Below are 72,089 nucleotides of genomic sequence, written 5' to 3'. Positions count from 1 at the left end.
TCATCAATCTTTTTACTCTGCCAATCAACTGTATGCTCACGTATTCTTTCGCTAATTTCAGGTTTCAGGCCATATACAAATCTGTATACAAAATGACTCAAATCCTTGTCACCCAGGTGTTCATCTCCACTGAACTGTTTAAAAGCCAGTATCAGCCTTTCATAAAAAGCATGAACTGATTCTTTCGCCTCCTGATGTGTTCGATCTATCTTAACCCAGTCTGTCTCTTTTGGGGGTACTTTATTTTTCAGGAACACAATAACCTGATCATATTCTTCATTACCTCTGGATCTGGTGCTCCTGTTTTCGGATCTCTTGGATACTCCTTAGCAGGCCAATCTACAATTATTTTACACTCTGCCCACAAGTCTGCTGGAACAATTATATCAAACAGACTATTCAGGTCAATCCACAGCACTTTTGACAATTTCACAAACCTGTCTACCTGCCTATACCACTTGACGGGCTTTTCTCTCAATCGAGGGAAATCATTCGTAAATGACAAAATATCCTGTCTAGTCCATGGGACATGTACATATCCTCCTGCAGGAATCTCTCTCATAGGATAAGCATCCACTGTTTTTTCTTTTTCTCTCATAGGAAAAGCTGAATAAGTCCTGTCCACTGAATCTTCCCTTTTCTTATACCATCTATCCTTCCATTTTTCCACATCACCCCATTTTCGCAATAAGGCAATCATTTCCTTAATCTGCCCTGTTCTGCCAGCACCATTTAGATTCTCAATATCCTTGTCAGAGAAATCCACCCTGTAAGGCTTCTGCAAAGCTTTCACCTTATCCATGTCAACTCCTTGTTCACTCGCTATTGCCCTTAACCTGTCATGTGTACTTTTAGCCCTCCAGGTGATACTCTTGCACATGAATAACAACTCTCCATCATGATGATTTTTCAGTATATCTGTAGGAATTGTTCCTACAATAAGCTCCTCCAATTCTATGCGCAACCTGGCTACATCAATTGCCTGTGAATCTTTATCTTTCTTTTGAAGAACTTTCAACCAATCATTCAAATCTTCAGCTGTTATTTCAGTAGACTTTTTCACTGAACCCACTTGTTCTGTCATCCTCTGTGGTTCCAAAATCGTTCCTCCCAAACAACCAGTATTCAATCCTGAATTAGGCTGCACATCTAATCCTCCACTGTCTCAAATTATTTTCTCCCATTCTCATTCCTGATTCCTCCAAAGTGCAAGTACCAACCAAACCATTTCCAACATAAGGAACTGTCAAACTATTTTCACCCATTCTTTGCTTATCAAAAATAGGCACAACCGGACCTATGGTTACAGGCACTGTAACAGCTTCCAGATTTTTCGTCAGCTCTCTAATTTTCTCAGTCAACTCAGATGTTGTTCTGGCTAATTCTCTTGTTTTCTCGTCACCGATTCGATTCTCCCTCTCTCGCTCTCTCTCTCTCTCCCTTTCCGTGAAAGAGCTACCACTTTTCAGATCAGGTGTCACAACCTCAGTTTTAACAATCCGCAAAGTATCTCTTACAGGAGTAGCAACTGGCGTGCTCTCTTCTGGTTCTGGTCTATATGGAGGTGGTCTCTTGTAAATCATGTCATCCAAGACCTCATCCTCGTAATCATTAGCCCCATACCTTCTCACTTCTGCATCAGGCACCTTTTCTGTACCCTTCCTCCCTTCCGTTTCCTCAACTGTCCTCATCAGATATAATCCCTCTGACATACTAGCATCTCGCCATCTCCTCATTCGATCATGATGAGTTTCACGATCATATTTCCTCCCGAACATGTACCTATAGTTGCCTCCACTCCTCTGCTTTTCTCGCTCATGCACCTCATCTTCCCATTCCACCAACGCCTCGAACTGTGTCGGCCTTGGTCTAGGCTCTAGACACATCATTTTTTCCCGTAAATTTCTCAACACGGCCAGATTAAATGAACCATGTTCCGGGAACGCTAAAACACCATCGTCCTTTGTGTACTTAGCCCAGTTGTCTAACCAAATACAGGTATGATACCCATATTTCGCAACCATGAAGGATGCAGGAGTTCTCATTGGAGGTAGCAATTCACCTTCTCTAGTTATTATGTTTTTATCCTTGTCGAACCACCTTTTAATTTTACCGAACAAGGATTTCTTTTTCTTTTCCTCCGGTTGGTAATACATTTTAACGTTTACCAATATTCTCTAGTCACTTCCGCAACTGTACGATCTTTTGTCCAATAACAGCGCGACTCACACTAACGCACCAATCCTGGAGCGTCTACGTCACCCTGTACTCCTTCCAATCCCTGCGCGGCTCACACCAACACACCAATCCCAGCACGAGCACTGTTCTGATCTACTACCCAATCAGAGCGCGGTCTGTATGACGTCAGTAGTCGCTGCAGTCGCTTCTACTCTGTCTCCTGTCACTCGTCTACCCCTCCTTTACAAAAGCCTTCTCAGTAGACTTCGTTCAGATTCCACAAAATCTATTAGTTACAACATATAAACATCTCCATTGTCTGCTTCGCTAACCACAGAATAGTAAAGGAAATCCTTTTCACAAGAATCCCGCTTCTCTCTAGAACAACACTTACCTCTGCTCTACCACGGAATAATTACTTTCGTTAACACAGTAGCACATCCCTCTACTCTGTCCTTCTAACATGCATCCATTAACTGTTTCCTCTAGGACTGCTCCAAAGAGTCTTACAATCAACTAAATGCTCATACATTCACGCACTTTCACACCAGAAAAATATAGCACAACCACACAGAATCCTGCCTTTCCCGAGAACAGCGAACAGTCTGTCCCACTACAGAATTTTAACACACGTTAACCAAGCAGCGCTTACATCTGCCCAGTCCTTCAGACAAGCTCAGTGAATACCTATTACTTCTCCCGCGATAAGCTTTAACGGCAAACCTTACGGATCCCTGGGACTTAAGACCAGAGTTTCACAGATAACCTTTGCTACCATACGCACTCCTTTTATACTGAAAATATGTCTCTAATAGTAACACACGACGATGTCACTGATTCCGAACCCAGACAATGTGACGCGCAACTTCAATTGTCACACGCTTTTCCTGCATACATACAGGTAATTCCAACAATCCCGTCTTTACCGAGAGCAGCACTCACTTCCCTCTGCCCTACTACGGAACCGTCACCAGCTCCCAAATTCCAGAAGCCGTACATACTACATAAAACTCAACATGACGACTTCAACATATAGTATTAGTACCGATACCAACATCAATCAATAAATCAATAAATCAAAAGCCTATGTACAAGCAATCTATCAGATCAAGACAATAATCTAAAACCATCATACTGCTACCAGGAAACTGCTGCAGATCGGCGCATATAAATTCTCCCTACTTCCACGGACAGAGTAAACCTACAGTCACACGCACATACACTCATCATACGCTAGGGCCCATCACACTAAAATTCACACTATTACTCTATCCACACTAAATATAGGAGAGAAACCTAAACCAATCTGCATCTAAAACGAGGTCAATGCGACCATAAAGTTGTTGTCCTGAGTCATGATTTTTAAACATAGGAAACAACATTAGAAACTCAATAAATGACAAAGAAATAACCACACGACACTGGAATTCAAACAAATGGTTGTTTATCTAAATTAGTTCAAATGAAAGTCAATCAATAGCAAGATCATTATTCTCATAGTTACCTATTCTAGCTAAATGGGTCAGGACAGGTCTCTCAGTAAAGTCTCTCGAGCTGCCGTCCTCAGCATAGGTTCAAAAAGAAGTGGCCTCAAAAATTCCGAATGCAATGACCCAGACCCTCTCTAGTCTAATATATTTATAACAAAACTATCGGAATAAAAGTTACAAACAAATTCTGAATCTCCGTTGAGCCGCTGAGCAGAGCGAGCAGGAAAGGATGTCACTTGGTAACATTAGAAAACCTCCGCTCAGGAAAAATCACAAAAATAAAAACACGGAAGAAGGAAACTCGAGTTTGCAAGTGATACATTCATGAATGCTCTTCCTTGGTACCATAGCAGAGCCACCGCAGGTTTATCTTTGTCCATTGTGGCTTTATTCTTCTCCAAGGACAATTGGAAGCATGCCCAGAGCTGCTGTCCTCACGGAAACTTTTAATTCAGGCAGAGGGTGTGGTCAGGTGACTTTCAACCATGTTCAGCAAGGCCTCTCGTCAAAATTCAATCACTCGAGCGCAGGCTGTAAATAGCAGCCATCTTTGTTTAGGCCAAAACGGACCATCTTAATTAAAAGAAACACAAAACAGCGTTACCAAATCATAATGATTATACAGTGTTATTCCCCACTAATACCCTTATGTGTATGTAATTACCTAGCCGTCTGCAACACAAAGAAGCATTAGCACACGTTAATTTAAGTTAATTTAAAAGCACAAACTCGAAACAAATAGCACTTTTGCGACACTCATTTAATTAAATTGCACATTATTATTAAGCAACATATATGCATTCCCACGTGTAATTTCTCTCATTAGTAATATTGGTTAATCTAGACTTTTGACAAAACTAATAATTAGTAATTATAAATTAGTAATTTTAATCATAACATATAAACAAAACTGGAGCTTAAAACTCAATAAATTTGCAACAGAAAACTCTGCTCCAGCAGCTCCAGGACTGTTATAGTCTCAATGTTAGTAAAAATGGGGTCAAGAGTATTTCCTGACTTGTGCGTGGGGCGCCGAACCTTAAGGTTAAGGTTATAGCTCTCTAGGTCATTTTCTAAGTCTTTAGCTACCCTATCTCCTAGCTTGTTAAAATGGAGGTTGAAATCTCCTAATAGCAGGAAGTTCGTGACCGTACATACCCCTCCTATCACCGCCTCCAGCAAGCTTTCGTGAAATGTGCCAAGGGGGCCTGGTGGTCGATAGATCAACATCCCTGCTATCGAGCTCTCACATGAGGGATGGAGGGTGAAATGTGTACTTTCACATCCCTGAATCCTAGTATCCTGTAGTCGGCAACTTATATTCTCCCTATGGATAATTGCAATCCCTCCTCCTACCCTCCCTGGATGGTCTTTATGCTGTGCTATATATCCTGGGGGTAGTGCCTCGACCAGATCTGGGCCAGAATGTGCCCCCAGCCAAGTCTCCACAAGAAACAGGGCGTCAAGATCTCCGAGGGTGATTAAGAGTGAGATTTCCTCCTTATGTCCAGGCAGGGATCGACAGTTGAGTAAGGCCATCTTCAGGGTTGTAGTCTGTTTAGCTTCGTCAAAAGCCTGTTCCGTTACTTGAAAAGGGCAATGATTGCATGCTTGATGGCCTTTCGTCAGGTGTAGCGTATATAAGCACCGGGAAATGATTGTTCCCTTGCAAGCTAGAAGGTCATCACGAGTATAGACTCTTACCTGAGCAGAGTGTCTGAGCCCGGGGCCCGATCGTGCGCGAACGGGCGCAAATGGGCTTTCCTCTGGCGCTCCTCCGGCGCTCATCAGGCTCTCCCGCTGCGCGTCCTCATGACCCGTTTATGTAGGCTCTCCTCCCAAGCGCGTGAGCGCTAGAGCGCTACTGAAGAAGATGGCGCCAGAAAACGGCGCTTCCTCAACTAATATGGCGTCCTAGTTGATCCGGGGCCCGCTCTAGAAGCGGTGAGTTGTTCGCCAATGCGATTTTTTAAAGTGCAAGTGGGGGGCGGCGTGCGCGATCACAGCGCAATTAAAATCAAGGTAAAATAAACTATATGAAACCCAAATACCAACATTAGGAATTATTATTTTAAAATATGTACTTCGCTAGCGCAACGCGCTACTATCCTGCGGCAGTACTATGCAGCGCGGCAACACCCTAGGGGGCACCTTGTTCCAGGCTGAACCCACCTGAGTCTGCGGCTTATGTAGGCTCGCCTCCCAAGCGCGTGAGCGCTAGAGCGCTACTGAAGAAGATGGCGCCGGAAAACGGCGCTTCCTCAACTAATATGGCATCCTAGTTGATCCGGGGCCCGCTCTAGAAGCGGTGAGTTGTTCGCCAATGCGATTTTTTAAAGTGCAAGTGGGGGGCGGCGTGCGCGATCACAGCGCAATTAAAATCAAGGTAAAATAAACTATATGAAACCCAAATACCAACATTAGGGACTTCATCCTTCTACCAAGCATCAATTAACTGTTTTCTCCAGAATTAAGACACATAGTTGGAAACGCAATGCTCCTGAGAAATAAATCCAGAGTTTCGCAATTAATCCGATTGCATTTTCATTTACGCACTTTTACACCAGAAAAAGTAGTACATTCACACAGAATCCTGTCTTTCCCGAGAACAGCGAACCGTCTGTCCTACTACAGAATTATAACATACGTTAACAAAGCAGCGCTTACCTCTACTTTGTCCTTCTAACAAGCTCAGAGAACACCTGCTACCTTTTCAGTGATAAGCGTTATCGGTATGCCAATTGGTTTCCTGGTACCTAAGACCAAAATTTCACAGGTAACCCTTTGCTATCATTCACACTTCTCTCACACAAAGAATACCACTAATGGCAACACACGACGATGCTGCCAAATCGAACCCAGACAATGCGCCGTGCAACTTCAATTGTCACACATTTCTCCCGTGTACCTACGAGGAACCACAATCCCGTCTTTCCTGAGAGCAGCACTTACCTCTGCTCTACTATGGAACTGTTATCGATTCCCGACTTCCTACATGCCAGAAGCCTTCAGACAACATAAAACTCAATACGACTTCAAAATATAGTTTTAGTACATATATCAATACCAATCAATAATCGATAAGCTATATACATGCAAAATCATTAAAACCAAAACAATAAAAACCATCTCTAGCTACCAGAAATACTGGTGCAGTTCGGGTTACTCAATTACCCCTTGCTTCCACGGACAGAATGATTTCTCAGTAACACGCACATACACACATCATACGCTGATGGGACCCATAACACCAACATTCATTCTCTCAATCTATCCTTGCCTACAAAGGGATATCAGATCCAAACCACAACTGGTCTCTTTGATAGAGGAAACCACTTCTCCTGAATCACCCTAACAATTCCTCCATCAAGAGGTTGATCAAATCATTTAGTTGTTTTTTAGTTCAATGATACCTTTACTCGGAAATTAATCAATAAACATTTCAATGGAAATAATCACCCGACACAGTAATTCAAATAATGATTTTCTTTATCTAATTTATATGCAGGTTAAATCCTAATAATGCAATATCATCTTTTGTCATATTTTCATATTCTGGCTAATTGTCGTTTTCTAAGTCAGAACTGGTCCTCAGTAAATTCATCAAAGTTATAAAGTCTCCGTCCTCTCCGTCAGCATAAAGATCTCTGATCATCGATTCTCCGTCAATAGCTTCTGGATGAAGGGGTGTCTAGCGATAAACTATTCCCTCTCTAGTCTACTAATATTTATACTAAAATTTACGTATTAAAGTTACATTTTCTCATTTCCCAGGCCAACGATTGGCTGAATTCAAATACATCTCAATACATTAGGAAACATTTTCAAATTTTCCCATGTGGAAGAAGTCTCAAAGCAAATGTATGGGAAAGACTAATCCGTAGTCCTAAATGTATCAGTTAGTTGGAAACAGGTTGGGTTCGACAGTTCATATTTCCAATAGCAACATTTTCTTCACGTTCAGGGGCATTGGCACCTCGCCCAGGGTAGTCTTCATGGACATGGTCTGACAGGTCACACAAGGGACACGAACGAAGTCAGTGCAGGCGCCTTTCTCCATTGTTCAAATGGTGAAGTAATGTACTTTTAGTTAGGTTTCAGTCGGCGGCCATCTTTTGGTAGGCCAGAATAGTCAACTTTAACCAAAGAAACACAAAATCGTAATTAATACATAGAAATGATTAAAACAGTGTTAAACCCTTGCTAATACCCTTATGTGTATGCATTTATCTAGCCATATGCAACATCCAAAGCCGTTAATGCAGGTTTATTTAAGCGCAAATCACAATAACATTACTCAAGCAACATTTATCGATTTAATATGCATACAAACTTAGTTCACTTATTAATTTTGCCATGCGACGCATTCCCATGTGTGTTCTTTCTGTTAATAAGGTTGGTTTAGTACCTTCACATCAAGCTATTAATTATTATAATTAATTATTAATCATTTTAATATAAACATATATAAATGGATTGGGTATATAAAAAGAAAATATTTTACCCACTCCATCAGTAGCACACTGAACAGAAAGAGCATGGTCCTTTTATACCCACACAGGGGCTGAAAAAAGGCGGTACAAGTACACATGAGAAGAGTTATGCACATAGATGGTCATACAGAAACTGCACAGTCGACAAGTAGGAGGAGTTAACAGTTTGCCAATGCTAGTAAACACATCCTGACAGTTACATACTACTAACAGCTGTAAACTCAACTGGGCATGTGCGAAGGTAGAAGATACTAAATATAGTTTGTTTCTAGGCAGATTACAAGAGCAGTTACCACAAAAGGAGGACAAAACACATGGTGAGCACATGGCAAACAAAATGGCTGCCAGAAATACAAAATGGATTCCAGAAAATGGACAAGATAGCCTCTAAATACCAGATGGATTCCGCTAATGCTAATCCAATCGCAGCCAATTTACAACAGCTATGCCCTGGGAACCTTAGTTCCATATACTAGGGACAGATAAGTGTACACCAGTGTCCAATCTTGGATGTACCTAAGTACTTATCAAAGCAAATTAGGGGGGAAAGAACAGAGACTGGGGTCCTGATTAGCGGGATCCCAGTCAGACTAGTCAGAAAACAGCATAACATCAAGCAAAAAGTGCTGCTTTGTCTTTTGGAATACTCCTTCCGCTTCATGTTATTTTTATTTTGGCATCCTCATAATGCTTCATGTTATGAATTCTCCCCCCACACTCTGAGCATGTAGCAAAATTAACAAAGCCTGCGTAAAAGGTGTGACATGAAAAATCTTTTTTCAGAATTCTCCAAGAATAAATTCCACCCCTCCAGGGATATTCATTGGTCTTTTTATTAAATTTAACTACAGATTAAATGCCTCTTCCACCCATCTCCTCAACCCCTTCCCACAACATTGCATGCTGGCCCCCACCACCCCTCCCAGGCTCTCTGTGTACCTCATGTCCCTACATGCATGTGGTGTTCAAGTGTTCATACTTGCACAGAGACGCCTCATGGCAGATGATTCCAGCATGCCCGACCGCAGATCAAGGAGTATGGGAACCATTGTTGATGTAATTCTATAACAGCTTCTTCAAAACACTTTAAAAAAAAATATTTTGTTGTTTGAAGCAGTGCCACACGCCATTTTCAAACAAGCACAGCATGCCACGCTTTTAGCTTCACAATCAACTGGTGGTTAACAGCCATCAAGTGTCCACTTGCATTGCCCGGTGTGGCACTATCACGTCTGCAAATTCAGCCCTCCTCTGCTAGCATCTCAAGCCGCCACTGTCTGGTGAAATACACAGCACCATTTCCTGCATACAACTTCACAGTACAGAAATCACCTTCCTTCTCCTTCAGCAGCTCAATTTCATGATTAACTGTAAGAAATTATTGTTTTTAGGTCGAGCCTAGATCAGCGTGCATGAGCTGCACTGCGAGGCTTCTTGTTATCTACTTATCTACCTTGTGTGGGTCTGACTCGTCCCATGAATTTGGATTGGCTTTTGCATACAATCAAAGCCTGCAAATGGCTAAAGGTGGGCGCATGTCCCACCTCTTCTAAAAGGTTCCCTCCCATGGCGTATTGCCTGCGGGAGCGAGCAGTAGGGTGACCAACCGTCCGTAACTATCACGGACTGCCCGTTATCTGGGCCCCTTGTCCGTTGCCTGTGAGCATTTCTTTCACGAACGCTTGTTGTCCATACTTTTGGGGACGGCAGCAAGCTGTGCTGTTCCCCTGTGACCATCGGAGCCAGCTCACATTTCTCTGAGGCTGCAGCAGCCCCTCCCCTGACCACGCTCCGTCTTTGTACAGGCCCATTGTCAGTCTGACGTGGCTGATTATCACCTAAAGAATGACAATGGGCCAAAGGTGTAGCGAGACACAGGGGGTCAGATACGTGCTTCATGGCCCCTCCTAACTCGCAGATCAGCACAGGACAGAATAACAAACAAAGAAATAAAGCAAGAATAATCACTGTGGTGCAGCTGTGTGTGTAGGGGATGGAGGGGGTGTAGAGGGGCAGAGGGTGCCGAAGTAGCTAGAAGCGGTGACAGAAAGAGAAATTATGATATTGGTAAATCAAAAAGAAGCACAAGGCAAATGGAGAGAGAAAGCAAAGGAAGAATAGAATGCAAATAATGAAAGAGAGCTGGAAAGATAGAGAAAGATTTAGATTTAACAATGGAAGGAAGGACAAGAGGATGATCAAATGGAAAAAAAGAAACACAAAATTAATGTTAATGTGGAATATGGAAATGTGAAAAGAAAATGAAATCGAAATAAAGCTTGGAAATGGAATGGAAAAGAAAATGAAATATGAATTTAAAGAATAGAGAGAGAATGAGAGACGGAATGAAAGGATGCACAGACAGAAAGATGGAAAGAAAAATAAATGGAGAATGTAAAGAAGAAAGTAGAGAACAAAGGTGGATAGAAAGAAGACATAAGGAAAGAAAGAAAATGAAAAGACGAAAAGAATAAAAGACAACCGTCAATATAGGTAAAGGCAGTTTTTGGCCAAGTTTCTTTCCTGCTGTAAAAAGCATAATTTTGCATTATTTTTTGCAAGTTTTCATCAGGGGAACAATTTTCATCCACTTCAAAAGGAAAGACCGGGATAACTCACTTTGCTACTTTATTTTGTGCCATATATGTTGGGGGTATTTTATTTTTCTGGCTACTCCCTTGCAATGGGCCCTTGTGTAGTTACAGCATGTGGCATGCCGTCTTCTGCATAGGCCTTTGAGCACAGTATACTGCTTTTGTGGAGGAGATGTGCTGGAGGACTAAGGGGCATATTATCAAGCACGGCATTAACATTATCGCCGCTTTAGCGGCAGAAAACTGCCGCTAAAGCGGCGATAATGGGCTTGATAATATGCCGCAGAAAATTCCAATAGAAGCCCATGTTGACAACAGAACATGGGCTTCTATGGAAATTCTCAAGGGCATATTATCAAGCCCATTATCGCCGCTTTAGCGGCAGTTTTCTGCCGCTAAAGCGGCGATAATTTTAACGCCGTTCCTTGATAATATGCCCCTAGGTTACATTTTGAAAGACTTCTGAGTGTTTTGCGTGCCTGCAATTGTCGGGCCCTAACAAAATTGTCTATTTAACTCTGCTGACTAATGTATCTCTTGGAGAGATCTGAGTTTTCACTAATCCCAGTTTTGACTTATCATAAAAATTCATAGAGGCATGCGCCTCTTGTTAAACACACAACGTGTAACATGCAGAGCAAAGTATTCATTTGTATAATAATAGTAAAGACAACCCCAACCACTATGTTAGGGAAGAGGTGTGGTGCAGTGGCCAGGGCAGCTCACTACGGAACACGGGGTCTCATGGTTCGATCCCCGGTGCCGGTGGCAGGTTAGCCCTGCACCTTGTGACTCTTCCCGATGGGCCCCAGCGCTCAACACCTCTCCGGAGGTAGCTGTGTGCGCTTTACAATGCTGGTATTTCATTTGTTATGCGTTATAGCCTCAGTGTGTATTTTTGGGTCACTTGAATTATGCGATTGTGCGGCTTCAACAGTTTTCGCATGATTATGGATTTGCCGCATGTGCCACATAATCCATCATTAGCTGAATATATCTGAAGATTCTAATTTCAAAACAGTGTTTACCTCAAATGGTTAAAAAATAACTATAAAGGCAGTGACGTGTTGCAAAGGCCCTTTGTAAAGGTTGACTGGTCACCTTCCTTTGCATATTACTATATTTGGGTGTTATACAGGTACTAATTAGGTGCTACCTATGACCAGAAAGTGTTAAAATGTGCATAAATTCCCTTTTCTTGCCAAATATTTTAATCATCCCTGCAACATAATTTGGCCCTCCCTGCTGCATAATTCCAGTGGCCCTGCAAATAGTACCTACCAAGTATGTAAGCCGTGTGACTCCTAGACCTTGTAGCCCTCCTTGTCTTAAGTAGCATATCCTATATATTGATTTACATACTGATGAGTCAAGTTCAAGCTCAAAAAGGCTTTATTCGATTGATTAAGAACAATCATAAAAGCAAGCAATTAAGAGTATATGCACAAATCATATATTAAAAACAAATATTACATAAAAATCCAATTAAACAAATCAGTATTTACACTGACAAAAACCCTTATTACATTAAAAAGAATCAATTAAATAGGCACAATTTTCCTAAAGCTCAAAACTTTTTTCAGGAAAACTGTTATCCTTAAGACACTATTCTCGTTATCCAAGGATTGTAATGCCAAAAAGGCAGGATGGCATTGACGGAGCCCATGCTGTTTTAAGATGGGTATCAAAAGCAGACTTCTTACAGAGGAATAGAATTTACAGAAAAGGGTAACATGAATCGTGGATTGGGGGGAGGTATTATCACAAGGGCAAAGCTGGAGGTCTCGTGACCAGTCATTCATAATAGGAAAAGAGACTAGTTTATGGAAGACCCCCAGCCTAAATCGAGTTAATAGGAACCTATCGTAAGCACCGGAAACAAAAATGAAATAGGGTTGAATGTTAAAAGTAGTTAAAACCAGTTGATTGTGCAGGACTGTGGGCTTTAAAATCTCAGATGACATTCTGAGATTATCCAATAGAAAGAGACCCTCTTATCTCAATTCCTTCCTAGTTACTGTCATGATGGTGGTAGGATTGGTAAAATACTCTAAGTGGCCAAGATCTTTAAAAAAGTTGTAAACATATCTTAGCCATGGAATCCTCATGACACTCTCCAATTTTAAGAAATCTAAAAGGATATCTGTATTCAGTTTGGCCTCCTCTTTCATCCACAGCCTGTTCCATAATAGCACAGGCTCCAGTCTAATTAAATCGGAGATGTAGGGAAGACCAAGCTCTGCATGGCCGATGCACGCTGAGGTACCTCTCGGGACAGTTAGGATGTATTTTAGGAAGGAGTTTTCTACTGACTGAATAGGGGAGAGGTCAACAAACCCCCAAACCCCACTCCCATAAGCTGCAGTAGAAACACCCTTTGCCTTATATATTTTAATAAGTTCCTCTGGTGGTCTTTTCCCCAGTTTCCTGGCAAAGGTGATAAGGGCAGATGTAGTACATATAAATGCCAATTTTTTGGCTGCTACAGCTTTTGTCTAGGTATTGTTATGGGCAAAGAGGATGCCCAGATAAGAGAATTTATTTGTAGCCCCAATCTTTTGTCCTGCAACAAACATGTTTCTATTTGTTTTAAAACCTCTGCCACAGCGCATAATAAAAGTTTTGGAAGAATTTACCCTTAGTTCTAAGTCTTTCATAAAGAGGGAAAAACTATCCAAAAAGCACTGAAGGTCCACTTGTGTGCGAGACATCAGCACGGCGTCATCTGCATACAAGAGGGCTGGAATGGGGCGGCCGGCTACTTGGGGAAAGTCTTGGTTATCTTTACGCAGACCTTCCTCAAGTCCATTTATATACAAGGTAAAAAGGAACGGAGCCAGAACACAACCCTGCCTGACCCCGCTCCTAATTGGGAAAGCAGCCGAACACTCGCCCTTCAGACCGTAACGCACACGTGCCTTAGCATCGCTATAAAAGCACTTATGAAAATAAATTATACCTACATCCACCCCCAGGGCTTCCAGTAATTTCCATAATTTAGAGTGGACCACACAATCAAAAGCGGATGTGAGATCCACAAATGCTAAAAATTGGTTCCCTTTCTTGGCCCTCGTGTATTTGCCCACCAGAAGGGAAAGGTTCAAGCCTTGCTCTACCGTCCCCACACCGAAAACCATATTGCAGGTCCGATAGAATAGAGTTCTCATATGCCCAATCCTGAAGACTTTCCAGAATAACTCTGCCCACTACCTTCGTTGTGGCATCCAACAAGGAGATTGGTCTGTAACACCCCGGGTCTTGCCTATCCCCCTTTTTGAAGATGGGCACAATTGTAGATTCCACCCAAGTAGGTAAGAAATCAGTACTACAGCTACCATTGAGCACCTGCACCAGTAAGGGCCCCCACAGAGGAATGATTGACTTTAGCATATCTATGGGGACCCCGTCAGGCCCAGGAGCCTTACCACCCTGACCAGCGTGTAGAGCCCTCTCTACTTCCTTTAAGGTAAACATTAGTTCCTTATAATGTGGGGAATAATTTGAACCATGGACCACTGGGCGCAATTTTCCCTCATAACAGGGGGTTCATCACAACAATATACATGAGCAAAGTGCTTGATCCACTGTTCCTCAGTTATGGCTATCTCTATTGTTGGGCCGGACTCCTTAGATAAAAAAGGTGCCCTAATTACCTTCCAGAAAGCCGCACTATCCTTAGCTACTGAGGCTGAATGCAATGCCTACCATGCCTCCTTCCTCATTGTAATTTTTCTGTCCCTAATCGCCTGTTTATATACCCCTCTTGCTTTCCTAATATCAGAGGTATTTCTCTAGGTTTTATGCAGTTCTTTTTTTAACTGGGAGTAGGCTTGGGTACACCTCGAGTCAAACCATCCATTCTGGGGTATGTTTTTTTTCCTAATGAGAGACTCTCTAATTACATTGGTTATTACTGAGAAGGATGTGAATATGGTTGCAGGTGCGACTTTCTCTCCCAGGCATGTCTCTATGTCTGATTTACATTTACCAACAACTAGTTTAATCAATGCTTCTTGATCTACCATAGCCCATCTGAGGGAGTATCCGTTGGTGCTCTCGATGGCTATATTCTCTAACAATCTATCATTAATATTGGTTCCAAAAATTTTACGAGAGTGTAATGTTATAGACAGACAGAGAGGGTAATGGTCACTGAGTGAGTTCTCAGAGACATAAAAGGAGTGGAGGCTTTGTGCGTGGTAACTGGATACCAAAACATAATCAATGGTGGAACAGCATCCCCTACCATTATATGTCCAGGGCAGGGGTGCTGGTGATGAACACAATTCCTTTACAAAGCCTAGGTCAAAGCTAAATATACATTCGTTTAGCTGTTCCCCCAGGACAGTATGACTAAAGTGAGATGAACATACACCTTCTTCAGATAGTGCTCCACAGAATTTGTCCCTAGCATTCTCACACAACATACAGTTAAAGTCCCCCTCCAAGATTAACGTATAATCTTTCCTTTTACTTTTACCCAATAATTTTAACGATTGGGACGTATATTTTTAATGACAGAACCCACTAAACCTGGGGGGATATTATTATAGAAATTAACCAAAGCTATGGAAGATGTTGTATCTAGGTCCAACACCACTAATTGGTGATAATCATCATTAGCGAGCTTCGTTATTTTCTTTAGGTTCAAGCTATTAGATATATATATATATATATATATACGCACAGACTACCCTTTGCTCTACCACTCCTACCGTCAACAGCTGGGACATGATAAGTTCTGAACCCATTTAGGTGAATTGCTTCCTTTGCCCATGTCTCCTGAATGCAGAGAACCTCATATTGTTCAATAAAATCCCACCATAATTGGATATTTAATTTTGAACGCAATCCAGCAATATTCCACAAAACAATGTGACATAGAGGGGGTTTACCAACAATAGTGTGATTATGGCAAGGAGATGCTTCCCTTGGTAAATCATCATTTAAACATACAGATAAAGGCAAACCATTAGGCATACCCTGGGAGCCAAGCAGAGACTTATTTCTTAAATCCCTAAGCCCTTGAACCCCGTCACTCATAGGTTCTGTTGTGACCTCCTCTAAATAGCCAGATGGGGAAAGAGCATTGGAAGTACTCTGAGTATCAACCTGAGTCTACTTGCTTATGTCCCTGAACCCACAAGGCACAACTCTGTTGCTTCCCACATGATGATTAGCAGCAGCATCGTCTTTATCCATTAAAGTCGGACTAGAGTTGACCCCGATATTGTGTAGGCCAGTTACACAGTTGTAATGTGCAGTTGTCCCTAGGAGAAGTCAGTCAATGTCTTCCAAAGAACACAAGGCATCAAAACGATTGTCTGTTGGGATAGGGTATCTAAACTGCCTAATTCCCAAAGAGTTATTTCCTGCAGACTGGGGGCCTTGCATCTTTGAGGGGTCTGATGGACGGTAAAAATATCCCAATGGTAATATGTTTACATCGTTGGGATTAACAGGCCCATTATAGCTCCTCTCTAAGATTGTACGCACCAAGAGTGGCGACACAAAAGTGATCACAACACAAACTCCATGTAATGATTTGGCAGAAGTGCCAACCCACCCAATCCTTCGTACCATTTTAAACCTGTCCTTAAGGTAAGAAAATGGAGTGACTTATTCCTTAACGATGACCAGGGTTCGAAAGCATTATGAGGTAAGGGAGGAACATTAGCCAAAACAACCGTGTACGGAGTGGCTTCCGGGGGTAAGTTTAAGTTTTGCAATAAGTTATGAAAATTATCTTGATGACCTTGCTGATTTATACCATTTGCTACCACATGATTACTTTCTCCTTTCATCCCATTAGTCTGTACTCTGCTTTCAATATGGGCAGAAATGTCAGGGATTAATGTAATGTCATCATCCTTATGTTGCATTTGACCGGCAGTGATGGGATTAAGAGATGGACCAGCTCCAGAGCCTTCAACCCTCCTGGGCAAGGTGCAAAGACTTGGGTTTGTGGCAGCTGTCTGTACAACTGGGCATTTACTACAAACCAGCTCCTCCACTTTAGGTAACCTAACTTCTACGTTGGTTATTTTTAGAAGGATGGGTTCCAGAAGGGTAGACATCATAGTCTCAAGTCGGCCCCAGAAGTTCCCGTCTTGCGCAGTATCAGCAAGCTTGTCTTTCTCATTCTGTTTAACAGGGGTTACTGAAGCCACAATTTTTTCAGACACTCTAGCTGCATTATTCCCTTTCTTCCCCATAGTTCTCAGCGCAGGCTTGCTCTGCTTTTGGATATTTCAGTTATACAACGTGTTCTTTCCTATGTTTTCGTTTGGCCTTTTGTCCTCTATTAGTAACTACGGACCTATCAGGACTGAATTCAGACGATAATGAAGAGGTGTTGTTTATAGCTTGATCTATCACAACGTGTGCTGGAGTGCTAGTCAATGAAAGAGATAACTCATTGTTAACCACCACACTAGATTCCACAAGTGCGGGGAACAAAGAAAGTCTGCTCTGAGGAGGTAGAGGCTCTAGAGACAGTCTTCGTTCTGTGAGTTGTATTTCGTGTATAAGGACAGATTCTGCTCTCTGCAAAAAAGCATCTAAGGTCCCTACAGCAGTCCGACCTTTACTGTTTTTGGGCTTACTCATGATTGGCCGAATGCGGTTTCAGGATATGTATTTAAAACAACAGCATCCAAACAAACAAACAGAATGACTTTACAAACCCTGGACCACAATCTTATGGGAGTTGCCCAGCCCTGCCTCTAACTGTCTCTGACGGGCTCAGACGGCCCCTCCCTTGGTCCAGGCTTCGTCCGGGCGCTGTCCAGCACGCGTCCCGCGCCGCGGGGGTAGAGGCAGTGCTTTATGCGCAGTCACCACGCCTCCCACTCACTCGTGGCAGCTGTACACCCACTGATGCACCCTGGGGGCTGAAGTCCTCGCCCGGGGTGTGGATGCACCTGGAAATCGGCGTCCGAACTTCGCTGCGTGAAGAGAGTACGGAGGGTGCTCCCAGAAGGTATGTCCCAAGAAAAAAGGTCTCCACGCCGCGGGGGGAGAGGCAGTGCTTTATGCATGGTCACCACGCCTCCCCCTCACTCGCGGCAGCTGTGCACCCGCTGATGCACCCTGGGGGCTGAAGTCCTCGCCCGGGGTGTGAATGCGCCTGGGCATTGACGCGCGACCTTTGCTGCGTGAAGAGAGTACGGAGGGTGCTCCCAGCAGGTATGTCCCAAGGAAAAAGAACAGCAGTGAGAAAGAAGTACTAGGAAAGCAAGAGTGAAGGAACATGACCTGTGTACCAGATCATATTTACAATATGTAGGGGAATGTCCAGCTCAATAAGAAGACTCTTCTGGTAAAAACAAAGGATAGCTCTATCTATATGCAGAGCTTATAAATGTGGCAAAAATCAACCCTTCAAAGGCATACGTCTGCCTGTGAGTTGTTTAAACAAAGGCTGTTGAAAACACAGTCAGCGCTGACTCCCAAATGAGTATCCTGGTGGCTCTCAATAAAGTTCAGTAATTCAAAAAAGGAACAGCCAACCAAAAAAAAGAACACAGTCTTTTATCCAGGTTTTCGGTGGTTTTCCTATTGTGCCCCAAATGTGCACTCGAAACACCCACGACAAGCGCAGCGCCGACAGGATCGCAAATGACCCCGCTGGTAGAAACTTCAAGATGAGTGCAGACCCAGAAGACAGGCCTCGTGTCCAGGGCTGTTTTTAAAGGAGAATTCCAGCCGCGTGGTGGTCGCGGCAAACCACGGAGTGCCCAGCGAGTCGTCACACAGCTCTCCACACTTCAAAGCCGGTCCGCAGCAGGACGTGGCTCAGATGGCAGCCAGAAGGGCTGAACCTCTCACTGCCAACTTCAGAAGTGTTACAGTTAGCGCTCTAGCCTCCGGCTAGAGCGCGAGGGGGTGATACGCGAGTTGCGCTCACGTCGGCGGACGTGAGCGCGTCGATATATAATAAAGAGGCTGGCGAACAGCTCGGCAGTTCGCGCCCGACGACATTACCGGTGTGTGTGTGTATTCATTGCGCGCCGCGCGCGCTAGGCCCCAGTCAGGTGTGCGTGTGAGCTGCAGTCCCCCACCCATGACCAAGGAGGGTGAGAACGTAACACTGGCGACGAGGGGGGCCCCTGCATCAACTTCAGGGATCTGAGCAGACCTGGTAACCCACGCCACCGGCCTCTGAGCAGCAGACACACCCCTAAAGCCTGGGAAGGCATCGCCTGGTGGTGCAGCACACTGAACCTGCCTGTAAAGAGCCACCAACAAATCAAGGGAGTGGCAGACTATTGTAGTCACAGCAAGCACGTGGGTGGTTTTCTACGCCATAATGAGCGACACTGAACAGGCCGACCCTGCAAGGCGCTGCCCCATCACCCCGCGTCAGGGGTTTTGCCTCCATTCAGCGAAGCCGCTGACCCCACGACAGCTGCCCCGCGATGGCAGACCTGGCTGGGCAGGCTGGAGAACTATTTCATTGGGTCACGGGAGACAGATGGAGTGGTAAAACGATCCCTCCTCCTACACTACGCGGGGGAAGAGGTGTACCTCCTGTTTAAACACCTGCCTAACACGGGGAACCCAGATGACTACCCGGCAGCAGTGGCGGCTCTGAATGCGCACTTCGACCCCCAAGTCAACCCAGACTATGAACACTTTAAACTGCGCCAAGCGAAGCAGCGCGAAGGGGAATCTGTGGATGCCTTCCACACGAGGCTAAGAGCCCTCGCAGACACGCACCTCGTAGGGGACAGGGCCAAAGAAGAGATCCGGGCGCAACTGATACTAGGAATCAGGAGTAAGACGCTTCGAAGGCTGATACTTCGCCAACCCAACATCACGATGAACGAGATCCTGGTCCTGGCCAGAACACATGATTTGTCAGCAGCGCGAGCGGAAGAGATGGACCAAGCCTTAGTCAAAGGTACAGACAAAGGTGTAGAAGTGAAGATAGAAAAGACTGACGCGGTGCGAGCGAAAGAAAGGCCACAGAAGCCACGTGACTGTCGGCCCCCAGCTCAAGCCCGGCAGTGTGGATACTGCGGGTATGACGACCACCCACTCAAAGCATGCCCGGCGAGAGGGAAAACATGCACCAACTGCGGCATCGACAACCATTTTGCGTCGGTCTGCCGGAAGAAGACGCAGAGAAGCGGAAACAAGCGGGACAGGCCGCTGAGGAAACTGGTGAGACAGCTATCGCACACGCCGCTGTCGTCACAGCCGAATCACAGGAAGGGACAGACCAGGGGCTATCAAGACTCAAGCACAGAGTCCGACGATGAAGACGAAACGTACCTCGTGTCATTCACCAAGGCCCCAAAGAGTACCAGACGACCGCAGCCACGGTGTGACATACTCATAGCCGGGTCGAAAGTGAATGCCGTGATCGACACAGGCGCGTCCGTAACAGTGATGGGTGTACAGCAGTATAACTGCCTCAGACCAAGGCCTGAGCTCCGACAATCCTTGGCCAAGATATACGCCTACGGAAGTGACACGCCGCTTCCGCTAAAAGGCAAGATGACGGTGGCGGTGCAGTCGGAACAAGCATAAATTGTTATTGACATTCACGTAATCGACCAAGAAGTGGACACATTGCTCAGTGGGCACGCCGCAGAGGATCGAGGGCTCATCACGTTCCTCCGGATGGTCCAGGACAGACAAGTCGAAGACCTATTGGAAACATTCCAAAGCCTCTTCTCAGGACTAGGGAAGATCAAACGGCCACCGATACGCCTCCACATCGACCCCGCGGTACAACCGACAGCCCTCAGTCACAGGCGGATCCCATTCCACTTACGCCCGCTAGTAGAGGAGGAGCTCCAATGGCTGGAGGAACAAGGAGTCATTGAGAAGGTCACAGGACCCACACCGTGGGAATCACCAAAGGTAATAGCTGAGAAACCACGACGATATGCGCCTCCCGAACAAAGCCATCAAACGGGAGAGGCATATTACACCAACCATGGATGACATCGTGGCGGATCTAAACGGTGCCAGATGGTTCTCAAAACTAGATCTGAACGCGGGCTACCACCAGCTCACCCTAGCGAAGGAGAGCCGGTATATTACTACATTCAGCACGCACCTAGGACTGAGACGGTACAAACGCCTAAACTTTGGGATTTCGTCGGCCGCCGAAATCTTCCAAAATACCATCAAAGACATTTTGATCGGCCTACCTGGCGTCCTAAACGTGAGCGATGATATCCTCATCTACTCCAAGACAGTGGAGGAGCACTACAGACATGTCCGAGCCACCCTAGCACGTCTACAGGAGCACGGTGTCACCCTACACCGGGAAAAGTGCCAACTGTTTCAACAAACGATCGAATTCTTCGGCTACGTGTTTACTAAAGAAGGCATCCAAGTGGATCCCCGGAAGTCACACGCCATCAAAGTGGCTGCAGCCCCTGCGTCAGTGGCAAAAGTCCGCAGCTTCCTGGGGATGGCCACTTATTGTGGGAGGTTCATCCCGAATCTGGCCACCCTGGCCGAACCTCTCAGGCACCTCACCAAGACAGACGTGATATGGCAGTGGACAAACACCGAAGAGACAGCGTTTGAGGCGATCAAGGGGGCACTACTGGACCAAACCACATTGGTCTACTTTGACCCGAGCAAAAAGACCGAAATCCTAGTGGATGCGAGTCCTGTGGGGCTAGGGGCAGTCCTGACGCAAGAGCAAGAACCGGGTCAGTGGGCAGCTCTAGCATATGCTTGCAAGGCCCTCACGGACACTGAGAAACGATATTCCCAAATCGAGCGTGAAGCTCTGGCGATCCGATGGAGCTGCCGTCATTTCCATTTGTATGTATGCGGACACCCGTTCACAGTGGTGACAGACCATCAGCCGCTGGTGCCACTATTCCGAGGGACAGTGCTGCACCCACCTCCACGCATATAGCGATGGACCATTGGCCTTCAACAGTATCACCTAAGCGTAGTATATCGGCCAGGTGCTAAGAACCCAGCGGACTTCCTGTCCCGACACCCAGAGAACTGTAGCAAGCCCACGCCAATGGACAGTGAAGAGGAGGCGGAAGGTCACCTCGACATGGCGGCTGCGCTGACGTGTCCCCGTGCCTTAACTCTAGAGGAGATCCTAGAGGCGGCCGACCAAGACCCAGTAATGGTCAAAGTCAAAAGCACCATCCTCGAAGGCTCCTGGCAGCACTTCCTACAGACAGCAAATTCATTGTCCAACGAAAACAGAAACGACCTCCAACACATGTGGAGAGTACGCCACGAGCTGAGCGTGACCAGAGGCGGACTCATCCTAAGAGGCTCCAGAATTGTCGTCCCAGCTGCCCTCAGGACAAGAGCTACGCAGCTAGCACACAAAGGACACCAGGGGACGGAGAGAATGAAGGCCCGAATGAGAGAGAAAGTCTGGTTCCCGAGCATGGACGAGTATGTAGACGACACCGTTCGCAGCTGCCAATCATGCCAGTTAACCAGCGGAGCCCAACCACCAGCTCCCATCATAACCGAAGAGCATGGACGAAGCCCGTGGGAGAAAATCAGTGTGGACTTCGGGAGCCTGCCCGACGGGCGAGTCACGTTAGTAATCATCGACAGCTACTCGAAGTACCCGATAGCGGAGGCGTTGCCGTCCACCACTTTCGTGCACGTGGGCCGAGCCCTGGAAAAGGTGCTTGGGATGTTCGGATGCCCCGAGGAGCTGCGGAGTGACAATGGGCCCCCATTTCAAGGACACGAGTTTGAAGAGCTCTTAAAGTCACATGGCATCCGCCATCGGCGCATCACCCCGCAGTGGCCCCAGGCCAATGGGGAGGTAGAGCCGTTCATGTGCACCATCAACAAAATACTGCGCATCGCCGTGTCCGAACAGGTAGACCCGGAACAAGAACTGCAGCGATTCCTGGGGGAATACCGCAGCACTCCCCATTATTCCACCCGCCAGGCGCCCTGGGACCTAATGTTCAACGGAGGCGCCAAGAACGCAATGACAGAGTCAGCAAAGCGCGAAGAGCCGTGCCTAGAGAGATCTACGTAGGAGATACGGTGGTTCTAAGAGAGCGACGGCCCGGAGGAAAGTTCAAGACACAGTATGAAAGAGGCTACTGGAGAGTAGTCGACCGGCATGGGACCACGGTGACGGCGCGCCGGGGAAGAGATCTGGGCACCCGGAACATATCATGGTTCAAGGTGGTGAGGAGGCCCGATGACGACCGGGAGGCTACGGGAGTCGACGAAGACCATGACTCCGGAGCCCTCCCGGCGAGTGTACCCAGCTCCATCCCACGGGGCAGCCCAGGGACTGATCCGGACAACACCGAGCACTCAGGCGGCGAACCAGTACAAGAGGCGGCACCAGCAACCCAAGCCCCGGCCCCTCGGGGGGCCTCGAGGTATGAGCTGAGAGAGAACCCCAGGCCCAGCAGCCGATTGAGAGACTTTGCGTGTCAAGTAAGTGATGCCGCGAATTAGCAGCTGAACTGCCGTCAAGGACTAAGTTGGAAAGGGATGTTACAGTTAGCGCTCTAGCCTCTGGCTAGAGCGCGAGGGGGTGATACGCGAGGTGCGCTCACGTCGGCGGACGTGAGCGCGTCGATATATAATAAAGGGGCGGGCGAACAGCTCGGCAGTTCGCGCCCGACGACATTACCGGTGTGTGTGTGTATTCATTGTGCGCTGCGCGTGCTAGGCCCCAGTCAGGTGTGCGTGTGAGCTGCAGTCCCCCACCCACGACCAATGAGGGTGAGAACGTAACAAGAAGCAGGCTCCCCGGCGAGCACGGACGGTCAGAAGCGCATGGGCGGGTCTGGAGCTCCGGCGAGAGTCAAATGGGAACAGAGGCTGCACCATGCAGAGCAGCAATCAGGTAAGTAAGTAAAAAGGTTTTGAAGAGTCATTGTCTCTGAACAATAAGTGTGTGAGCTAAAGCGCGCAACACCCTACATTGGGCTGAGCAGCACTGTAAAATAAATGACATACACATGAGCGAGAGTCTATATAGAGATGAGGGGCACCATGGGAGGTTGATAGTGAGGGAATCTGTGCAGAGGGAGGTCTTTGGAAAAGAGGTGTAAAGAAGGCTGAAGGCCTCTGAATCCCCTGCAGTGTAGGTGGGACAACACTTCAAAGGAACCCCAAACTGTAAACAAAATATCATATGAAATACCACAAAAAGACCTGCACAATTGCTCAAAGCTGTGCACGTACCAAAACGGTGAGGTGCTCGATTCTCTCAACTCAATATAAACTTATTTTGACGTGTACTTATTTTGGTTGTCTATTTACTTACTTATACACTATTGTATGACCTCCTCTGATGTGCCTGAAAACGTACCTTTTGTCTCAAATTTCTGTCCTGAATTTTGACCTGTCCTGAATTTTTGTCCTGAATTTTGACCCTTTGTCCTGAATTTTTACACTCACTGTCCTGAATTTGCACCTATGCCAGTTGGTCACCCTAGCGAGCAGCGGCGCAGAGTGCGGCTGCTGCAGTGCCTCCTTGTCTCCACTAAACCCCTCATCCCGCCCCCACCATGCTCAACTTACTCGCTACACTCCTCACCAATATAAAGAAAATCACCAAAAAGCAATTGCTGCAAACCCCCACTGCTTGTTGTCGCTTTCTCGTAGCACCTTGTTTCGCCAGGGTTTGAGTGCTACACAACTGTCCGGGCATACACTACACCCTACGCCCTAAACCCTTCTTTGGCGAAGTAACTGTCTGACTGAAAAGTGATTGCTTCGGAATGTGGCCCCGCCCTGCCTCAGAAATGTGCCCAATTCGAGTCAAAAAAGAGTGTTCAGCGCTTCAAAAGGTAAACAGCGTTTACTTAGCGGGCGTTACTTTGCATGCCGTTACTATGCGGACGTTAGTACGCACACGTTGTTACTTAGAAAACCTTTACTACGCAAGTCGGAACAGCGACTTGCGTTAGGGGGGGGAAGGTGTTGGATTTAAAATCCAACACCTTCCCTAGTGTCCGCATAGACTGGAGTTGGAATAGTAAATTATACTATTCCAACATCCAGCACCCCCTACTGTAATTTGTTGTTCCGAATTGCGTAGGAAAGGAATGCGAACTAAAAACGCGGTCGTACTAACGACCGCGTAGTAATGGCATGCGTACTAAACGCATGCGAAGTAACGTCATATATTCCTTCAAAACGACAGCTGGCAGAAAGCCTCCATCACAGCACAGTCAAATTAGGTCCTGCTGCCAAATCCCGGTTACTGCAGAGGTGGCTTGTCTCCTTCCTCGAAAGATAGTGTTCTGGAAGTCAGGTCAGTAACACTTTGCTCTCAGCCTAGATGTGGCCTAAGTGAGAGCCTCCCGCGCTCCGCTTTAAAATGCAGCCAAGCTTACAGCTCATGTGGTCGGCGGCAATCGAGTGAGTCTGGAGTCACTCTGCTGATTATAATACATTATTAACATCTTTCAGACCACTTTATCTATTTTCCGCAATTTTGGCTACAGTCTGATAAATGAGTTGTTAGACAGTTATTTCTTATACTTTGAAGCAGTTAACTTAGACTTTTTCTTTGTTTAAATGAATGCAATTTCTGTTATTTATATGTTTTGCTTGTCTTCATTACTTGATTTTGCTCGCGAACAAGTGTCCTCCTAGTCGTTGAAATGTCACTCATAAATACATTGAAATTATGAAAGTGTCACACATAGCAATTTGAAACCCTGGCAGCTATACTTCCCCTCCAGGGACTACTCCTTCCCTCCGGTTTCTGTACTTACTTTTTTGTATGTATTTCATTTTGTGACGCGCTACGTTCCACAGTGCTGTTTCAAGAGGACATAAAGTGCCCCAGGCTAGTTTTATATTGTCATTGGCAGGTGGAAGACTTGGGCCATGTGGTGGTTCCAGCAGGGCCCGTGCTTCTGGCCCTGGGCGTTGGTAGTCTGGTTCTCGGCTTCCTTCATCTTCTCCTTCATCACCGCCATCCTCCTCCACTACCACGTCGACACCCTGGTCCCATAAATCTGGTAGTTGAACGCCGCTACCACAACCAGTCTACTCCATCCTATGGCTTCGTCTCACTTCCAAGAAGAATATCTGCATGATGTCAGGCAAAAATAAGTAGCAGCTCTCATGGGGGATTGCCGTTTCAAGCACTCTAATAACAAGTGGTATTATCAGTCCTCAGTGATACCACCTATGGATATCTCTGAAGATTGCCCACTAAGACTAGAATATGTTACCCCGTGACTGATCTTAGCAGTAGGTTTTTAAATCTTTGCCATATCTCGCCAGATGTATTTTTATGTTAATAATCATGCATTTGCGAGTACCTCCTTCATGAAATTACCAAACCACTGCTCTTGCAGAAACCTTTTGCATGCATATATGTCCAGCTTATTTTAGAGAGAATGTCACTGAAGGTAAGGGGGTCTCATGACCATGACCATGTTGTAAAAATTCAGTTATTTGGGTGCAGTGCTTACTTTGAGGGGGAAAAGATGCAGGGGTAAAACATTTATTTAGCAATCTTCAACTTCCACCGCCGGCGCTGCCCCCTACCACCACTGCCCACTTCCACCAATCGCACCACCCACACTACCCACTCCCTGCAGAGACTTAAAGCTGGGTTGCCACGAGCACCACCTATTTTCAGCAGAGGTTTTGGGGGGATTCTCCCATGATTAAAAAATAAATAAAACCGGTACACTGTCTCATCCAATAACCACATACACATGACATTTCAACCGCCTCTCCCGCCGCCCCACTTGGCAAAATTAAGCGATCCCATGGACAAAATAAATCAGCTTTCTCTAGATGTACATTTCACCGCCTTGGTAATGTATTTACACTCCAGCCCTCCCTTAAGACAGGCTACTTATTGCAAGCACACACACCACGTCATGCAAAAGTGGCTGACATATGGTGAGACTCAAATCAAGAAAAAATGGAGGGCAGGGATTCTTTAATGTTGAACGCAACTAGTGCATCTCCTACAGAAAAAAACATGAAATCTGCAAATCACAGGTTTTCATCGGGGCAGAGGTAACCCAACCCTTCATCCTTCTGAGATTGATAAATTAACCCACATTAAAAAGGGTACTATGAACAGCTGCCGTTCAGTTATTAGCATCATCAAAAACTGTAGACCATTAGATCAAAACAGCCTGACTGTCCCATGGCAAGCACTATTTTCTTTAATGAGTTTCTCCTACTGCAGGCACGGCATGCTTTCCTGCATCATTAAGCGTGCCATGTGCGCTTTCGCTTTCCAAGCGGCCCGGGACTATTGCGGTGCTTCGTTGAAATGAACTAGGTCTTGCATTTACAAGCGTTTGAGCTATTGGCATTGTAAATTATTATTTTTATTTATGTGATAAATAAAAGGCATTTTCATTTACAATGCCAATAGCTTAAACTCTCACAAATGCGAGACCTATTGCATTGCAAATGCTTGTTTAAGTATTGGAACTGTTTCAGTATAATAAAAAAAAAGCCTTGGTTCTGTTCCTAGTAAATCCTGCCCACTTCAACGTCTGAGAAAGAGATGCCCTGCCTTACCAAAGGCAAGAAGGTTGTTCCCTTTACGAATGCACATTGTCAGTATGCCCCTTGAGGCTGTGCTGCCCACCACTGTGACTATCACAACACCCTCTTCAGTGTTCCTTTGCTGAAATGCCATTGAAGAGCATTGCAATAACATTGTTCTCATCATTTCCCATATTGTACGGTCGCCAGCTTTACTCTGCCCGTTTCAGGTCAGAAACTTAGAACATTTAGTGCCACAAACGCTGCGCTTTCTTCAATCCATTTTATTGTCGGTGCATTTTAGGCTTGGTGTGCATTTAAAAAGCTATTTCATTTACAAAGAATATGTCTCTGGCTGAACATTCGTATTTACTTTTTTCATAACTGTGGCTTATTGACTGTGGACAACTGTGGCATATTGAATTTTCTTCTAGTGCTTATCGCCTGACCTGCTCCAGAGTGCTAGACATGTGATCCAAGGGAGCTAGGGCTCACCAGTGTATGCATATTAATAAACTTATATGCATATATGACAATTTCCCAGTCATAATTATGCAAATAATCTATGGCGTGTTCCAAGTTATGGCACTGTCTAAAGGCAACTTTAGGAAAATTGTAGCAGCGACCCTCCAATATGGCAGAGGACCGTCGCCCCACCTGCATAAAATGGTAATAAATACCTGTAGGACTTGTCCCTTTTTGCAGGGTCATCCCATAACTTTTTACCTTCCTCCGGTATTTTTCTGACCGGTTGTTGGTGGTTTTAGGACTCTGGGCACTTTATCACTGCTGTTGAGGGCTACAGTGCATGTGCTCTCTATGGTAAACTTGGTAAGATTGGTCTAGACTAGTTTTGCATATAGCATTTACCTGTTAGCCCTTGTACAGTGGTATCTCATATACCCAGGGCCAGTCAATTAAATGTTACTGGTGGGCTTGCAGCGCTGTTTGTGCCACCCACCAAAGTAGCCTTTCAAACCTATCTCAGGCCTCTTCCACTGCAGGGCCTGCACGTGCAGTTTACTGCCACAGTGACTTGGCACACCAAGTGGTTGCCACGTCCGTGACTCCCCTTTTACTACCTATCAGTCACCCCTAAGGTAGGCCCTAGATAGCCCTATGGACAGGATGCGGTGTAGGTGAAAGGTAGGACATGTGCCTTAACTGTGTGGCATGTCCTGGTAGTGACAAACAGCCTATTTGGTTTCTCCATGCTGTGAGGTTGCCTCTTATAGGGATGCGTTGGGAAATCCCTGATATGTGTTTCAGTGGTAATTCCTGACATAAGAGGGGTAGCATGATCAAGTTTGATATGTTTGGAATAGTGGTGATAAATGCTTCGTATTGGTTTAAGCAGATTTATTATTACTATTTTGGAAATGCCACTTTTAGAAGTAGGCATTTCTGTGTGCTATGTGCCGTTGGTCCTCTGCTAGGATATGTATTGATGGTCTGTCTTTGGAGTGACAGGGGGCTGGGATATGCAGTGGCTCCAGAGAGTCTGGATGAGTCAGGGCTGGGCTGAATAGATCTGGCTGCATAAAGAGTGGTGGGAGGAGATTTGCCTTTCACCTGAATAGACCTGGTCTGCCCTGAGCAATGCTGTCTCCACCCCCTGCCAGGACACTTCACCAGTGAGGACAAGACTGGTTTGGACTGGGCTCAAAATAAAGGAATTGTGCTGTTTTCCCCTTACCTACAGGAGGGCAAAGAAGAGTTGCCGGGCACGACCGCCCGGATTCCCGATTGCTAAGCAACCACTGGAAGGAGCCGCATCGGAGGATCCCTGTTTGTCAGACTCCGGCCCTTCCTAAGGGGAATAGCCCGACAGCGAGAGGTGAAGAGCTCCTCATTGTTGTAGCTGTGCCACATGGTCGCGGGCAGCTTCACCCTTACTGGATGTTGGCGAGGCATTTGTTTTTGGCATTCTGGGGCGAGCCCAGTAGGGCCCCCGGGTATGGAAGTCACCACCGATAAGTAGTCAGACCGGATCTTGGCATTGAGGGTGAGACCTCGAAGGAGGACCCCGGGTCTCCCAGGAGAAAGGATCTCCACAGGATCACCGCATTTCCTGGTATAGGCGGGCACGTGGCCCGGAAGCCTACATGAAGGACACCAGGTACCCTAAAGGAGAGCGCAGGTGTTGCTCCGTTTGGGGGTGTTTATGTAGCAGTGTGTGCATATTACGAGTGGTTAGGGTGGTGCACTGTGGCTATGATCTCTTCCCCTAATGCTTTTGCCTAAATGTGTGCACTGCTATAAGTGGGCTGTGATGCACGACTGATGTGTTGGATATCATTCGGGTGCACAAATGTATATGGGAGGACTTATGTGCCTAATGCCTAATGCCAGATTCTTACATATACGTGGTATTACATTGCCCAGGTTAACACCCTATGGGGCATATGCATCAACCAAACGAATACCGATTCCTTAATAGCGAAAAATAAGGAATCGCCATTAAGGAATCGGTATATGGCATGCATCAACAGATTCGGTAAAATTTAGTGATTCCTTAAAAATCGCAAAATTTACCGATTTCTCTATAGCGGGGCATGCAAACTCCCATTAGCAAATTGCGAGTTCGGTAATACCGAATTAGCTAATAGCGAGTTCGGTAATACCGAGTTAGCTATTACCGAATCGGTAATAGCGAAATCGCAATTTGCCGCGTCGCTCCGGGAACGTGCAGATGACATCACCAACCAGGAAATACTGCAGCCCCACCCACATAGCCTCGACAGAGGAGCAGACAGGAGCTGGGAAGGAAGACTGCCTGTGCAGAGTGAGGCCACACCGACTCTGCAAATCCAAAGACACACACATCATGGCGCAGGAAGTGCCATCCAGCGCTGAGTCAGCACGCAAGAGAAAGCCGAAATTTTCTGGCAGGGAGCTCGAGTACCTTATCGAGGGAGTCTCCAGCAAACACGACCGCCTCTTTGGCAAGCTGTCCCTCAAGGTGCCTGAGCAGGAGAAGCGGTGCATATGGCTGCGCATCCGTGAGAGGGTGAATGCAGTTGGCGTCACGACCCGCAGCATCGACGACCTCAAAAAAAGGTGGTACGACCTGCGGAAGCGTGCCAAAGAGAGGATTGCGGAGAGGCTCCGGGAGGCGAGGAGGACCATCTACAGCACCAGCCAACACAGCCCTGGAGGACCTTGTGGAAGGGACGATAGAGCGGGAAGCCGTCGTGGGGGTGACCCAGATGGACGCGTCCGGCGCAGCCACAAGTGCCCAAGGTAAGATGCATGCCTGTGCCCACACCCAGCATAGCGTAAATCCATTTCCATGCCCCCAGCCCGATCTCAGTGTGTCTGCAGCTCTGGCACAGACAGCTTTACACATGACACTAGTGCATCTTGGGAGTTGTAGTCTAGTCAGCCCAGTGTGCATGTACAGGCGTAAATCCAATGACCATACACCACATCAGTTGAACATGGATGGAGACTGTTCATTTAGTGGACCACAGAGGGACATTCATGTGTACAACACTATGTAGTTGTAATTATCCCACTAACCATGCACTGTTTCACACACAGATGCATCACCTGGGGATTCGGACGACAGCAGCCAGCTGATCATCTCGGAAACACCCGTCGAGTCAGACCAGGAGACAGCGCAGGACGCGCATGCATCGCCAACACCTGCCACCCCAACAGCACCACCTCCACCAGCGCCACAAGCTACGGCACCTCCACCAGTGCCACAAGCCACGGCACCAGCACCAGCACCACAAGCAACGGCACCAGCCAAACAGGCTGCAGCTACTACAGCCACAATAGCGCAGAGGCGCAGGTCCCAAGTTGCGCCCTTGCAGGAGATGGACACACCCACCTCGCAATTGGCACCCAGGCAGCGCACATACACACCACCTGATGCACCACCTGGAGGTGCAAGACACGCACGGCGGCACAGGGCTCGTCGCAGTTCCGTCTCCTCAGCCGAACAGGATGTCCCAACAACCTCTGCAATCGAGTGGAGGATGCTGCGTACACAGCGCATGCAGGGGCGACATGTGGCTAACATTAGCTGCAATATCGTGCGCCTTGCTATGGAGATGCGCGCCATGACTGCAGCAGTCACGGACATGAGCACGGCGGTCAGGGACTTGACCACTGCGGTTGCAGAGGGCAATGCTCAGCTCAGGGAGGAGGTACATGAGCTCACCCGTGCCACGAGGGAGGGCCATGAGTGCCATAAGAGGAGTCACCGGCAGCAAATGTTGCGCTCCGCCGCCGCTACCAAGGCCATCACACGGCACAGCAACAGCACCGCAGTGTTGGCACGCCGCTCAGTCTCCCTGCAGGTGGACCTTGGGCACTTCTGCAGGGATGTCGCGAAGTCACTAGGACACATCACCAATGCTGTGGAACACCTTCAGAGCAGCACATGCAGTGCTGCTGCATTGGGAGGGGATGACACAAGTGAGGCTGCCTTAAGTGTCAGCAGCGTGTCACTGGCAGAGGCCAGCACCAGGCGCCGCAGTTCGCGTGCCTCCGCGGGGCCAGGCCGTGGTGAGGCATTGGATACACCTGAGCGGAGGCTTGGGGTACGTGGGAAGCGCCACTAGACAGTTGGACATGCATGCAGGACCATGGTGGGGCAACCATGGCCATCCAATCACTGTGTATGCACAGACGTGACTTTAAGGCACCTTTTATTTACAATAATGCAATTGGAGCATGATTTACAATGCTAGTTTTGTTGCACAATCCTCAGTGCTACTGTGCATTAAACAGTTGCACCCCAAACTAACTTGTAATGTCTCATTTTCCCATGTTTCAAAAATGATTTTGCATTATGTATGTCCGCCTCCTATGGCTGCTGTGTTTGGGATGTGTGCCTGTCGTTGTTGGGCGGGTGGTTGGTCAGCCCGGTGGTCGTCATCCCTGTCCACCTCTATGGGTATCCCCCTTCTGGTGGCAATGTTGTGCAGCATTGCACATACAGCAATTATCCGACAGCATGTTTCAGGTTGGTATAGCATGGCGCCGCCAGTCTTGTGGAGGATTCGGAAGCGGCTCTTGAGAATCCCAAAAGTCCTCTCTATCACATTCCTCGTGCTGATGTGTGCAGCGTTGTAGCGATGTTCCTGCGGGGTTGCTGGATTTAAGTATGGGGTGAGTATGTGTTCACGCAGGGCATAGGCACTGTCACCTAGAAGATAGAAGCATAGACTTAGCATTGGTGATGTACATACATGTGTGGTGCTGGTGTGGGGAAGCGTATTTCTACGTACCTAGCAGGAGTCCCTCTCCAAATTCTCCGTTGATTAGTCGCCTGTGCATTCCACTGTTGCGGAAGATGTAGGAGTCGTGTGTGCTCCCTGGGAATTGTGCCACTAGGTCCGTTATGATGTTATTGGCATCGCACACAACCTGCACGTTGATCGAGTGGTATGACTTGCGGTTCCGGAATATGTATTCATTTGCTGCGGGAGGACATATGGGGATATGCGTGCAGTGGATGCATCCAATCACATGTGGGAATTGTGCCACCTGGTAGAAAGCCAGTTTGGTGGGGTCCAACTGCTGTGGGGTTGTGGGGAAGCTGATGTGTGTGTGGAGCATTGTCAGCATGGCATCTAGGAATTTCTTGAAGAAGCGTGACAGTGCGCTTTGCGAAACACCTCCGGCCACCGCAATTACCCCCTGGAAACTCCCTGAGGCCAGTAGGTGCAGGCTGCATAGGACCTGAACGTGCGCAGGGATTGCATTTGTCCGGTGTGTCTGGTGCTGCAGTAATGGTTCCAGGTCTGCAATCAGGCGCATGATCATAGCACGATTGAGGCGATACTTCTGGTACACCTCGTCCTCATTCTGCCCGAGCAAGGTTATGCGCAGTCTGAAAACTCGCTCCTGGACCCTTCTCCTGCGCTGTCCTGCTGCATTGATCCGCATCCTCCTTGCAAGCACGTAGAGGGCAGCCATTTTGTGGGAGCCAACAGGGTCTCCTGGGCCACATTTAAGGGTTTAGTTATTGCCTCAATCATTTGCACATGTAGAATTTTTTTTTGCATTATTTTTTTTTTTTTTTTTTACCTTTACCTCCCGGTTTTGATTCCCCTTATTTAGCTCTTGCAAAATAGCGATTTTTGGGATTTTCGTTATTAGCGAGTTTTGTTGCATTGGGGTGCGATTCGTTATTTGCTATTGGCACTTTCCGGGAGCTAATAGTGATTTCGGTAACTGCTAATTCGGTATATAGCGATTCGATAACTTAGCATTTTGGGTATTAGCGATTCGGTATGTTAGCGGATATTTATTTAGCGATTCGTTATTTGCTCAAGTTTTGGGTTGATGCATTGGGATTGGGTATTTGGGACTCGCTACCGGGAGCTAATGACGATTCGGTATTTTACCGACTGGATTTTGGCTTGATGCATGAGGCTGTATGTACCGAAATGGTGATCTGCATATGCCTACTTTGGGCATAAGGTGGTTATGATGTGTGTCCTGCTGCAAGTGTTTACTATGGCACACTGCTATTTGTGGTTATGCATGATGCGTTATACTAAGTACAGTTCCTCCTGTAGCTACTGGGTGGGGGCAACTGTGATGTTTATGACTGTGGCCAGATTGGCCAGTGATTTATGTAAATCCCTGTGACATCATGACAAGTTGGTTTCGGGTTGTACAAGGGAGGAAGTCCCTTCCTTTCCACCTGATGCCAGGAGGGAGACTGCATTCAGACCCTGCGGCGGGCATTTATGGTAAGTGTTTTGGGAATCGCGCCTCACCATATTGTAATGTTGCCGGCTGCCCCTGGAAAACTTCAAAGACGAATAAAATAAATTCTGGTGTAGAAATCCCACCAGAGATGCCGAAGAAGGGCTATTAATCAGCTGAAACAGGGTGTGTAGTTGCAGAGAAGATTATAACATCTATTTGTGAACTTGTTGCAGTAAACAGTCTAAAAGCTGTTGCAAATCATTTGATAGATTTTACAAAGAAGATGTGAATAAAAGGTTTTATTTTTTACTGTTAAAGGGCTATCCGGCTGTGTTGTGGGATTTGTCTCAAAAGGTTTACTCGTTGTCGCCACTGGTTGTGGATATTTTCAATGCTGTTTTGTTCTGGCTGCTCCTAGAAGCGGTCTTTGTTTAGTTTGGGATGGTCATTTTAGACCTGTCTATTAATGTGAGCCAAATGACAGGCGAGGGCTTCTCAAACCACGAGAAAGTTGGTCCTGCTTCCTTTTTGCAGGGAGCACCACTCGTTGTTGTTAGAACCCAGTTGCATGGTTCTAAAGTTGGCAATTTGGGCGATGAGCCACATCTTCCCCTTGTTTTATTTCTCTGTTCCCTTAATGTGCACATTATCAATAGCTTACACACAAAGCTAAATAAATAACAATGGTACATTTTTACAACGCAAGCAAACGAAAATCTTACTTATAATAAAAACAAATGAAAATGTATGCTCAAGTGCAATCTTTCTCTTAGAATTGCACTAAGGGTGCAGTACCTTATGTGGCTAATAGAGGTCCCTTTACAGCTCCACAGGGACACCTAGCAACAGCCTGTGGCACTGCACCATTTCCTTGCATCCTGGAATGTCTTTTATTAGGTCTCGCCTGAGCCAGCGCTTTAGCGCTGCTCTTGCGAGAGCTATAGAAAACGGGGATCTGGAAGTGCAAACGAGTGCTTTTCAGGCCTCCAACTACAGTGCATGTGCGCCGGGCGCGCGCACCATTTGGCAGCCTGAAAAGCACTGCGTGATCACTTTCACGGCCGCTTTGATGTCCTCAGTGAGCCGCGCGGCCACTGAGGACATCAAAGCGCCCGCGAAAGTGCACACCATTTGCCACCCCATTCCTGCTTGTTATTTGTGTCGGCCGCCACTGGTATGAACACATTTCATTGCTCTTGGTCCTAAAGTGACGATTTCTCTAAATAGCTGCTAGCCGCGCAACTGACCGAGTTTAACTTGTAAAAATCATGAGTACAGGGGCTCAGAGATTTTCTTAGGGTCCCATTCTAGCACTGCTAAGCGCCAGGTTTGGTGAATTTCAAGGCTGCATAGGCTTAGTTCTAATTTATGTCTTTCTCTTCCACTACCTTAAACTGCCTCTATTTCACTAGTGCAGATTGCTTGTCCCTGATTTGTGCCTTTGTCACTACTTTCCCTTCTCCTCTGCTCCTTATCTGCATTTTTGTCTATTGCTGGATGTCTGATGGTGAAAAATAGGCCCTGTTCCCAAAAAACAGTAAAGGCAGACGCTGCCATCTAAACACCGGCCGTTAAACTAAATATAATTATTTTTCTCGTCCAATTTTTGTACAACATTTTCTCAGAAATTGGGATTAAGTTTAGGTGCGGGGAGCTCCTTGGTGTAGACAGCCAGATACGTCTTCACATTATAGATACGCTACCCTTCAGAAGGCGCTTATCCGGCAAATGAAATGACCCTCTTTTCTATGACCGAGGCGATTCATGTGGCAAAATTGTCGTCTACTCTACGACGGAGGCAAAAATATATATTGTTTCTGCTGTGAGATGAGCTGTCCTCTTGCTATGGGACAGTTTTACCCTAGAAGAAAAAAAAATCTGCTTCGGATAAAGAAAATCTTTCACCGAGCAGATGGCATTTGATAAGTCAAGGTTTTGCCATTTGTTTTAGTGCTTAAAATAAACATTATTTATAAGCCCACTTAGATTGTGATGTTACTTAATGAGGAATATGCATCATTGATTTGACTAGCTTGAGAGGTCATTTAGAACTTGCCCGTTAACAAGCTTTAATCTGATGAGCGCACAATGACTTTGTTTAAAGTTATCTTTTCGCTGCTGATCAATGGCAATAATTGTTTTGCTCCAATCGCCGCTGAAATTCGCTAATTACTTTGAAGGGCAGCCTCACTTTATTAGATGGTTAAACGTGCACCTTGGAGGGAAAACATTCGAACTGTTATTTTTTAAAATAAAAATGCACAGCTCAGCAGCAATGTGTAGGCCGGACAGCTTGCTCTGTTTTAAAAATCTACAAATGAAATTGCATTTTTTTCTTTTATGCATCAATTGATGATGCACGCCACTAAATAAGCTGCAGTCATCTGCAGCAACATGAAGGGCTGCTATTGTACTGTACTTTTCTGCCTATTGTCTTCGAATAGTACTTGATACTACAAAAAGAGAATATTTTAGAAGTAAAGCCTGCTTCGAACACAGGATGATAGCAGCATGTATGGGTTAGGTACCTATACCCTAAGAATTAAATTTGGCACATACAGTCATGCGTCCAACTAAATGTAAGAAGTGCAACAGCTCAGCCTCCTCCATAGCAATCATGTCCATGATGCATAAGGCAGCATCTCATTCACACGTGTTTCACCCTAATTCACCTTGCAATCAAATACCTTTCTCAGGACTTTGTCCCCATTAATGCAGACATTAATCACAACGATTCTTCCCGGCCCCCATATGGACATGCTGTTCTAGAACACATAGCAATACAAAAAGATGATGGACGGAATGTTAGATATTCACCCCCAGTCACAGATCTGGGTTGAATCCATCGTTTTCTTGCTCACCATGCCAACTCCAGTATGGGCCCGCCCATATACAAATCAGTCTTGACCCTGCTCCCCATGGGAGCAGTCCAGTCTGAGCTGCCAGGCCAGGTCCTCCCTGGCCCAGATAACAAGCCTCCTAGGACCAGTTTCGGGGTATCACACCTCCACAGCCAGGTTAGCTTGAATCCAATGGCATAGTGTACATGGGATCCATGTGTGGGCATACCATTCCCACTTAGGGTGACTATAACGTTTTGCATATGTCTGTGCCCAAACTGGAATGGCATGGTTAGCAAAAACATGATGGATTTAGGCCCAGATCTCTATAATGGGGCTGAATGTTTGCCAATGTTCAGCATACCATAGATCATCTTTTTGTGTTGTTATAGTCGCCCTATTAAAATTCCAATGCAGCATTTCTAATTGTGCAATACTTCTGTGTTTTCTTTTAAACACAAACTTTATTGAGTACTGCGGATGTCTCAGGTATATTCATACAATCAAGTATACATTTTAGTTACTTTGTTTATGACAAGATGTTTACATCCGATAATCATTGTACGCCATTTGCATTATACATAACAATTACTAACACTGTAAAGGGTGTGCAAACAGTACATTGACAGGAATATGGTCTAAGTATAGGACAGTAAACTGTATCAATGTGCATAGTGTCATAGTTATCAGTACCCGTGACCCCCCTCCCAACAGATACCCATCCCAAAAAGAACAAGCATTTGCAATGCAATTGGTCTCGCAATTACGCAAATTTAAGCTATTGGCATTGTAAATGATGCTGCCACACACTGCTGTACGCCACACACTGCTGCACGCAGCACTCTGCTGCACCCCGCACACTGCTGCACACTGCTGCACGCCGCACACTGCTGCACGCCGCACACTGCTACATGCCACACACTGCTGCACGCCACACACGGCTGCATGCCACACACTGCTGCACGCCACACACTGCTGCATGCCGCTGCACGCCACACACTGCTGCACGCCACACACTGCTGCACGCCGCACACTGCACTGCTGCACGCCGCACACTGCTACATGCCACACACTGCTGCACGCCACACACTGCTGCATGCCACACACTGCTGCACGCCACACACTGCTGCATGCCGCTGCACGCCACACACTGCTGCACGCCACACACTGCTGCACGCCGCACACTGCTACATGAAACACTGCTGCACGCCACACACTGCTGCACGCCACACACTGCTGCACGCCGCAAAATGCTACACGAAACTGCTGCATGCCACACACTGCTGCACGCCACACACTGCTGCACGCCGCACACTGCTGCACACCACACACTGCTGCACACTGCTGCATTACTCACTGCTGCATGCTGCACAACACTGCTGCACGACACTTCTGCACGCAGCACACTGCTGCACGCAGCTGCATGCCACACAGTGCTGCATGCCTCACACTGCTACACGAAACACTGCTGCACGCCACACACTGCTGCACGCCACACACTGCTGCACGCCACACACTGCTGCACGCCTCACACTGCTGCACGCCTCACACTGCTACATGAAACGCTGCTGCATGCCTCACACTGCTGCACGCCTCACACTGCTGCACGCCACACACTGCTGCACGCCACACACTGCTGCACGCCACACACTGCTGCACGCCACAAACTGCTGCACGCCTCACACTGCTGCACGCCTCACACTGCTGCACGCCACACACTGCTGCACGCCGCACACTGCTGCACGCCACACACTGCTTTTATGCAAGTTTATGCTACTGACATTGTAAATGACAATGCCTTTTATTTGTTTTAAAACCAAAACATAAATAAAAGGCATTGTAATTTTACAATGCCAATAGCTCAAACTCTTATAAATGCGAGACCTATTGCATTGCAAATGCTTGTTACTTATGCTACTGCTGGGATATTTTTAACAAAAAACGAAATTCTAGAAAACATTAACATTTACAACACCAATAGCTCAAACGTTTAATGATGCGAAACCTATTACATTGCAAATGCTTGTTGCATGAGGTCAGAGCGTAGGTGGCAGTCAGAAGCCACATGAAAGCTCGTCTCGCTTTGGGCTGGAGAGTCCAAGAGGGCCTCGACCTGGCTTGAGCTTTCAGTAGCTCGCATCCATCTCTAAGGGCCAGCAGGTGTAAGCGCTGTGCATGTTGCCTAAAGTATAACAAATCCAGTCTAATAGGAGAAGATAGATAATGTTTCATTACATAGTCCGTAACCTGAATCAAGAAAGTAATGTTGTAATGTAAATGTACATGTCTGGGAGAGACAGACTGGAATAGCAAACAAATAGACTCCAAATACTGAAGATATTGTGCACTGGAGGAGACGAGTCAAATTCTTCAAACATGGAGGTTGGCTTTTACACTGAAAGAAGTAGTAAGATTAATGGCTTTTCAAACTTTAGAGAATGGCTCAATATTTTAAAATATTTAATCATGAATTGGACAACAATGTTTTAACTATAATCTAGCCACTGACAGATCAGGGGATTCCTATTTGCCCCCAAATGTGAATACATACATAATAAAATGCTTGAAAATAGGGACCACTGTCTGGAACGAGAGGGAACGAAGAGCAGGCTGAAGGCGGGGCTGTAGAGCTGCAGGGACAGGGGGAACCATTGGGGGATAATATTCTGGATGCTCAAGTGGGTGAACCCCTGGGGGAGATGTTCACAGGTAATGCCAGCCAGCAGAATGGCTCACCTGGGAGGACTAATATCCAGCAGGAGGAGGAAACAGGGCAGCATCCCAGAGTGCAGAAACAAAAAAGAAGAATGAAAGATATGAAAGGGGCCCTAAAGCCATATGGCTTATTGCAAGAGGGCAGGGAGAGGGATATTAACTCAGAGGCAAAGGACTATTACTCTCTTTTGGATGCCACCTGGTCAGTGTTGGGCTCAGATCAAGACGCTAACACAGACTCAAGTGAGGAGGAAATCACCTCGGACTTTGAAGCAAGGGGTTTGAAAAGGACTCCTACCACTGGGAATACGATCTCCCGATCAGGGCGGAAGACCAACTCTAAGCATACTGATCTTAGGTGGGACTATTCCAGAGGGGACCAACTAATGGGGGTCCGCAATCAGTCTAACCGAGAGGAAACAGTAGCGGAGCCTCCCGCACTTTCCCCCACACTAGAATCTATACTACAATGTGTAATGGCACATAGGAAAGAAGCTCAGTTGGAAAGCAAACGCTCCCAGAATGCCACCTGGAAACTTCAGGGGGCAGTGCGAAAAATTGCCAAGACATGCAACGATATAAGTGATCGAATCTCGGAGCTGGAAACAAGGACGGCTGTAGTGGAAGAAGATATCGCCGGGTCAAAGGGACAAATTGAAGCACATGAGGGGCAACTTTCGGATATCCAATGGAAATTGGAAGAAGGAGAGAACCAGCAGAGAAGAAATAATGTATGCTTTCTTGGGATCCCGGAAGGCAAGGAGGGGCCCGACGCACGCTTGTATATCATTGAACTCTTGGAGAAATCCTTCCCAGAAGTGACAGGTTGGAATTGGTCGCAGGAAATACAGAGGGCCCATCAAGTCCTGTTTAATATGCAACAGCCAGTTTGCCCGGATGCCAAACCATGGGCATTTTTGGTATATTTTGGCAATTTTTTGCTGAGACAAATTGTTTTTGAAAAAGCAAGACCCGAAGCTCAGCGTATGGCTGATGGATTCTCTTTAATTACTAGGCCTGATTTCTACCACACTATGGTGGAACGCAGATGGCGCCTGCGGCAAATGATCACATTGTTTCAGGAAAAAGGCGCGCAGGTCTTTCTTCTTAATCCGGCTCTATTGAAAATAATATGGAGAGATCAAACAAGGTTTTTCACATCTGAAATTAAGGCTAAGGAGTTTCTGGACACTGGGGGGAAATGATCTTGACCTTCTACCTTGTTTTTTCTCATTATAGTTAGATAATTTGAAATAATTGTTCTAGACAAACAGGGACAGATAGGGACGATCAATATTTTTGATAATTATTGGAAGGGTCTAAAGGCTCTCGGCATATAATAGATCTGTACAAAAATGCACGAAATATTTTTTAAATTGTATCAATACGTGTGGATGTGTCACCAGGATGAGTACCACCATTCATCGCACTCAGACCCAGGTGGTCTGTTGTCTCACATAGCAGGTTGGGGGTGGGGGTGTATGGGGGAGAGGTAGAGGGGAGAGGGCGGGTGGGCCGGGGAAGGGGGAATGAGGGGGGCTTGGGAGGTTTGGGTAGGGGGGATAAAATTAACCCTTGGCGTAGTTCGCGAAGTAGCACTTCACAAAGCTAAGCAAAGTGCAGTTTGCACTACGTGAGCTACGCGTAGCACTTCGCGAACTGCGTAGTACCTTGTTCGCACTGTGCCAGATGTCGTTTTCAATGATTGCACAGTACGGACAAGCAACCGGCACTGTGCAATCATTGAAAATGGCATCTTGCATCACAGTGCGAGCTGTAGTTTTCTGCTGCTCGAGTAGATTTTTACTCGAGCGGCAGCTTTCTCAACGCGAACTGGTAGTTTCTCATCGCGAGCGGTCGCGAGCATACGCGACCACTCGCAATGAGAAACCTGACCTCCTCGCGTTGGGAATCTCGCCGGGAGGTTTATTTTCCATGCTCGCGATCGCCAACTTGATGTTGCTGATCGCGAACAAGGAAAAAGTCTCGCCGGGATGTCATTTTGCTTGCTCGCGGTCGCCAACTTGACATTGAGGACCGCGAGCAAGCAAAAAATGTCCGCAGCACTACGCATCACTACGCTACGCATGTTCGCACTGTGCTACGTGCAATTCGCGTAGTGCGAAGTAGCGCACACTACACGAGCGTAGCGTAGTGCTTTGCCCAGGCTTAGATAAAATCCATAAAATACAGGAAAGCAAAGTGCTAACACAGGGAAAGAAAGCTAGTGGTAAAAACCTAGGGGAGTGGTCCAAAGGGCAACTTAGGCACCAAGGAAGTTATAAATATGGGTAGGTTGATTGTCTGTACAAATAATATTGGTGTGCTAAATGACAGGGGTAAAAGGAATAGGGCCGCAGAGGTTTTACGAGGAATTGGGGCGGACTTAATCTGCCAGCAAGAGACGCATATCCCCTGGCAGAAAAGAGGGCTGAATCTTATCCCTGGGTACTCTCAGGTTATCTGTTCATCGCAGTCCACCAATACAAGAGGTGTGGCCATACATGTCTCCAAACGGCTACTACCTATTAAGCAAGTCATATCAGACAAATTGGGTAAGTGGGCTATTGCTTGTATTCCAAATCAGCTCACAATTTGTACAATATATGGATCAAATATCGATGACTCTGGTCTGCTGTCAGAGCTTGAGGCTGAATTGGCCTCTTGCCAAAGCCCTTAATAATATGTGGGGATTTTAATATCCATTTGGATACAGGGGATTCTGTCAGAGGCGGGTATAAGGGTAGGAAACCACGAGTTTTTAAAGCTTTAAAGGCACTCATGGACAGCCATGGGCTGGTAGATATGTGGTCATGTAAAAAGAAGGGGACCCGGGTTATACGTACTTCTCATGCCCACATAGAAAATATATCAGACTTGATTATTTTTTTGTATCCACCTCTCTTTTAGAGGGGGGTCAGATTAGGAAGCTCCCCAAGGTATTGACAGATCACAACCCGCTATTGCTAAATATTGTAGTTCCGTTGTTCTCAAAAGGATTCACAAAGTGCACTTTCGATAAAAAACTGCTGGCTACAGAGGGTTTTATTGATCATATCAGGGGGTGGACACAACAGTTTTTTTATATTAACAGATACAGTACCACGAGAGAAATTGTCTGGGACTCATTTAAAGCTGGGCTTAGAGGTGAGACAATAAGGTTTGCTGGGTTTAACAGGAAACAACAGATAAATGAAATAAACGCACTTACAGAGGAATTGATTAACTATGAGAAGCCACATATGATAGCTATAAGACAAAAACAGTTAGACCTACAAACTTCTCTAGAGCTAAAAGTAATGAGAACTAAGGCTAAGATAAATGGAATCTTTAATAAAAAAGCAGCTGAAAGATTTCAAACTGACACACAAGAGAATTATGAGTATGGTGAAGTGACGGGGAAACATCTCGCACTCCGGTTAAAACAAAGGGGAGCAATAAATAACATCATTAAATTAAGAGGGAAGGATAGGGGGTTAGCCACAGATCTGCCAGGTATATTAAAAATTCTTACAGACTTTTATCAAGATCTGTACAGCTCCAGGGTTCAGGCACCAATAACAACAGGGGTAATTACAGGGAATATACCCCCTCTGCTGTAAGGGCTAGAAGAAGATATCTCTCTGATTGTGGTTTGAGAAGTGCTGCAGATGATGGCTCTGGGCAAGGCATCGGGCCCAGACGGAATCCCTATGGAATTATATAAAGTGTTACAAACAGATTTCGCTCCTTTATTACTAGATCTATTTCTATCTGTCCAGCAGAAGGGGATCCCGCCCCAATCATGGAAAAAAACTAATATAGTGATTTTTCTAAAAAAGGGAAAGAAAGCTGAAGATCCTGCTTCATACCAGCCCATATCACTAATTAATGCCGACGAGAAATTGTATTCTAAAATTCTGGCTATAAGACTCTCAAAGATAATCGGATCTTTAGTGAGACCATGGCAGCATGGGTTTATTCCAGGCAAGGGTACAACGGACCATGTCCGCAGGGTAATTTCTCTATTTGATGTAGCTGAAACCACAGGTACACAGATGTTTTAGATATTGCTGGACGCCCAAAAGGCATTCGATCAAGTAGAGTGGGCATATCTGTGGCAAAATTTAAGATCTAAAGGCTTCGGCCCACGAATTCTAACCGCCATTCAAGCCATGTATGTTGAGGCTCATGCGAAAATACAATTAATGGAGAACGAGTCGGGTAGGATTGAGATCACTCGTGGTACGAGACAGGGTGGCCCCTGCTCCCCAATCTTATTCGCACTCTATATAGATCCCTAGCTAGAGCTTTATTGAATGATCACTTAATTAAACCGATAGAGATCCATGGCTATAACACCAAGGTGTTAGCCTACGCCGATGATATCGCGGTTGTTACTCCCGATCCACGCAGTACATTAACAAGCATTGAAATGCTGGCTTCAGAATTCGGAAGACAATCAGGATACAGCTTAAATACAGACAAAACTCAAATTGTCTGCACTCGGAATACACAATGTCAAGATCTTCGAAGGACAGAGTCTGCCACTTACATAGGGATTATTATCCATCATCGGGAGAGCGAATGTCATAAAAATTACAATGTTTCCTACATTTTTCTATTTAATCCGGTGTATACCTTTGGAACCAGCAAATTCAGTACTAATAAAGGCGGATGGGCAGTTCTCACAATTTATATGAGGCTATAAGAAGGTTAGGAGATCGCTGAAACTAATGACTTTACCGCAACATCGTGGGGAGCTGGCAGTTCCTAATCTTCTATATTATTACTGGGCTGTAATGCTGCAGCATATGACTATATTATTCAGATTAAAACCCTGGGATCAGGTCAGGACAATTGTCTTGGATAATGATATCCCGCCATCCATATATGAATTAGCAGTAGGAAAATTAGCACCAGGGTGTTGGACTTGGCCCTTTTTGCAGGGTCATCCCTAAACTTTTTGCCTTCCTCCTGCATTTTTTCTGACCTGTTGTTGGCTGTTTTATGACTCTGGGCACTTTACCACTGCTGTTCAGTGCTAAAGTGCATATGCTCTCCCTATGTAAAATGTATATGTTGGTTGGATTCCATGATTGGCTTTTTTGGTTTACTATCAGACCCCAGTAAAGTGCACCAGGAGTGCCCAGGGCTTGTAAATACAAATGCTGCTGGTGGGCTTGCAGCACTGGTTGTGCCACCCACAGAAGCGGCCTAGTAAAATGTGTCTAAGGTCTGCCATTGCAGAACCTGCATGCAGTCTGGTACTGTCATGCTGACTGGGCAAGTGCACCCACTTGCCAGTCCCTAAACCTTCCCTTAACTTCATATTAGTCACCCCTATGGTAGGCCCAAGGGCAGGGTGCATTGTAAGCATAAGGTAGGACAAGCCCTGATGTGTGTGGCATGTCCTAATAGTGAATTACAGCCATTTTTGTTTTTTACTATTGTAAGGCTACCTGTTCTCTATAGGCCAGAATGGGCTGTTAGAATTGTTACATGCTATGATCCTAACAGACCCAGGGAACATGGTAGAAAATCGAGTTTAGTATGCCTGAACTCAGAATAAAAAAATACATCTTTTAGTAAAGTTTATTTTTATATTCTGTGTTTGCAAATACCACTTTTAGAAAGTTGGTATTTGCTTGCCTAACCATTTAAGCCCGCCTCTGCTATGATGTGTATCTGCCTGTCTGGTTTGTGTGAGTGACAGGGCTGGGGAAACCCAGAGGGGCAGGGCTAGGTAGCCCGGTGGTGAAAGGAGAGATTGACATCCAGATGGGTGGGAGGAGTGCACCTGGAATCTGAATAGGGCTGTGCTCTGCCACCACAATGCTGGCTCCACCTCCTGTGGAGCGGCTGATGTCTCTGCCCTGCACCCTGAATAGAAAGGCAGAGTCATGTCAACAAAGTGCTCAAGAACTGGTTTGGACTGGGCAAAGGCCCCTCTACCCCAGAGGAACAAAGGAATTAGGGGTATAAGTATTGGGACCCTGCTCCCAAGAAATTAGATCCTGCTTGAAAAGAAGAACCTCTGCCTGAGGAGAAGGAACTGGGAAAGCTGTAAGGAGGAGTAATGTCCCTGACCTGGGGGATTGGCCTGCAGTGGTTGCCTTGCTGCTGAAAGGAGAGGAGAAAAGACTACAAAGACTTTATTTCAACTTGTGCTTAAAAGATCTCCAAGGGCTTGAGCTGAGCTTGCCCCTGAACGAAGTCCCAGGACCAGTGGACTTCACCCCCCAGCTCCCCAGAGTCTTTTGGAAGTGCCTGCTGCTGTTGTTGGGCCTTCTGAGGGACTGCGTGTCGCAAGGAGCTGGAAGCACGACTCAGGAAGGAGAAGCGTGCCGCCGTCAGAGCTGTTGTCGTCGCATCTCGCAAACGGTGTCGCCGCTGCTGCATCGCATCGAGCGGAAGCATCTCGCATCATTCCGGAAGTGTCTCGCAACGCCTAAGAAGTGTGTCGCCATCGCAGCCATCGTAGCTGACGCATTGCACCGCATCAAGAGAAGAGTCTTGCATCGAGGAATAAGCGTGACGCCATCGCAGCCATCGTAGTTGTCGCATTGCACCGCATCAAGAAAAGCGCCTCGCATCCACGGAGAAGCGTGCCGCCGTCAGAGCTGCTGCCGTCGCATCGCGTAAAGGGGTGATGCTACTGCAGCATCGCATCGATCGGAAGCATCTCGCAAACGTCGGAGAAGAGTGCCGCTGCCAAGGCCGCTGTCGTCGCATCGCGTAAAGGGGTGACGCCGCTGTAGCTGACGCATCGAGTCGAGTCTTCTCGCAACATCGGAGAAGCATAACGCATCTGGACGATCTTCACATCTTTATTTCTTTGCACCAAAAACTTCATCGCATCAGCGTCGTTGCAACACTTTTGTTTCCCTGCGTGTCGCATCTAAGGTACATTGACTTAAAGTGTCGCATTTAAGAACTTAGGAGAACTAAGCAAACTTCTACCATCTAAAGTAACAGTATTGTGTATTTTTGTCGTTTAATGGTCTTGTGGTAACTCTATATCAAGAATCCTTATTTTTAATATAAAAACCTGTGTGGTGTCCATCTGTAGTGTTGTCACTTGGTTACTGTATGTGTTCACAAATGCTTAACCTATAACTCTCTGAGATAAGCCTTGTCTGCTCGCGCCAAGCTAACTAGAGGGTGAGCACGGGTTATTTTAGGAGTGTAACCCCTTACCCTGACTAGAGGAAAGGTTCCCTGCTTGTCACACATACCTACCTGTGCCAACCAGAGAACCTGGATTCTAACACAGGGTTAATTCTAAGACAGCTAGAAGGCAGCTATTATAAAAAAACACGCTTTAAGATCTTACGTGCTGCCTGGAATGTATAGCGGAAAGTTTGTAAAACTTTAAAAATACCAAGAATCCAGAGATATGTGGCTCTATGGCGGTCATCTGCCTTCTTGGCTCCATTGAACGATAATGTAAACAGAACCTGGGAAAAGGTAGGAATTCAAAATATAGGGGATATCACTGACGTGAATGGGCTACTTTCGTTCAAGGAACTACAGGAACGATATGGGCTAGATCCGAATACATTTTATAAATATATGCAAGTCAGAGCTGTGGATCTGGAATCTATTAATCTTGTTCAAATCCCGTTATTAGAGTATTTAATGAAAAAACAGCCCCGAGTTAAGGACGTATATTCAATACTGATGGAGGCCAATCCGGATGATATTGTTAGAGTAGAAAGTAGTTGGGCAAAGAAACTGAATAACCCAGATATTGTTATATGTAGATCATTGGAATTATCTAAAAAAGCATTTTTATCGGCTAACCTTAAAGTCCAAACGTTTAAAACGGTATTCGGGTTGTATCTCACGCCAGCTAAACTCTGGGCATGGGGAAAAAGGGATAATGACAAGTGCCCAAGATGTGGCCAGGGTCATGCTGATCTGATCCATGTGTTTTCTGAATGCTGTCAATTGGATATACTACAGGAAAAGATGGAGCTGTTTTTACGGCAGGCCCTGGGGCGGGTCGTTTCCTTAACTCCAACTATGTTGATATTTGGATATGATGAAGCGCAACAGTTGGAAGGATCTCAGCTCTATTTATGCTTTATGGCAGCAGCTGTCTATCGTATAATGATTGCGTCTAAGTGGAAGGATGAGGATCCCTTAACGTACCAGGCTTGGTATGCTAGACTCTCTCACATATATAATTTGGAGATGGCATTGTATAAATGTAAAGGCAGAAGGGGAAAGAGAAGGGGTCAGTCAATTTGGGGGCCTCTGATGGAGCTGTAAGTTGAAATAAGTGGACAATTGTTTTTTACATGTTTTGTATGCTTAGACTTGTTTTGTCTAAATATCTACTTTGTCGGGATATATCATGGGTAGGTTATGTATGCCCAGACTGCTTAACTGGGACTGATTTTTTTTTTGTAAAAGAAATTTAATCATTGCTTTCCGGAAATAAAAAAAAAAAAAATAGGGACCGAATTGAGATTAAATGAAAACTGAGGATCATGTGGTCGTGTCGTGGAGCATAATTGTTTGATGATTCGAAAGAGGCAACTCAGCAAGACTTCAAATGTCACAGAAGTTTTTGGATTCGAAGTAGAGTACCAAGTCGTGAATGTGTATTGCTGGTTTATGCTGAAACTTGCCATTTTACACATGTGCATTGTTTAAAACATTTTCCTTTCATTTATTCCTCTTGGAAATTAGACCAACTTTTACAGAAAAATCTCCCACAAAAGAGGGTGTACAGGATTTACTTTTCAACAAAATAGTAAACCGGAAAAGGTAGACAACTTTCTTGTTAAATCGCCCACAACACACATTTTGCTATTTATCTTGCAATTTAAAAAAAGTAACTTTCCATGAATACCTGAAAGTGTTCAGACTGGGAGATGGAGAACTTTGCAAGAACATTTATGATTCATACCATGGGTGATGGCTGTTGCGTACGTCAGGCGACAGGCGATGAGAGCTTAATATTAAGATAGGATTTCTGCTTTTTTACATCAATGTATGGAATGTTATATAACACAAAACACTTGATAGACATTTGCTCAACCCAGCAAATACATATTTTTCGTAACAACGTCAGACCTCCCCAATGCCACTGATTTGATCAAATGTCTTTACAAACATCACTGACCTAGCTCCCATTATCCAGCCTCCACCCTTCCCTCTGACCTACTTTACCCTAGCGCACTCTGGAATCTTGCAAAACTCCCCCATCAATCAACCCTGTTTCCAGAAACTGAGGGAGTATTAGCTGTGAAGCCCACCTCCCTTGAAAAGCTACCATGAATATTACCAGCGGTCACGGGACTCAGTCCCCCACCTCAAACCCATGGACCCTCAAATATCTCAGCTCTGCTTGCTTGAACCATTCCTACTGTTCCCTGGACACCACTGTGGTCCTCAGACACAGGCCATATCCCACTGTCCTCGAGGCCTGCACACTAGCTTTTGAAGATATCTTCTCTAATCTCAAGTTGACAGAGGAGTGAACCCAATCCTACAACATCATCAAAACAAGCAGGTGGTTGCAGATATGCTCCAGAGCTTTCATAGGGTTCAGCTTCCCAAATCAGGCAAGCCCCTTGTATCCCAGATATCAAGCTGAGGCCCACCCTACATGCGTCCTCCTCAGACCTGGACCTCAGCCTTCAACCTCTCAGGAACTTATCCGACCAGCTGACCTCTACCCTGAGCCCACACTATTGTGTACCCACTTTAGGAGCAACCCTAGTGATCCGGCAGATCCCTTTGGTCAATATTAAACCCTCTCAATCTTTCACCCCCTAATACACAAAGGTACACACTCACCTTATTAAAGTGGTTTCAATACACATTTATATAAACCACAAAGTCACTTTCAAAGAGAAACATATTTACAAACACAACGCAAGTGAAACTTTTTGTGATCGTTTAACTAGCTTCTTTTTTAACTTGTTATTAATTTCTATATAACATATACACACAGTGTAGCTACTCAGCAATGCAAACAGCAAATGAAGGGGCAGTCAGTATTCCATCACGGAGGACTTCTGAATAAGAGCGTCAGGGATCTCCCATCCACTTGTTAGGTCTCGCCTGGCATAAGACTGCGCAGACATGCGCAGTCTCGCTGGCGAGATTTAAGAATTTGAGGAGATTTCTCTAGTGGGCTTTAAGCCCCGCCCCTATTTTCCATTGGCTGGCGTCACCGTTTATGCTAAACGGTGGCCAGCCATTGGAAAAGAGCGTCTAGTGATGTACACTTTTCTCTTTTAGAGCGGTCCCAATTGGACTGGCTCGGTTCCTTTTCGTTTGTGGTAAAAGCTTTTCTTATCTTTATGGGGCCATGTGTTTCAAACATATGGCCCCATAAAGACAAGAAAGCTTTCGTAAAGTACGAAAGTGAAAGCGGACTAGGGAGCAGTGGGGCCTCTGCAGGCGCCTGTGCGGGAGGGAGGGTGGGTCATCGGAGGGACAGATCACTTGTTTAGTTGTGGTATTCCTTAACGTGAAACCTTCACTTGAGATACAAGCAAACCAAATTTCCCATGGGTTGGTGCAATTTTATTTCTTATTATTATTTGATTTAACGATTTTGCAAGCCCCCAAGTGTGTAATATGCTCTGGGAACCAGGCCTTACGTGTTTCAGACGTTTTACGATCATGTTACGTCTTTTGTTACGTTCTCCAAGCAGGGGTGTCGTTACTCTTTAAATAAACGAAGATGATGAATATTGGAGACATCCTTTCAGAGTTGTCCTATCATCGCAGACCTGTATGTGAGACTCGACATAACGCCTTCCAGCCCCGCGAGTTCTCACAGCCCCAGACCCTCTCCCACGCCTAGACACACAAATCGGCACAAACACACAAGCAAAACAGTGACCAGCTTTTACTTGCACTGACAGCTGCGAAGAGTTCTAGACACAGCTCCCTGCCCCCATTCCCTATGACCATCCATGCTGGTGCACGCCAGAGGGCACTGAACGTCCACCTACTCCATCGTGACTCGATCTGGGGACATGTGCGTCATTCTGCGTAGCATGACCGGCACAGGCGGCACTGCTTACCTGCCGTATCTCCGTCTGCGGTGGATGGTGAGAGGATGTGGTCCGTCGGCTACGCTGCCGACTCTGGTGCAGGAAACCAGGGTTCGAGCCTAAAGGTCGCGTTCACATCCTGTGATTCTGGGCAAAATCACGTAATCTCCCCGTGCCTGAATGTGTAATGTAAAATTGTTTTTTGGGGAGTGAAGTTTTAAGACCCTAAGCCTGAGAGGTGACCATGGACCAGCCCTGATGTACAGCACTCAGCAGTCTTGAGGCACCACTCCCAGATGACTCATGGGCAGCGTCACATTTTAAGGCATTCCCAGGAGCTTGGGACATCAGCCCTGTACTTCCCGGGGTGCAGGTCACTTCCCTAGTGCTGGCTCCGATGCTGCTTCACGACCCCCATCCTTTCACACATGTTTACAGGGTGGGGTGGGGTCAGCAAGCATTGCTTTTTTTTGCAGTAGTTCATTATTAGGTTTTACAAAACCTAAACATATACATTCAGACCCTGATAGCAGGTCAACAGAATATGACAACAGATTATTTAGTGCATATTTCGGTCCCTGAGTGCTCCATGTGCCTCCGTACATCTCAGGCTCCCAGCTGTGCTCAACCAATCCTTCTGGTGTCCAGGGCCTGCATGCCCATCAGGAAGTTGGGGTGGAGGCACTCATGCATCCTGCTCACACAATATACTACAGCTTGTTGCAATAACCAACAAGAAACATCTCAACAAATATCCAATCGGGAGTAACCTTTAGTGGCCATTGTGTGAATCCATCCCAGTTGCACTTCATGTGGGGGCACCCTATCTTGAAGTATCTCAGTGTTGTGGTGGAGGGGGGCTGTGCCGTTGCCCCCAAGATGTTCGGTAGAAAGTGCAATTGTGTGTAACATGCAGGAGGGCAGGATATGGTTTCTGGGACCAGTTCAACTGTACAGTCAGTGTGTCGCTGGCCAATAAAGCGATACCGCCGGGCCCCATCTTCAGCCACGCAGGTGGGTGGATCCATCTGCCTGCAACAGGTTTCAAGGTGGTCTCTCATCCGTCTTCACTGTCAACTCGTCTAGGTATGTGTTCAAAGTGTCCCACTGTATCTCTGATAATCCTACATCGAGAGTGAGCGAAAGGTATTTGTCTCAAAACACATCCATTTAAAGAGGACTCATAGCCACAGGGACTATGCGAGAGTCACAACATACTTCCCTGCCATCGCTATGCGGCACTTAAAGAGAATTGTGAGAAATTGGTTACCCTACTCAAACAGCAAACACAATCCTTGTCAGGGTGAGGTACAAGCAACCCAAAATTAATGTGTGCTCAACCCTCCGGTAGTTTGGCATAGAGCAGTCAGGCTTAAAGTAGAGAGAATGTGTTATACAACACTTCAAACAGTAATAAAGTGAAAAGACAACACAAGAAACAGTAATAAAGTGAAAACACAACACAAGAAAAGTCCAACAGCAATTTGAAGAAATAGAGCAAAGGTTAATATATAAATTAAGACCAAAACAACAAAAAATCCAATCAATAGAACTGGAGACATGCAAGTTTAAACATTTCAGTACTACCCGTGTCAAAATGCGCAATGGTCAAACTGTGGATCTCTAGTTATGCTAGATCGGGACAAAGTCGCAAGTTTAGGCCAACCACGATGAAGCACAGGCCAGCTACAGGGACCAAGTTAGGCCCGCTGAACAGGAGTACCTAAAATCCTGGTTGCAGAGCACTGCGAGGTTCCATGTTGAGGATGCGTTCCGCAACAAACATGATGTGCTACCCTGAGGAGTCACAAAGCTGCTTTTTGAGGACCTGCATCATCGCTGAGTATCCCGTCGATGAGGGTTTGCGATGCAAAGTCAGGTTTTGAGGATGTGCTGCACAGCCAAGGCCATTCGTTGGTTCCGAGGAGCTGCACAGCTCTGAACTGAGTACCTGCAACGTCGTTGAGGCTGCCATTCAGGATAGATTTGCGGTGCGAGGGCTTGCATTGGGAGATGTCACACAGCAGCCATTCTGATGTGGGCTGCAAGGTTGTTGTGGAGGCCTAGCGCTGGGAGAAGCCTCGCAGCAGAGGTAATGTGCCGGTTCTGCTCGAACCACAGAAGGGCTGGCAAAAAACCTTCAGGGTCATTTCCAAGGATTCAGGTCTGGGGTGGCACCATTTGGCTGGGTAGAACTCACAGATGGCAGAGTCCAGGTACTGGGTTCAAGGTGGTTGGAGCCTTCTGTTCCTGAAGCTCTAGTTAAGAGGACAGACAACTATCCCTTGGAGTCACTCTAGAGGAGTCCTGGGCTCAACAGATCCAGGTCCAGGCCTTCTCACCCAGGCAAGACGGCAGTAGGTAGCAGCTCAGTGCGGCAGGGCAACAGGCCTTCAGAGCAGCAGTCCAGCTGAGTGGCAGTCCTCTCAGCAGCACAGCAGTCCTTCTTCCTAACAGAGCCTTCCACAGGTCCAGAAGTGTACTGAAGAATTCTACCAAGCTCTGCTGAACTGGTTTGGATCTGCATTTATTTATTTTCCTTGCAAGCATGATTCATGCAAATTGAGCAGCTACCTAGTATGTTTGCATTTTCTCACCTTTGATTTGTTTTACCGGCATCCTGCCCTCACAAGGGAGCCTGTGAGTGGATTGCAGGGTTGCTGGACCCTGATCTGATTCTTTAATTTCACCCACCTACTTTAGACTCTCGCGCCGCACAGTGCCGGCTCCCGGTGACATTCCCCCTCACATGGAGGAATATTTGAAGTGGCAGAAAGCACATCCGCGCCACTGACGCACCAAAGGCGAGTCTCAGGCAAACCCATCTGTGCCCGGATTGCGCCGGGCGCCAGTTCCCCGACGGTTTTTATCCCCAACTTTCTTTAAGGAAATGCTACTAATGGAAAGAGCTTTGTGCCCTCAATTAAAAAGCTAAGATTCCCGGATGTGTTTGTTTGGACCCCCTATCTCTTCCCTATTCCTTTAAAATGACCTGTCAAGATTGTGATGTTCAAACAATGAACCCTGGGCCACATATTAATAGCTGTATGAGAACTAAGGTTGTAACTAAATTAATCAATAAAACTATTAGCACAAATAATGAAATCCTCTGTGCTCCTTTAAATGCCAGATTGTTGATCAAACATAAAACTGAATGTGCAGACCTCCTAGAGAGCCAACAGTTAGACATGGTATGGGATACGGAAGCCTGGGCTGATCAGCCTTCTGGTCCTGACCTGGCCGTGGCAATTCCCCCCAATTATTCTATCTATCGACTTGATAGACCTGGCAAATGGGGTGGGGGGGGGGGCTAGCTGTAAATTATCGGGATACTATGCCTGTCATTGCCAGAATGTGAGGCACTTACTTTCAATATCGAACTTTCCAAAATGCAATCCTTTCAAGGATTGCTAATTTATCACCCTCTGATCCCTAGGTATACTTTTACACAGACAGTGGGCTCCTTATTGGAAGTTGGTTCATGTGCCAAAGATCTCACTGACTCAGGAGATTTTAACTTTTATTTAGAAGCCTCAACTGATACAGACACAGAGGCCCTTTTCAAGACTATGGCTAGTTTCTGCTATTCCCAAACAATAGACGGCCCTACACATCTTGCTAGCCATACACTGGATGGGATTTTTACCAACAATGCCCTGTTGGATGTCAAAGAATCTCTGGGAGAGATCATCACACTTTTATGTTTGATATTAACCTATTTAAAAGTGTGTGTCCCGGAAAGTTCCAGCACAGGCTTCACAGCTATGCGGATCAGTTCACTCAGATGTGAGCTCACTCTCAACTGGACCATTCAGAGGACTTGGATTTAGCCACGTTAAACTACTCTCATTGGGTGAATTCAACCATTTCCCTCTGTGCTCCGCTCAGTACGTCCCATCCATATAGAGGGAAACCTTCTGCGCACACGGACAGTCTTAGAATGCAGAAACAATGCTGCAGAAGACAAGAACGGAAACGGAGGCAGGGGTATAGCAGGGATGAAAAAGAAAAATATAAACAATGTATAAACAATCACAAGCCCTTACTGCTTAAAGAAAAATCAACTTATTCCACACCAAACATATAATCTGCCGAAATTCCTCCAAAGAATTATTTCAGGTAGTGTCGAAACTATCTTCTGCTCTGAGTAATAATCAGATAAGCAGCAGCCAGGCCTTTTGCAACACTCTTGCCAGATTATTCCTCCATAAAGTAGAAGAGGCATATACAAGTTTGATAAAAATAAAGATATTATCTTATGAAGGAATCAACCAGCCTGATTCAGACCATGGACAGGCTACTTTTAATGAGTTATCAGCAAAAACTGTTAACCAAGTAATGATGCAAATTCAAGCTGCTAATCCAGGCTCCCTATGGACTCATGTCCCCCTGCAGTGACCAAATTAGCTCCAGAGATCATTGCAACTCATCCTACCAGTATCATCAATTCTATGTTTAAGACAGGATAGTCTCCCAAGCAATGCAAGTTACCTTCTTTACTTCCTCTTTTAAAAAAAGCCTAGTCTGAATCCGAAGGCCCCTAACAGATATTGTCCTATCCCTCGCCTTCTGCTACCTGCAAAGATTGCAGAAAATGCTAATAATTAACAGCTTGCACATTTTATATAGAATAATCAGCTACTGGACAGTACCCAGTTCAGACTCAGGAGCGGTCACAGCACCGATATGGCCCTGATTAACCTCTTCAATGCCCATGACGAGCTGGTCTCGTCATGGGCCGCGGTTGCGCTGTGCCCATGACGAGACCAGCTCGTCATAAACCCCGCCCGCTAATGAAACGGCCGGCACAGGGCGGGGAAAGGGGCGGGCACTGAAGGGGTTAAAACAACGGATGAGATAAGGGCCACCCTGGACAAGGGAGAGAGTGCGGCCCTTGTCTTACTCAAAGTATCGGCAGCCTTTTATACGGTCTCTCACAATTTGTTGATTGGCCATTTCTGGGCTATCGGATCAAGGGGGCTGCACTCACTCTGTTAAGATCTTATCTCTCAGGACAAAAGGAAACAGTGGCTCTGGATCAATTTGTTTCTGATCCTTTCTCCCTATCTTGTGGGGTTCACAGGAATCTTCACATAGTCCAACGCTGTTTAACTTTTATGGGACATCATTGGGAACCCTGATCAGATTCTTCGGTTTTGAATTAGCATCCTATGCAGACGATATACAAATTGTGGGATCTTTGTCCACCAATGACAATAGCACAGGTGTGAGATTTCATGACTGCATGTTGGCCATCAGCAACTGGATGAACATAAATTGTCTAAAGCATAATTATGGAAGGAGGCCATCTTATTTGATAATCAGACCTCCCTGTGGTCACCATCTTGGTGGCCAGAGGAATTAGGAACCCTGCATATTCCTGTGAATAAGGCAAGAAACCTAGGAGTTGTAATGGGTAACAAACTCACCTTTGGTGAGCAGGTGAATGCAGTTTTCTTGCCCTCTTTCAACATCTTGAGGGTGTTAAAAAAATCCTCCCCTATATTCCTGTGGATGCACAACAAAACTAGGTAACAGCCCTGGTCCTATTAAAGATTATGGGGCACATGCATCAAGCTAAGAAATAGCGATTCCTCATTTGCAAATTTTAAGGAATCGCAAATAAGGACTCGCTATCTCCTATGCATGACGCAGATACCGGAAAATTACCGAATCGGTAAAAATCGCTAGACGCGTTAGCGAAAATATCCAAAAAATCGCAATTCTTTGAAAACACACATATTGCGAACTCGCAATTAGCGAGATCGCAAATAGCGAGATCGCTAATTGCGAGATCGCTAAATGCGAGATCGCTAATTGCGAAAGTCGCATTGGGAACAGCCTGATGACATCAGAACCAGGAAGTAACTCTTCCCATGGTGCATTCTGTGTCCAGAGGAAGCCAGAGCAGGAAGCTGAGTGCCTGCAAAGAGCTGTGGAGAGGACCACTGAGTATCCAGACCACTGCCAACCCAGGAAATGGCCAATAGATCAGCTGAGGAGGGTGCAGGTGCCAGGAAAAGAAAACTGAAGTTCAGTGAGAGGGTACTGGAGTACCTCATAGAAGATGTAGTGAAGAGCCATGACAAGCTCTTCGGGAAGCTCTCCCTTAAAGTCCTAGAGGCAGAGAAACAACGCCTCTGGAACAAGATAAAGACAAGGGTCAATGCTGTGGGTGTGACACACCGCAGCATAGATGACTTAAAAAAACGCTGGTACGATTTGCGCAGCCGTGCAAAGGAGCGCATTGCCCAGAGGCTGAGGGAGGCTAAGAGCACCGCAGGAGGACCATCTACAGTCCCGGACAACACAGCCCTGGAGGACCTGGTCGATGGCACAATCCTGCCTGAAGCTGCTGCGGGGGTCACGCAGATGGATACATCCGGCGCAGCCTGCAGTACTGAAGGTAAGAGGCACAATGATATACCCATCAATGTACATCATAATAGCGCCCATACAGTAATAAGAAGGCAGGCAGCTGTAACCAACCCCAGTCCACAGTCCATATACAGTAACTAATGCATCATGGGAGCTGTAGTCCCCTGAACCAATCATTGAGTCACATAGCACATAGTGTGACCATTGTGGCCAAGATGCATTACAGACAGGGAATACAGAGAGTGAGAACGTAATAGCAGACATAATCACCATGTAGCAAAACGTTATCCAATGAAACATTAATCCTGCACTGTTTCACACAACAGGTGCTGAAGAAGGAGACAGTGATGACAGCGAATGTGGGGAGACCGTCCAGTCCACCGCAGAGACTGCTGTCGCAAGACCAGTCACACCTCCCAGCACATCCCAGGCACCCACACGACGCAGGGCTACAGTCCCTCCCATGCAGCCAATGGAGAGCTCTCCTGAACCTGAAAGGGCAACTGCAAAAGGGGCGCCTCGGGTCAGGTCCCCCACCACCACCCCGCAGACACCCGTCCCGACGAGGCGAAGACGCAGGGCAAGGGGCCAGACAACTGCGCAGGAGCCATCGACACCAAATGTCTGGGGACCAGTTGAGCTGCAGATGACAAGGGTGCAGCGCCTGCAGGCACGCCACATGGGGGCCATCAGCCTTCAAATGTCCAAACTGAACAAAAACCTCTCCACCATGGCAGAGCGCATGAGTGACCTCACTCAAGCTGTTGTGGAGGGCAACAGGGACACCAACGAAACATTGCACGAGCTCGAGCGTGTGATGCAGGAGGGACAGATTAACGAGCGGAGGAGGCATCGCCAATTCATCGGGCGCCTGTCTGGATTGACATGCTCCAACCTCAAGTTGAGCAACGCCACAGCACTGCTGTCACGTCGGTCGGTGGCATTGTTGTGGGGACGTGGCTAGGGCCCTTGGACAAGTTACAACAGCTATAGAGCAGATCCAGGCTGGTGTAGGTGGCCTCAGCAATGCCACTGGCGATGAGGGGAGTGAGGGGGCATCCAGCGTAAGCAGCATGTCTGCGCCAGTCAGCACCGGCAGAAGGTGTAGTGCACGCCGTTCGACGCCTACAATTCCACCAATGGGTGTGGAGGGCGCAGCAGGAGATAGGCACCTCGGTGTGCGTGGGAGGAGGCGCTGAGCAGTCACATCCCTCCGGACAATTGGCCATGGTGGCGTAACCATTATCAGGACGTACAGAGGGACTGCCAATGGAGTCCCAAACCTTGTTCATCATCGTGCCTCGGTACATGACGTCAATGTATCCTCAGGCTACATGTCTGTTCGGACACCCAAGAATCCATGTGCAAGTGACAATAAAAACTTTGCATTTGATGGATGATCGTTTCTGTCTCATTAATACGTACCTTTGTTGTGATGTTGGGTGATGTGGGCACGTATCAACTGCCCCGCCGCATAGCTTCCATGATGCGGGTGTGGTGGGTGTACAGGGGGCTGATTGGCCGTAGTGCCGTGGTCATCTATGGGTATGCATATCGTGGTAGCTACGATGGGCTACATTGCACATGCTGCCACTATCCGACAGCAGGTCACCGGCTGGTCCTGCATCCTAGCCCTAGGTCTGTGCAGGATGTGGAGGCGACTCTTGACCTATCCAAATGTTCTTTCAATCACATTACCTGTGCTTGTGTGTGGTGCGTTGTACCGCAGCTCCAGTTGTGCGCCTGTGTTCAACTGTGGAGTCAGGATATCGTACCTCACCGCGCATGCACTATCACCTAAAGGGAAGCGTGGAATGTGTATGTGTCAGGTTTGCATTGCCATTACAGTATGCTTTAGTGTGCATGAGTATATTGTCTGACCTAGCAGGTGTCCCTCGCCATGTCCCCCCCTGAGCAGGCGTGTGTGAATGCCAATGTTTCTGAAGATGTATGGATCATTGATGCTCCAAGGAGATTGCGCTGCTCTGTCCGACATGATGTCGTCCACATTGCACATTGGTTGGACGTGGATGGAGTGATAACAATTCCGGTCATAGAAGCTTTACTCATTGACTGATGGTGGACATATGGGTCGTGTGGGCTATCTAGCCATTCAATTCACATCAGGGAACGGTGCAGTCCAATTTGAATGGAGTCTTGGTGGAATCAAATCCTTTTGGGTTCTGGGGAGGCTGATGTGGTCGTGGGTCTGAGTCATCATGGCAGGCAGGAAGGTTCTCTGGACACATGAGTGGGAGCCCAGTGATACCCCTTCCGCTAATACCACTACACCCTGGACACCTCATGATGCAGTGGGTGCAGGCAACATTACACCTGGACATGGGGACCCTTTGCATGGGTCCTCTGTGTTTAGCGCAGCATTGGTGTTTTCAATTTGGATATGTGGGTGAGTTGTATCGCAGCGTTGATCATGTACTACTCATATAAGTCCTCTTGGGTGTGTCACATCTGAGTGATGCGCAGGCAGTATGTCCTCTCCTGGAATCTCCGTCTGCCCTGCCCTGCTGCATGGGTCCTCATCCCCCTATCACACATGTTGTGTGCCGCCTTTGTGTGCCTCCTAAATGGACTCATTGGTTAGTTGCAATAGCCCTTACCAGTTCCATCATTGTTTTTGCAGTGAAATGAGAAAAAAATATTTTTACCACCTGCTTCTGATACTCCTTATTCTGCACTTGCTAAATAGCGATTTTTGGTGAAATCCATTTGCGGGTTCATTCTGCTATTCCTTATTTGCTCCCGCAATTCTGGTTGGTGCTGATTCCGATTCGCTATCTCTCGGGGATCCCGGTATTTGCGAGTCGGTATTTTAGCGAATTTCGGGGATTTGTTTGATGCATGGGAAATCGGTGGTTTGCGCTTGCAATTAGCTACTCGCAATTTTTGCGAGCTGTTTTAGGCTTGATGCATGTGCCAGATAATATTGCAACAACTTGTATCTAAACCTGCAGCACCAATATCTGAAAACATTACAAATTTTGCAGAATGCTGCTGCCAGATTGCTTGCAGGTATCCCCAAATTTAAATCTGCTTTGCTAGCTATTTACAATTTACATTGGTCCCCCATCAGGCAACAAATCAGATTTAAGGCTCTGTGCACAGCTTACAAAGCCCTACATGATGCTGGTCGAGACTTCTTGAAACAAAGTTTTAAGTGGTATGAGCTAAACAGAAACCGGCACTCCTCTGGAGCCAAGAAACGTGGTGTCCCTAGGTTTAAATGCACTAACTGGGGTGTAAGAAGCTTTATTCCATGTACTACCAAAGCATGGAACGAATTACACTCTCACATTAGAGTCATACCCAATTTGCTAACCTTTAGGAAGAAATTACAAATGTGGCTTTTTTCTAATTAATACTTTCTGAGCCCATTCAACTGAGCCAACGTAAATACACCTGCAGGTAATCGTGGCCTCTAAAAGATTTTGTAGCATAACATAACAAGGGTGTGTGTCTGAGGTTCAATGTTTATACCAGGTGCCTCCTTTGGAGTGGGAGATGCTTTTAGAGGTTTCCTTTGAAGAGCACAGTTTTGCCAACATCCGTGCCGTGGCTCCGAACAGGGGATATGCAGCCTTTGCGTGGAGGCAAGGCACAACCTATTCAAGTGTAAATAGGGCTGTGCCCAGATCCACCCTTCCATCCATTCATGTACACCTAGGCTCTCTATTGTATGTGGCTGTCTAGGAAAAATACACAAAGCCTAAATATCAGCTACACGCAGTTATGTGACCCAGTGATAGGCTGCTAGCACTAAATGGCTAAAGCATTAAAATGCCAACTTTCTAAAGTTGCATTTTCAAACCAGCAATTTAAAATCCGACTTTACCATAGGAGAGAATTTTTCATTAGAATTCCAAAGAGTCCAAACATAAACTGGTGACCTGTCCCCATTTGGAAATTACCCCTTATTAAATGTAATAAGATAACTTCAATGTTATCCTATGGGAGGGGTAGGCCTTGCAGTAGTGGAAAAAACAATTGTAACGTTTTTCACTACCAGGGCAAGTAAAACGTAAAAATACATGTTCTACTTTTTAAATCTACTGTACACTGCCCTCCCAGCTGTTCATGGCCTATCTTAGAGGTGACTTTTGTGTATTAAAAAGGACGGCTTGGGCCTGGCAAAATGTTTATTCTCAGAAGATCTACAGAAAGGTGCACACAAACTGTGCACCCAACACGATGCACACAACTCAAGACTCTTACAGTTCAAACAATCGTATATAAATTTCATCAAACTCATAAACATTAAATCTAGCATTTATTTATGCTCAATATATGATGAAAATTACTTTTAACTTTCTTTTCAGTCAGCGTACACAGTAATCGACCTACATTGAAGGCTTTTTGCTCATGATCAACCATGTATACAAAAACAGTATTACGACATTCTCATTGTTTGATGTAGTGACAAAAGTTTCTGTTGAATTCTTGTTTCATTCCCAATGCATTTCGGGTATGTACCCTTCTTCAGGGAAACTGTGAAATGTAATATATAAATACTTATTTTACAGCCAACAATACTCTTTTTTGAAAAGGTTTATTTTGCCAGGTCTACATAGCAGTTTAAAGGGCTACTTAAGAGGGTGGCACAATCAGTGCTGCATGCCCACTAGTAACATTTCATTTGCAGACCCTCTGCACCAGTACTGCCACTTTACTAGGGACTTACAAGTAAATAAAAAATACAAAATAGGTATGAGTCAAATCTACCATGTTTTAAGGAGAGAGCACAAGCATGTTCGCATTGATAAGCAGCAGAGTCTTAAAAGTAAGGGTGGGCGTAGTGGGTGTAGTGGGGCTACGTGAAGCAGCACGTAGTGTGCCCAAATCTACGCACACTACGCGCTTCGCGTAGCCCCACTACGCGCCACCCGCCACCCACCCACCCTACTTTTAAAAGATAAAATTAATTTGTAATAAAACAAAGTAAAGGCACTTACCTGACGCGCGGCGTCTCCCGGGGCTCCCTCTTCCTGTTTTTCAATTTTCCTGACAAATGCGCATGCGCGTATGCCCGCGCATGTACATTTCTTGCGAGAAATGCGCATGCGCGGGCGTCCGCGCATGCGCATTTGTCAGGAAAATTGAAAAACAGGAAGAGGGAGCCCCGGGAGACGCCGTGCGTCAGGTAAGTGCTTAATTTGCTTTATTACAAATTTATTTTACCTTTTTGAAATGTACGGCGGGCGGGAGGCGGGTGGTGGGCGGCAAGCAGCTACGCTTCGCCCACGTAGTGTACGTAGGCGCTGCCTGCTTCGCCTACTTCGAAAACTGCGAAGCAGGCAGCGCTACGTACACTACGTGGGCGAAGCGTAGTGTCGCGCCCAGGGTTACTTAAAAGCCCAAAAAACAGGTTCAGAAAACAGGAGGGTGAAGGCAAAAGGTTTGGGGATGACACTGCAGAAAGAAAAAAGTTCAACACGACCCCCAGCCAAAAGTCAGGGTAGACTAATCAGTACTTTGATGGACTTCCCCGCTTAGGCAATGGAACAAAGATGAAGGCCCTATTATGCGGGTGCACTTGTCAGTTCTGTGCCTTAGTTAACTCAGTTTGATTCCTCTGTCTACACTCTCCTGGGCCACTAAACTGACCCCTGGGGGACCCTTCTCCTCATCTGTGTGTGGACTCCATCTATGTAGCACCTAAACTTAACGTGCTTACAGATGCATATCAGTGGGCAGACAGTACACCCTGGCCGAGCTGAGAGACTGGGTTCAAGTATCGGCAGAGACGCTCAATATCCTGTGATTCTGGGCAAATCACTTAATCTCCCCATACCTAACAAATATGAATGTGTCCATCTGTAACACAACTGGCGCTCATGATAAGCAATCTGATATCTTCGGGTCTAGTTTGCTCTATCTAAAACTAAAAAAAAACAATGTGATGTGGCCAACTCCACCCTTTGGATCAGTCTTCTATCCCCAACCCAAGGAAGACTCTGCCCATTAAGACAGCAATCAACAGAGGCCACTAGCAGATGTCAGTGTCAAGAGGGAGGCCCAAGGCCATCCAGAGTTCTCTGACCTCTGAGATTTCCCAGAGGGTGTGGGAAGGGGGGCAGTAGCCCTGTGTGTTTTGCACCCCACTTCCTCTCCTTTTCTCACCAGTCTAGGGGTGGGAGCCTGAGACTGGCTACTCAGTCCATGGTCTGTACAGTGAGACTGAACAGGGGTGACTTCTCCATCACCCTGCCCCTCCATCTGAGTTGACATACCCTCTGCTTGCGAGTGCTGCACTCAGAAAACGGAACTGTCAGAAAGTCCTTGGTGGTCAGCTCTCCTGACTCGAGGGGTAACACATTTCCCAGAATACAATCTATGGGCATCTGGAGACCAACTATGACCCTCCTCTCGATCACCTCACCATCCCAGGGATACCAGGGCCATAGGATGGAAAATGATCTTCCCCTGGGCATGAGTTAACCTACATACCTGGTCAGTAAACTGCTATGGAGAAAACAGCTTTCCATTACCATTTTCTGGCTGGCCCAGGTGACCCTAAGAGCAGGGACACAGACCTATTTTACCTTGACTTGATGGAAGTGATGACTCCCAACCTCCGGGATCACCAGTCTACCCTCTGATTTCACCCCCCCCCCCCGAATAAAGGAGATTAGGGAATGATCGATCCTGACTCCAGGGACTACTTACTTCTAAGGCCATAATGGCCACTCCTGTAGAAATCCCATCAGAGGGTGATTTCTTAGGACTGAGAGAATACCCCAGCATGTGTCCTAGCTGAGTAGCTGAGAACAATCAAAGCAGCAGGGTTGAAAAGGGGGTGCCCTAGGTCACCACCCATAAGAACCTCCTCCCTGTTTCTCAGAAGGGGCACTCCCAGTTACCTTATTATGGACCCTGGTGCTAAGCCTGTGGTCCTCCTTTTCAGCAAGCTCCCAGGGACCAATGAGCTTACTATCAATCAGGTCTTGGCGCAGCTCTAAAAAACAAATATTGAACATGTGGTCTCTTGAAATCAAGTTATACAGCCCTTGGTAAACCTTCACGTCACTGCCCGTCACCCAGCCATCCTGTGCCATGAAAAAGGAATTCACGCAATCGTCTCAGTACTGATGGTCCAGCTTCCAGCAGTCCCTAAACTTCTGCCTGTACTTCTCTGGGGTGAAGCCGTATTTTCTTACAAGGGTCACCTTTGCGGGGGGATACCTCATCATGTCCCCATGTCTAGGGTCAGTAGAATGTCCTTCCCCTCACTAGGGATATGCTTCCAGAGGCTAGTCCCCCAAAATCCCTCCTGGGTCCTCTGCATTTGTAAAGCTCCAAACCACTTGCTCATGTCACCCCCCACAACAAAGTCAGGCACCAAAGCATAAGGAATATGGACCCTCTTGTCTCCAGAGGGCACTGCAGGTATGCTGCCACCATTGCTGCTGGACCCTGCCTGTCTGGCTTTGATGTCCAGCTCATTTAAGGTCAGTTCATGAGCCAGTAACATTTCTCTCTGCTCCAAGGATCTCTTAGCCTCCATGGCCAGTTTACTTTATCCATGCCCAGTTTCCTTTCCCACAAGGCTAGCTTATTTTGCTCTCCCATTTTATCTGGGCCATCTACAGCATAAATTGCATCACTGCCTTCCTGTCTGCCAGCTCCTCTCGGGACATGCATTGAGAACAAATACTGCTCCCTACTCTGGCAGGGAGTTCCAAATCAGGGGTCAAGTCATCTCCCTCGGCTGAATGCTGCATCTCAGGACTGGTATCCAATCCCTGCTCACTCTCCTCATAATCCTCCCCATTTTGGTCATTTGTCATGACTGGCAACTGGTGGGCCTCCACCCATGCCGTATCCAAGCCCTGCTCTGGCTCCTCATCATCCTCCCCATCCTGGTCATCTGTAATGACTGGCAACTGGTGGGCCTCCGCCCATGCCCTATCCAAGCCCTGCTATGGCTCGTCATCATCCTCCCCATTCTGGTCCTCTGTTGTGACTGACAACTGGTGGGCATCCGCCCATGCCGTATCCAATCCCTGCTCTCTCTCCCCATCATCCTCCCCATCCTGGTCCAGTGTTGTGACTGGCAACTGGTGGGCCTCCACCCAAGCCCTCAGAGCCAGTTGGGATATAAAACTATTAAATGACATATACTCTCTTAAGCGCACCGTGGGTAGAGTCAGGGAGGTTGCGGGAGGAGGGAATTGGGGAACAGCTTATGTTTTGACTTACTGCATTCTTTTCTTCATTTTGTATGATGTTGATAACTATTTTAACAACCCTCTAAATAGCAGACATTATTGAGAATGTGCCAGTATTTGCTGCCCAAACTTATTTATATCTCTAAACGTCAATGAAAAAAATGTAAACTATAAATGTAACACCCTCCTTCTTGTCTCTGAACTGGTAGTTAACTGTTCCTTCTCTTTAAACTGTTAATTTTCTCCCAGCTATGAGGTGTACAAGTATAGGTTGCACACTTTAGATTTTTTATGAAGATTTATGCAACCTATTTTCTAGGCAGTTGGGGCCACGTGTACCAATTTTGAAAATAGCGATTACCTGATTGCAACTTTCTGCGAATCGTAATTAGGCAATTGCTATTCCTAATGTATGAAATGCCGTGAGTGTCTTATAGTGATTCCTAGTGGGTCGCAATTTGACCTACTGCATGAATATTAATGAGGTAGGTTGTAATTTACGACATATTGGGAAATGCTTAAATCATAGGGATTGTGGCCTGTTGGGGGGAGAATACCACCATGTCTGTGATTGCTTTTAAATAAAGCAATACTTTTTTATTTAAATGTAGCCCATTTTCCTTAAAGGAAAACAGGTTGCATTTAAAAAAGAAAAAATGAAAAGTTTTCTTTTCACTTTTTAGAAGCAGGTTTTGGTCCATGGGGCCACTGATTGCTCTTAAAAAAATGTGTTTGCTACCATTCCCAAAGGGGTCTCTAGGGGACCTGTAAGAAGCTGGCTTAGTATATGGTGCTCACTTGTGTAAACGTAGCACCCCGCACTAATCCAGAGAACCCTTATGGTGATTTCAGTGGTCTTAGACAACCATAGAAAGCTCTATAGGTGGTAGGTGTGGAGAGCAGCCTCCAAACTTAGTCCAGAAGGAGTGTAAAGCAGCTTGTTTTACCAGTACGTAATCTTATGATGTAGATCAAGGGAAATAGAACCACACAGTGTACCTATAAAAATAGTTATTTATTACAGACACTCACTAACACATTTCAGTATCTCCTACCCGGACATGCAATCACATTTCATACAATACTTTTGCAATTAAACAGTTAAGTAGCAAAAATAAACAGTGGTGTCCAGGGAGAGACCAAACCATATACAAAAATAGTGGAATGCAAACCACAACCTCAGTCAAAACTGGACCCAGAAGACGTAAAAGAGTTGGGGACCCAAGGAACCACCCAAGGTGAGTATCTGGGAACCCCACGGAGGCCGTGTGCAGAGTGGGAACACAACCGGGTGCTCAATAGAACTCAATGGGTACGTCGCGGTTGAAGGTTTAAAAGAAGAAGGACCCTTCCCAGTAGATCCTGAAGAAACCCATGGATTATGAAAGGTTAGAGAGTCGCCTCACCCATGGATACCCCAGGAGCCAGGATACCTACACCAGAGAAGCCGGATGTATAGATACGAAGTGATGTCAGAAACTGCTGTAGACCACAATGGAGGACTTCAGGAAAAGTGCAGCTGGAGAAGAAGATGAATGAGTCCGGTGGAACCCAAAGGTGGATTCAAGGTGAGAAGAACCTACAAGCAGAGGGGACAGAGTCTATGCCACTCAGGATTGACCAGGATGCATGGAAGACGAGTGCCCACCGATACCGATAGATGAAGGAGAGTTAACGGTGCCCTTTAAGTTGCAGTTGTACGAAACCAGGCAACGCTGTGGAAGACCAGGAGCCATTCACAAGCTGTCCCATGTCACGTTTCGAGAGCCACTGGGTCAGTGTCTGGCAGGGGCACAATATGCCTTGGCAACGGCAACAGGTGCAGAACTCAAAGAAGGTATAGTGTCGGAACCAGCAAGGTCCAAGTGACTCACCATGACTAGGTAACTTAGAGCAGGCCCCAAGCAATCAGGAGAGCCCACTGAAATCAAAGAAGACCCTCATGAGGACCCCCAGGCTGGAGGCACAGGAGTCGCAAGGGGACCAAAGATCTCTGGAGGAGAGAGTCGCCAAGCCTTGACAACGGCCAGCCAATGCATTGCAAAGGGGCTTGTTTCCAGGGGTGCTGATGAGGGATACTGGCCTCAGACTCAGTAGTTGCAGAACTGCCACATGTGTTACTGAGCCTTTCGGAGTCCGTCAGAACCCAGGATCAGCAAACTGGTCAGCTGCATTGCGGTGCCTGCAGATGCAGGGGACTGACTCCTTTACTCCAAGGGAGATTCCTTTGGGTGTCTTAGTTGTCCACAGGTCCTGTTTGGAACCTGTATGGAGCACGGACACAGACGTTGCAGCAGAATTACAGAACGACAAGACCAGGAGCAGTCAGAGTCTTCCCAGTTGCGGAGTTCGATGCGGTCAGTCGAACGCAGTCTGTTCGACTGTGGTCAGAGTTTCCAGACAGTCGAAGATGAAGTGGATTTGGATCTGAATCGAATCCCATGACAAATTTAGGGACCCACCCACAGGTAAGCCCTTAAGAAAGGGAAGAGTTGGGTCGATTCAGGGGTCCCTCATGGAGGAGCTAGAAAAGTGGGGAGGATACTCCCATGTCCTATTTCCAGTTTAATTCCGGAGTGGGAGCCAGCAGCTCCTCAAACTGGTTTGAGCTGGATTATGCATGGGGGGCACCAAATGTGCCCCTCCAGCAGTCTCAGTGGCGCTGGCAAGTGCCTCCACCCTGTGCCAATACATTAAACCCTGTTTGCGAGGTGGTCACACCTCCCTGCAACAGGATACTTATAGTTCTGCCTTTGCCTGCCCGAGCCTGGCTCAGCAGCAGTAGGGCAAAATCGTGCCACAGCTTGCTGTCCTGTTCTGGAAGACTGGTACCGGGAACACAGAGGGCCACCCAAAGGAGTTTTACAGTGCATGGAATCATACCTCTCACACAGGCTACAGTGTGGTGGCATGATTCCAACATGTTTGATACCAGACATGGCAGGGTTTGTTACAGCCAGTTTAGAGTTGGTCATTGGGTAATGACGCATGGCCCTTCTTTATGTCTCAATGGCTGATGCACTTACATCCCGGGAGAATGGACTCCATAGGTTGTAGGGGTGTCCTGCTCATGCAGAGGCACCCTCACACTTAGGACGCAGCACCCTGCATTCAGGATTGAAAGGCCTGCCTTAGAGGTGACTTATAGGTTTTAAGGGAAACCTTCATCTGTCGTAAGTGGTGTTAGCATCAGCTTATACAGGCTGCAATGACAGGCCTGGAGTCACAATTTAATTGGTCTCCCATGGGTGGCATAATGCATGCTGCAGTCCATGGGAGACCCCTGGGGTGCCTATGCCCTGGGTACCTTAGTACCGTATACGAGGGACTTATAAGGGTACATCTGTAGCCAATCAGGAATTTGGCAAAGTACTTACCATGCCAATTTAGGGAAGAAGCACAGAGACTGGGGTCCTGGTTCGCAGGATCCCAGTCAGACTAGTCAGAAAAACAGAATGACACCAGCAATAAGTGGGTGTAACCATGAAAGCACATTCTACTTTCCTACAGGGCCCCTTCCCATTTGCAAAAGGGTTGCCAGCCACTTGAATTAGGTGGTAAAATGTGAATGTTTTGCGACCTCATTTCGGTCACAAAACATCAGTACATACTTCTGCGATTTGGTATTACGAAGAGATGCCCTGAACACACCCCTTCCTATTAGCGAATTCGTATGTATTCGTAATTCCAAATGGCGATTCGGTAACATGTTACTGAATCGCAAGTTTGAATTCATACATACCAAAATGCATTTTATCGGTCGAAAATGGCCCAATTCTGCGAATCAGGCCATTTGCGACTGGTAAAATGCATGATACATGTGGCCCTTAATGTAAAGATGATGCTTGAAGAGGTAATTATAGACATGCACTTGCTCTTGTGATTCTGCCTCCACACGTTTACTTTGTATTTTACAAAAAGAGCCACACGTGTATAAGAGCGCAATCTAACACTAATCCACCCTTTTGACCTGCATATGGCTTATTGGTATTACATAAATGGGCCCCGTTAAATGTGCTTCTGTGTGCTGGCCTCGTGTTGGAGATCTCTGCTCAACAGTTGGCACTAGAACCACATCGAGCATTCTTAAGAAGCCTAAAAGTTGGTATCTACTACAGACAGGACCCGGAGGAACGTGTCTCTTTTTTTATGCCCACCCACCCCCGCAAAAATATCACTTGAGCTTGCTTGAATAACTTACTAATCGCCTGTAACTTTTACATCACACCACTGTGAAAATTCACCAATCGCTACTGAGCTATGGAAATGTGTTTCATCGACATTTTCAAAATAGTTTGGGGCAGATTTACAAGCCCAGTGCGCCACTTTTGCGACACTTTTCCCATGTTATAAGTGACGCAAAAGTGGCGCAAGGGGCTTGTAAATCTGCCCCTTTGTGTTTAAGAATTATACCCAAAATTGAAGATAAGCCAACTGAGCATTGGTTGAATAATGATCCATCCAGCACTAGTCGAATCTTCATAGAGCACAGAAATCACATTTTCTTCTATTCAGTAGAACATTCTGCCAGGGTGACTGAATTCTGGATATACCCACATGGTGGCGCACTTCACCACTGAAATAAAAAGAAGTGACTCTTAAGGTTGATTTAACCGTCAAACAGACAACGAAGTGGCCCTGAGATAAGATTCTTATGTTGTCTGTGACTCTGCCCAGAGACATTTTCAGGCTGGAGCAAAGTGGGCAATAGCCCGGGCTCCCACCTCCCAAGGAGACCCCTGGTAAAGTAGATGTGAATGTTAAAATTCCTCTCATAATAACATTGCTTCTTTGTCTGATTTCACAGCTGAGCATGCTTAGCAGAAACTTGAGGCCAAGTTGTACTAAGGGTGTGGGCTGGAGGAGGTGACACAAAGTGATCTAAAGCAGCGCACACTCTTGCAAGGGTATTTAATGTTCTAGTGCGCAGAGTTTTATCCACAGGAATGTTGTCCTTAGCGCAAATAGCAGTTTGCACTGCTTTGCACTACTTTTCTTCAAAGAGCGTCACTTAGGTGCATTTGGATGGATTCGCACTAGCACCCATAGTTTTCTACGCAAAATCTGATCTACTAAAGTGGCCAGACTGAGTTTTGCGTGAAAAAATATTGCCCCTTTGAAGGAGATGCTAACACGAAGAAATGTTTTATTTTCTCCAAACATTCCACACAGTGCATGTGTGCTGCAATGTACAGTAGTTGCATACGATTCTGCAGCGGTGGCTCGTGCAGGTAAGCGCAGTGGGGTGGGGGGATGGAAGTGACAAAGGACGGAATAGAGAAAATAAAATAAATAAAGCCACTTACCTAGCACTCACCGCATCGCCGAGTGCAAGGTAAGTGGTTTTATTTATTTATTTTATTTTCCCTATTCTGTCATTTGTCACTTCCTGCCCCAACCCTAACTGCACGGGCTGGCACTGAGATTCCGGTACATACATATTTACATAAACACACACACACACACACACCTCCTCACCATGATGTGTGTGGCTCTAGGCAGACTGTTTGTTCCCCAGCACAGTGCTAGCTAGCAGCAGCAGCAGGCCATGTCTAATAAAAATGACTCTGCAATGCTTGCTTCTTCTTGCACGATGCAGCTCAGCAGTTCTGGTTGCTGCACTGTGTTACACTAAGAAATAGTAAATCTGCCCCTTAGTGTGCATGACTGGCGAACCGGAACCCTCGCACCGTCAGCCAGATGGAAAGATATCAATTTAAAAATAATGTTTCAGTTTCATTTCTCTCTCCACTCTTTACCTAACTTAACTTCTTATATCTTAACCCTTTCTCTTAAACGCTAAACGTGTAACTTCATTTTTTCTTTTTTTGTTTATATCTATCTCACTTCTCTCTCAATATACCAAGAATACCTCTTTCAACATCATCTTCCTCTACTTATTTCTCATGGCCTTGTCCCACTCTCTAACACTCTCTGTGCCTACATCAATATTGATCACTTTCAGTCCCCAGTCTCTACTTAACTAATTTTTGCCTGTGTACCTTGCTGTATCTTCCCTCCACCAACTTCACTTCTCACACTAACTAACCTTTATTTCTACCTCTCCTCTCTATCACTCCTTTCATGCCTCTATTACCTCACCTATCCCTGAGTCCTTCCTCTGCCTCACTACTCCCCCTCGCCTATCTCCTTTCTCTCAGTAGCTCACATCTCACTCACTGGCTCACCTCTTCTACCCGCTTCTTTATCTTTTACTAGCTCATCATCCATCTCCGTTTCTCTCATTCTGCCTCCATACACTTTCTTTGCTCTCTGTAAACATTTTACTCCTTTCAGAATACCTCTATGTCTACCTTCACCCCTCCCCCTTCTCACACACACACACATATCTCTTCCTTGACATTCTTCTCCAATTTAACTTGTAATCTTCACCTAAGCTATCTCTCTGCACCTCTTTCTATATGGTTATTTCTACCCCACTATGTCTGCCTCTCACAACTTTTTACCTCTGCATAAACATCTCCTATTTTTCTCTCCTTCACATATTTCTCAAAGTCCACATTTTGCTCTGAATGATAGTTCCCTTTCTACCTTTCATCCCTCTGTCTTTCCCTCTTCCCCACTACTCTCTTTACCTGGTCCTTCTTTCTATACCTCTACTGTTTTTTCTATCTTTCTACCTTGTATCTGTTTGTTTTTCCTCAAGTCTCTCTGTCTGCCCCTTCCTCTCGCTGCTTTTACCTCTACTTCACCTGTGTTTCTACATTACCTTTCCCTGCCTCACTTCTTAGGGTACTGTGCTCCTCTGGTTCTCTTTAAATTTCCTTTTCCCTACCACTCTCGAGCGCTGTTTCATGCTTTAAAACCTTCCTTGCTTTTCTACCAGCCTTTCTCTACCTACATCTTCCTACTCGTACCACCCTTTATCCTCTCTTCTCATTACCTCGGCTTTCTCTATTTACTTTACTTCTCTCCTTATTTCATGTATCTTTCTACTTCATCTCTATGTCTAGGCTCTTCTCCCTCTGCTACATGTCTCGTGCAAGACTGTTCCCTTTATGTCACAGTCCATCTCCTGCCCTGTGCCCCATCCCAGGAGTGCAGTGGTAACGAAC

The sequence above is a fragment of the Triturus cristatus genome, chromosome 11 (genome assembly GCF_964204655.1).
Source record: "Triturus cristatus chromosome 11, aTriCri1.1, whole genome shotgun sequence".
NCBI lineage: Eukaryota > Metazoa > Chordata > Amphibia > Caudata > Salamandridae > Triturus > Triturus cristatus.
This window is presented reverse-complemented; position numbering follows the sequence as displayed.